This window comes from Lampetra planeri, chromosome 36 (assembly GCF_965212315.1).
Source record: "Lampetra planeri chromosome 36, kcLamPlan1.2.h2, whole genome shotgun sequence".
Lineage (NCBI taxonomy): Eukaryota > Metazoa > Chordata > Hyperoartia > Petromyzontiformes > Petromyzontidae > Lampetra > Lampetra planeri.
In genome coordinates, this window is record NC_136142.1 from 5,253,037 (window position 1) to 5,306,036 (window position 53,000).

Below are 53,000 nucleotides of genomic sequence, written 5' to 3' on the forward strand. Positions count from 1 at the left end.
GCCAAAATGCACGGATAGGCCTTCATCCAGCGGCGGATTGACAGAGCGGGCTACGCACTCGCGTGCGATTACAATGTCTCAGCAGAGGGCACGTTATTTGCCAGCTTGAACTCTTCAACTGTAAGTGATGGTGGCATTAGCCAACGTGCAGTCCCACAGATGCCGTGATGGCATGGGTCACTTTTGACGAGGGTTCTGTCAATGGCGTCATTTGCGTTTTAACACGACATGGCCCATCAGCCAGCACCACCGTCGTCTCTCATCGAGAGTAACAAAAAGGTGATTGTGCTCCACTGTACCACTTGACCACATCACTGGAAACTGCCAGGAATTCCCCACAGCGAGGAGCTCGCATCTGGCTACAATTCCAAATGGCTCATATGGCGGAGTTGGACTGAGAGTGGGTTTCGGAAAATGCAACTCTCTCATGAAATCGTGGGGGGCGGGGGGGCTTCTGCACAACCGACCAATGGTGCTTGTCAGGAGAAGGAAACAGTGGAGTATCTCCTGAGATGCCCCGCAGCACCACAATGCCACTCCTCAACATTTGGCAATGCCGACACCAGCAGCGGTGGCCTGTGCAGAATATTGGGAAAAGACCACCGTGTCGAGGTTGGACAGGAGACACGGGCGAAGATGAACAAGAAGGAGGCCATAGCGATTACTGCCCCCTGATAACCTGTGCAGAGCAATTGTATAGAGGTTGTTTTGCATTCGATCGCCACCACCCATTACAGCCAAACGGTAAGGGTTGTTATGTAAGCAGAACGTGCCAATTCGACATCAGTACAGCGAACCGGTGTGTTGGAGAGCCAAGCCACGACATTTACAATCTGAGTACGACGTTTCGTTAGTAATTACAACTAGCTTCATCAGGCCGACAGCCAGATTTGTGCAGATTTGTGGCAGGTTTAACGACGCATTTGGACATATATGCGATCTAACCCAAAAAAAACTATATTTTGGATGATATTGGTCGCGAAAGCCTACGTGTTAAACTGGATATAACAAAAAAAATCTACATTTTCTTCCAATTTGTTGCCTTATTAGTCGCATTATTTCCAAACGATATGCAAGTTAGAGGGTGGTAATTGTCACGAGTGTTTAATTGCAAGACTTCCAGAAATCAGACGGGAAAAGTGCACGTTAATTTGATAACGCAATTAAGATCATTAATATGCTTACCAATTCATATAATTAATCCTTGCCAACAGTGCGTGTGGGCGCTGTAAAATGTTATTTCATTAATTGGGATCAAATATATTCTAAAGCAAAATGCTGTTCACACATTAAATCTGTAGACAAAGAGACACCCCATTCATAAGAGGAAAACATAAACAGTACCGACCGGAAAAACAAGTGGAACACGTAGGCTTTCGCGACCAATATTATTCATAATAAAGGTTTTTTTTGCGTTAGATCGTGTAAGTGTTGTGTAAATGTTGTGTACTCTCCCACACACCAGTGGGCTCAAGTAGTAACTAATTGGCGTTGTATTTACGTGACAAATCCCTTACTAATTGGCTGTGTTAGGTGGTGGAGGGTTACGACACAATAGTTATACTTACGCGATCTAACCCAAAAACCTTTATTATGAATATATTAGGGGGGGGGAAAAAGTTTCACAAAACACACAGAGACATGGACGAAGAGCACTCGGGCATTTGTGCATTGTTAGAAAAACCATAAACAGTTCGTGATGAACTGCAATGTCATCCCTCTTGTCTTACTTCAGTCACCGCCAAAGAAGTTTGAGCAAATGTGACCGACCAACAGATGGCAGCAAGAAAGAGACAACCGCAGACTGGTTTCGTCACTCTTAGGACTCATCAGCACTGCATAGTCACCGATGATAACTGCTGCAAAGTCGAGCCTCTGCAAACAATACACTCTTTCGGTAAAGTCACGTAGAATGGAAATAATAAAATAATAAAACTAAAACATAATACAATAATATTATAATATTTGTATTTTTTTATTTTATTATTTCCATTCTACGTGACTTTACCGAAAGAACCAAGAAGATGAATCCCTGCAGTCACGAAAGCTTTAAATCGAAATTTAATACACTCAGAGCTTTATGTGCACGTTCCTGTGTGCTGTTTGAAACTCACGGCTTTCCCGGCCTGCGCTGTTTGTTCTGTCATGATGATGATGATGGGGTTGTCTCGAAATTTACAGATTAGATTTTTTTGTTGGCATTAGCCAATCTAGCGAGCCCCATAGTGTAGAGGTGTGCACTCTTGGATGTACGGGAATGATACTGCGACCTGAATTATATTCCCGGTCACAGCGAATATAAGTGGCAAGTGACATCTGACTCAGTCCTGTAACCAACCCCCTCCGACTTCCCCAATGCACACTGACCAACAGAGTCAAGTATTGGAAAACAATCCACATAACCAGCAATGAGGAGGCCTTCATCCAGCAGTGGATTGATGAAGGTCTGTAAATGATGACCCTATTCTCCGGATTATAAGACGCACTGTTTCCCCTCGTATTTTAAAACACAAGTTGTGAATGCGTCCCATAACCCAATGGGTGACTGTGCGTGTGACAAGATTTGTGAAAATTGGGGTGCTTTTTACTTTCCGGAGTGTCTTAAAATCCGCAGAATGTGCTGCTACTGCGTTGCATGGAAATTCGTGCACATTTCAGCTCACCAAAATCCTCTGGTCTCAAAGCACCGCCATTCCTATTAAATTAATGTTGAGTATAGGGGTGCGTTGGTCAGTCCTGGGTGCCTCGGGCTCGTCACGAGCGGAACATACGTACGTGCCTTGGGTGGATTTTACCATTCCCTTCATTGCAGGATGGGGGGGAAGAGCATCCGATGGATTCCACGGGCACGCCACAGCAGCCGCCCAAGGGAAACTACTTCCACGATGGGAGGACAAAAATTGGTAAGTGAACCGGTGATGGGTTCATTAATTGAGGTGTATGGCGTGGTATTCCCATTGTACACACGAGCAGAACCATTAACTAAACAAATTACCGTTGCCCTTACTTGATTTTCTTGGCGATGACGTCTAAATTGGCACACTGGAGTTTCAGTATAAAGGTCGCACGTTCGGACTGCATAAAGGGGAAAAGTGCAGCCCTGCAAATTGTTCGCTCATGCCTCTGCTGGCAGAAGGGCCTCCACTCTAGAGGGAGCTCTAGATCGGGTATTTTGGCCTACTCTTTCACACTGGCCAGACGTGCTGGAAGAGGTTCCCACACTTTATACCACACGACACGTGACCTGCTGATTGATCGCGGTGGAGACATTACACACTTTGAATTGTGGCCAGCCACACAAAACGCTCGTGCCAGACTACGGACCCAAGGCATCCGCTCTACCAGCAGATGTCTACTGCCAGTAGCCACAAATTCCATAGCTGCTGCCAGTAGAATTAATTCACAAATCTGCTGCCAGTAACATAGCCTGCCATGTTGGCGAGATGTTAACTACTCCGCCTGGTATGCAGGAGATCGTGGATTCGATTCTGGCTCATGACGCCTGCTGTATATTTGGAGTTTGCATGCTCTTCCCGTGGCATGTGGGTTTTTTTATCCGGGTCCTCCTGCGTTTAGAGTATTTGGCTGCTATAAATGTCCACACGATAAGCCACTTCGTTTAGCTATCATTTGTGACAGCCAAGTAGCTTCTCAAAAATACCTATATAGCTCAGTGGGCCTTACCTGGTAAAATAAAATAAAAATAGTTTAGTTTAAAATCAAATCCTTTACTCGCTGATAGTAGCCTCGCGTCGCACGGGGAATTTTACACAGCCCCACGGAAACCTCTTGGTTCATCTCCGGAGAGCACGCAGCTCCGAATGTGGAACGCACGACTTCGGGCGACACTGGCGGCTCCGAAGGATGAGGTTTTGTGAGCAAAGGGGCACTCCGCCCATGACGGGGTCGGAAGAACCACGGGCAAATGTGGCGACGCTAGCACCGCACCGGCCACCACTGCAGAGCGAACCTCAACGGGCGTGTGGGGCCGTCTGAACCAGGCCACTCTCACGCCCCCCCAGTGGCGGCTCCTGCAAAATCTCTCAGGGGGGGCAAATGTCTGGATGATTTATAAGGATAAGGTCCACCCATGCAAAGGATAAATTAACAGCTTAAGCATGTAAAGGCAACTTCACTTCTTTAATATTAATGAAAAATAAAGTGACTCTTACAATACATCTTGTTTGTTTCTATACTCACTATTAATACAATCCACTCAAGTTTCTTTTATTAAAGATTTCACTAGGTGGCGATAAATAATTTTGTTGGATGAAACGTGCTTACGTATGATGACGTAAGCACGTTAGTGCGAGCCCTCCCGGAAGCCATAGAGAATGCATTGCAGCGCCCCCCGTTCGAAAAAAAACATCTTTGAATGTAAGTCTATGGGACCACTCGGGGCGATTCTCAGCCGGAGTGAAATCGCCCAAAAAGAGGCGGTACTCCACAGAACGTAGCATGACGCTGATTGGACTATATCCAGAGGCACAGTGACGGCTAGCGTGACTCTGTGGTTGAATGACATTGGTGGTGCGTCGCCCAATCGCCCTAATGAAGAAACCGCCCCTGCACCCCCCCCCCCCCGAACGCGAACTGCATCTGCGGCAAAGAGCAAACGATGCTTCATGCTTCATCGCTCACTCAGCTCCGGTGTGTCGTCTCTGTCAGAGGAGGGAGCTGTGCACAGCCGACGGCGTGATCACCGCTCCTGACCGTGGTGCGCGCGTGGGCCTGTGACACCCCACCCCCCTGCCCCCCACAATTGGTCGTCGTTGATCTAAGTTGGTCTGATTGGACACGAAATTAACGAATGTACATTGCTGGGTGGTTAGTGGTGGCGGATTTAATAAACGTGCCCGTTGTTTTAACTGCTGCAAGATCCGACCATGTCCATCCACGACTCGCTTAGCTGCATTGACTGTCGGTTGCCGAATGAATGAATGCATCATAGGATGGCATTCATTACACACAAAGTACTTGCCACAAATTAACCACAACACCGTGATCTCGACAAGGAGCATCAACGACCACGCGAACTCCGGTCATCCTCTCAGCGGCTTTTGGCACGCATCGAACAAAGACGGTCACTGCATATCGCGCGCTTTCAGATGAGCTTCTGCGGCCGTCTGGAATGCTCTTACTTTCGATATTAGGAAGCCACTGGAGCTATGCACTTTTAAATTGACATTGAAAAGTAATTTCTTTAGAACTGATTTTTGTGTTTGGTTTGTTGTCCTTTCCCCGCACACTCAGATGAACACGGTTGGCTATATGTACAGTGCAAAATATGTTCAACATACTCTTTATTTTTTTCAGTAATTTTGATGGAGCAGTCACACCTGTTGACGGAGGCTTGTGTTGCTTCCGAAACGTCGTGATCTAATTTAGTTGTTTTCATTTTTATTTTGTTTTCACCTACGTGACTTTACCGAAAAAACCAAAGAGTATGGATCCTTGCAGTCACGAAAACTTCAAATCTAAGTTCAACATACATACGTTCTCACCGAATAGGTGACCTCTGGATTGCAAGTCCAGCGTGATAGCCATGACAGCACACGACAGCAGTATTGCAGTTACATTGTGCTGAGTTTATAAGTGCTCTACATAAAATGGACACTTTCTCCACGGCCTTTTTACATCTGGCCAAAGCCATGATCAATCTTGTTAATTATTCTCCCATTCCTGGCTTCCATTCGATTATTCCAGTAATTAATTAACAGAACACTACTTGCAGGAAGTGTGTGTGCATTCGTTATATATTTTTTTAAATCCACAGTTACATTTTTATTAGTATAATTACTATATTTTACCCGATACTCCACCAACAGCCACCGGTCCCATTGCCTTGCCCTCTAATGGCCCTCGAGCCTCGTACGACCTCCGTTCCCATCACTGTCGCCTCCTCCCTTGGCAATGAATTTGCCACGTCCTCGGTTAACCCCGTGTGGCTGGTGTCGTGTTCTCTCAGCCCCATCAGCCCCACCATCTAGTCCATGGGCCGAATCAGAATTCCCTACTGGTTTAGTTAGATGGTTAATAACAAAATTAAATTACTTGGAAACCCACTAATTTCAAATGGTCATCGCATAATGCATTGGACACATAAATAAATTGGAACTATTGAAGTCATGCTACTTCACGTGGTACCGAAAAGCGAAACATACCAGGTAAGGCCTACTAAGCTATATATCTCTTTTACAGAAGCGATCTGGCCCCAAATGATAGCTCAACGAAATGGCTTATCGTGTGGAAATGTATTGCATCAAAATAATCTGAACGCGTGTTTCTAAATGTGGAGGGACAAACCGTCGCACCTGGAAAAAAATCCATGCAACCACGAAGAGAGATACACGCAAACTCTAAATATACTGACATTAGGATTTGTATTGACCCCACGATCTCCTGCATACCAGGCGAGGGAGTTAACATCTTGCCGCGGTGGTGCCCTTGGCTCATGGACGAATCGTCTCAATCACACACGAGCTCGCTCAGCCCCATCAGTCCTCTCAGAGGAGACCATGTGTGCCGCCATCACAGTCCACATTCTGTAAGTTCATTAAAAGCACTCGCAAATCATTGAATAAGGTAAACCCCACACAGCAGCATCGCCGCCTAGGGTCAGGTTGTAGCCGTCTGTGAAACGTCGTCTTCGCGATAGCCTCGAATGATGAGCCGTTGCGGGAACACCAAAGTTTAACACGTAGGCTTTCGCGACCAATATTATTCATAATCAACGTTTTTGGGTTTAGATCGCGTTTTTTTTTACTAATTGGCCGTGTCGGGTGGTGGAGGGTTACGACACATTTATAAATAACGCGATCTAAACCCGAAAACGTTGATTATGGAAACACCAAAGGCAACCCTTTGCCGAACCACTGCGACGACGCTCTCCCTCCCCGCCGCAGATTTTATCCTGGTGTGGGAGGAGAAGGTGGGTGAGGCGAGGAAGCGAAGGGGGAGCCGGCGGTACCACGAGATGGAGCGGCAGGACATCGAGAGGCAGATGGAGCGCGGCAGTGGCCAGGACAAGCAGGGACGGTGGCGCACCAAGTTCCTGACCAACCTGGAGAAGTCGGGCTTACTCATGGAGGAGGTGAGGCCACTCACCCCCCATCGCCAATTCGTACGACAGAAAGAGGTGGGCTATTACATTGAACAGTTAAGAGCCTTTCCTTCACCATTATTACGATTAATAACACACGGTCAACAAAAAAATTAAATTCTGGCATGGACTTTTGCAGCTGTTTTAGACAAATTTCAGGGTTCTGATTCCAGATCTGATCTCAGATTTGCTCTATCACATCTCATTGTTATGCTATCGGCATACCTCATTTTCATTGATTTTACCCGAAATTAACTGTCACTTATGATTGCAAGTTGATGCGAGTCAGTGACTGCTTTAGTGTTAAAATATGGTGCTGTATTTTTAGGATAGTGTGTTTATAATATCATTTTATGTAGATATCCACATTTTTTTTAATATTCTGCAGTTTTTATTGAAAATGCAATATTTGATATCTCAAAAACCTGATGTGATAGACAAAAACTGATGCCAGATTTGGAATCAGCACCCCAAAATTACATTAAGACCGTTGGAATACCTTATGCCAGAAAAAGTGTGTTGACCAGTGTAATGTATGTTTTTGGGTCAGATCACGTCAATAAAATATTTGTTAAAATCATCATCATGAAAGGCAAAGATGCCAGGAGCAACTGCAAAGATGGGAACGTCGTGCGTGTGTCGAAAATAACTTGCCTATCCTGTGCCCTGTATACAGCCCAGTTGAAAGCAAATATGCATCGTCTTAAAAGAGGACTTCATTTTATTTAACACTGCACTATATTCAGGCGATGGCCATTCCCTTTTACGTGTCCCAAAGTGCATATACATGGCAATATAGTTTTAATTGCAAATGACAGGGGGTGGATGGATGTATGAATGGATGTTGAACTTCATTTGCATCGTACGTAGCCAACCGGATGTGGCTTTGTGTATGTATGTCCCAGTTACGTTTGCAATCGAACTGTAAATGTAGGCCAGCTACGAATATGTTTTATTGTTTTGGGGCAGAAAAGAGGCACGCTGGTTCGTGCAACTGCCCTATGAACCCGGCAACCAGAATTAGATTGTGGGTCGAGGCTAATATCTGTGGCGAGTGATATCTGAATCGGTCCTGGGTCACCCTCATCCGTTTTTTTCAACCCGCACTGAACAGCACGGTGAAGTATGGTCAAACAACCATCGTGATCAACATGATGTGGTGAGGCTTTCATCTAGCAGTGGATTGACAAAGGGCTGTAAATTGTTCCATGTTCATTATTTATTTATTTTAAACTTTTTACTGAAATTTTAATTGCGTTATTTTAAAGCTCAACCCCAGATGGTCACATCAAAAATCATTGCCGTTATCCTCTCTGCACAACATTGCTTTGATGAAATACAGATAGATTCATTAATCATTATTTTCTCGTTAAAATCCCATTTCACAGTTTCTACTGGCCTGGAAACAAACAACTGGTGTTGCATATTTCATGAACATGCTCAGTAAATGCTACTGATCTCGTACTATGAATTCACAGATATTGTTTATTTTATTTTTTTGTTATCCAGAGTTCAAACAGCCTCAACAACACTACAGAGAGGCCTTTCAAGTGGTGGCGTTTTTTTGTTGTTTTTGGCAATTTCATTGCCTGCTGCCTGACCCCGTTTTCTTTCTCAAACGTTCCCACAGGGCACGGCCCCAAACCACCCGCTAAGCACTAAATCAGTCGAACTCAGTGGGGACCCTTCTACAGGATTATAAAAAAAAAAGGTCATTTGCCACAAATAATAACAAAATTCCTACCTACTGTACACGGGCCTGATGAGAGTGTGGATGTATGTTGAACTTCTCTCGCACCGTACGTAGCCATCCGTGCTAATCGAAGGCAAGAGGGGGGGGGGGGGAGACAGGGAATATAACTGTTAAACTGTAACGTAGCCCAAAACCCCCAGTTTTAGAACACATTTATTTCTAAATTATACATGACGGGTACCCCCAACCAAGCGTTATCTACCAAGGCCCAATATTTATCTTGATAGCGCCTGACAGTACACGCGCAAATATTATGAGGAGTCAAACGGCATTTTCCCCTTTCTCTCACGGCCATCAAGGAGAGCTCCTGCACCCAGTAAAATCATGATTCAGTGTCCTTTTCCCTGTCGTCTTCGGCGAGTGTGACGCATTGCGTGAGTTTTTTTTTTCTTGAAGCCACTGAAAATGACAGTCACGTCTTTTTTGTTGGCCTTCAACTCCAGGAGTTGACTGCAGTCATGATCTCTGCATGGTCTACCCAATTTTTTTTCCCACAGCGATAGAACTGAAATATAAAATCTGTAAATGATGAGGAAAACCCACTGCGAACAGAATATTGATGCCGGCTGGAAAACCCAAAAGTTTCAAACAAATATAAAACGGATGGACGAAAAAACAAATCTCCCCTTCGAAGTCTTAGTCGTAAACGTGTTCCTTATGTCGTCGCAAACACTTAGTCTTCTTTGCATTAGGACACCGTGTCAAGATTTAGCACAGGTAGGTTCGCTCGTTGACGGAGGGTTAAAACACGAACCCAAGTGAACACTTTCTCCAAAAGCAAAAACAATCTCACACACACACAGAGACACGTTACGCTCAAGCGCCGTCGTGCAGAGGGCCACCCCGCTCGCCGCCCGGGCCATCGCGAGGAGGCAGGCAGGCAGCTACAGTGGCGTTTGCCTTTTCCTGCGCGTGTCTGCAGGAGGTGACGGTGAGCGAAAGGAAGAACATTCACTACATGAAGCTGAGTGCCCCTTGGGACGTCCTTGTCTACTACGCCGAGGAGCTGTGCATGCGGGCGCCCCTGCAGGTTGGCATCATCCCGCACACCAACGTTGCTTATACCGCACCCTGCACTGGTGGGGGGACTCCCCCCCCCCCGCCCAGTGACGGCTGTCCAGCCGCCGGCCCGTTATTCTGCCAATAAGCGGCGGTGCTGGTTTCGTCGCACGGTTGGCTACGTACGGTGCGAAAGAAGTTCAACATACATACGTAAGGAATCTTCCGAGTATAACACGTAGGCTTTCGTGACCAATATCATCCATAATACAGGGGGCGGGGGGGGGTGTTTGTTCCAGGAGGATTTCTCCACAAATCTGTCTGTCGCCTGATGAAGCTAGTTGTAGTTACTGGCGATACGCCGTACTTCAGATTGTAAATGTTGTGGCTTTGCTCTCCAACACACTGGTGTGCTGCACTAGTAACGAATTGGCACGTTCCGTTTACATGAGAAACCTTGCTAATTGGATGCGTCGGGTGGTGGCGGGTTTAACGACACATTTATAAAACTTCGAGGAATTTGTCAAATTTCGACCGTAATTCCGGCACACAGTGGCCTGCTCTTTTTCCCAATGACGTCATGGGATCTTTGCCGTCCAATTGATGCAGACGACTTGGGCCTTCTTGGTGAATAGATCCACAGTACGAACGATGCCACTTGCTTCAACACGAGATGTGTATACATGGTGACTGGTGCTTTTGTTGAAATGTTGGTGGTGTTGTTTCAGTGCCGTGCCGCATCTAAGGGGGTGGAGTGGGTGGCGGTGGTATGAGATGTGAATTACCTCACCTGGTATACAGGAGGTCGTGGGTTCAATCCCAACCCTGACACATGCTGTATATTCTGAGTTTGCGTGTCTCTCTCCCCGTGGTGGCGTGGATTTTACTCCAGGTCATCCGGGTTTTCTCTCCACGTTTAGAATCAACATCACGTGTTTAATTATTTGGCTGCTATGCATTTCCACGTGATAAGCCACTTCGTTGGGGTATTAATTTGTGTCCAGCACTTCTGAAAAAGAGCTACATAGCTCAGTGGGCCTTACCTGGTCAAATAAAAAAATTAGTCGTAGTGGTTCATGACCATCCGTAGGTCTGCCTATCTGTGCCTATAAAAGGGGCCCCTGTAAATTCAATCCAATTTTAATGAAACTTCAGCGTAAAGTTGTCTTGCTATCAAAGACTTACGCCATTGAAAACCGGCCACTTTGATCAAAGGGTTGCCCAAAAAACTTAGCGATGAAAATCGAGTGCCGATGGTCATCCCCTGAAACGTCGTGCGACACGATCTCGTCGTGCGCCACGGAACCGGAACGTCGTTATCGCTCTTGAAACAACTCCGAGAAGAACCGCACGTCGTCGTAAAGCATTGCGGAAGCCTTGCATCCACAGCACGCGTGGTTTGTCTTCCTCGTTTGTTTTCAATGCTGCATCCACCCGTCCGTTGTGTTTTTTAAAGCAATGCAACGGTTTGACCGCCGGTCGGAGTCAAAATATTACCGAATGCCGCGAGATGTGGTCTTCTCGGAAGGAAACCAACGACAAGTGTTGCCTGTACGTATGTTGAACTTCTTTCCCGCGGCACATAGCCAACCGTGCGAATCGTAGGTGGCTCGTCGTGTCTCGTGTCTGTGCCGTGTCGTGTCCTGTCGATTCAAGGGAAGCCCAAACACGATTGAGAATTGGTCTGAGCGGTTGCTTGGGCGTCTGAAAATCCCAAACATTATGCAAGAGGACGTCCCCAACCGCCCCCTGGGTTACTACACCTGCCAGTTCCGCAAGTCAAAACTCAGCAGGTAGGCGCTCATCAGTCTTCCTCTTATTCTTCTTTCGTACGGGGGATGTAGATGCAGAGCAACAATTTACAATTTCACATTCAGGTGGTCATGCCCGGATAACCACGACAGGACTAGCGGAGTGTGATCGCTGCGATGTCTCCTTCGTATTTGTGGATCGGCCATTGCGTCGTTATTACCTTGATAGGATCTCTGTGCCGGATGACCACAGTCGCTCACTACTGGAGATATTTTGAGTTTCCATTTGTGCATCAGGTGTCCGCATCTACTGCCATGGTCTGTGCAGCTCGGGTTGAGCAGTTCTAACTAATGGGGACCATTTTTGGATCTATTGATGTGCCCAAACAACTGCAGCGCTCTCGGTTTAATGATGGTTAGAAGCAATATTTTCTGTCCTGATTGGGCAGTAATGGAACTCGGGATGTAATTAATCGGTTGTGTGCAGGGATTTGTATGAACTTTATTTTTTTAAATGTCAGTTCAAAATGAAAAGGCTCTTCTACCATCTCCTGACTACCTCCCAGCCCCTTGTGCACTCAATTCAAAGGATAGAAGCCACGGATCGCACGCCTTGCGTTGGCAATTCCGCTCTCTAAGTGACTGATCATGGGCTGTGCCACCGCTCCGTGTCTCACTCAGGTTTCTAGGGAGCGAGAATCACGACACGTATTTCACCAACACTCAGCGTCAACGCATTGTAAGTGGAAATTTTAAAAGGTGATCTTTTATATTATACGGTATTAACGGTTTTTTTTTACATTCAAGACATCCATGGCGTCTGTAAATGCTCCTGTATTGATGGATACACGTCTCGAGAATAGGACATTGACTGAGTAGCTTTGTACAATATGGATATAAGTGCTTTTGAGTGTTACCTCTTACCTCACCTGATTTTATCGACGTGTTATGCTCCATTGTAAAATGTATTCTGCTAGTCGAACCGTTTTTTTTACTTAAAGTTTCGCATAGCAAGGGTTGATTTCCCCCCCCCCTTTTTTCGAATCCCATTTCTACGCTGTATATATGTACACACGTTTATGTGCCGTGCCTTGTATATCCACTGCTGGGTGAAGACCTCCCCATGCCCTCACCATCCATCCATCTCTCATTATTTTGCAACGCTAACAAGAGCTGGGTCAGCGAGCCAGACAATATTTCCTCACCCGGCACACCACATCCAGTATACCCCCTCGCTCTGGCTGCGGCTGCTTCTAGTCACGTGCCAGCACCTTGTTTTTTTGCGTGTTTATTTTTGTTGTCCTTCCCCGGCACCTCCGATTAGCACGGTTGGCTATGTACGTACGGTGCCGAAGAAGTTCAACACACGGACTCCAGTCCACAAAGCGACACGAAAAATATTCCGCCAGAAGAATAAGCCACCGTGATTCAAATACGCCCAGTGCCTGCACGGGGCGGGGGGAGGGGATTCATTCCATCGCTTCACCTTGTTTTGGTGTTTAGTTTGGCGGTGAACGTCTTCTGTCGTTCGGCCGCCGTTCCATCAGTAGGCCGGCCACCATTCCTCTCCAGCGACTTGCCCTGTTAGGAAAACTACATTCGGGATCGGTGCAAAGGGCAGCGTCGCTTGAAGCGGTGATTGCGGATAGATAGAGGACTGATCAGTGCCGGATTATCCTAGTAGCACGTGTAGTAGCTACACGTGTAGTAGCTGCACGTGTAGTAGCTACACGTAGTAGCTACGGGCCCCGCACTTTCAAGGGCCCCGCGCTAAATGCTTTAAAGCTATCAATTCCGGTTCAGTGATTCTGCACTTGCTTTATTACTATAGTACTATACAACCTTCAACTTTTATGAACGATGGGGTGTTTAAGGTTAGCGATTTGTCGTATTATCTGGCTGTATAGCAAATGAAAAAAGACAATTACTTTACTACGCAAGTAAAAAAAATGCGTTTTCATATTTATGTTTATTTAGGGCCCCTTAATAACATATGCTACAGGCCCCGCACTAGCTTAATCCGTCACTGAGACCGATGACAAAACATGGGCACAGCGAGAGGAGCGAACGTGCGTTGCCCTACGTCCCTTCGCCACTGCACGTCCCCCCACCCCACCCCCTGATTCGTAAAGTGCACTCACTCCCGGGACGATCTCGTGACGAACAAACAAATCCTTCACGTCAACTTCCAGTGCAAGCACGACATTGGACAGCACGAACGTAATGAGCAGACTCTGTTCCTCACAGCACGCACACACACACACGCACGTAAAACGGGAGCATTGCACACACACTGGATGAAGAGGATTTCCTCCTAAAGGGAGAGAGAAACAGAATCAGCTGTTGGGGGGGGGGGGGTTGGGGAGGTGACGGCGTTGTGTCTCAACACCGAGCGAGATGGCGATGCTTTGGGGAGTCTTTTCCTCCAGCAGCGGATAAATCATGGCCCACGGCGGTGGTGGTTAAAGAGCTGAAATGTCAACATGTGCAGTGCTCGAGGCACGCGAGAGATGATTCTGTGGTGCTGCTGTCGGAGCGCGTGTTTGTGAGTGGAGACAGCTCTCGGTGTGCCGCTGCTATGCATGCCCCCCCGCCCCCCATGGAGAGTGGCTTAATTGGACTTGTCGGTGGGCATAATGGGATTACAAATGAGTTGACGCTGCATTCATTTATAAACATGAGTCAACAGCTGTTGAGGAATTAGGACAGCTCTGCCAGACTTCTATTCGCGAAAGTGAATATGGACCTAAATCATTTCGTACCTTTTTACGTTTAAGGGAATCGAAGTGAATTTGGCTTTAGCTGCTGCGACAATATAAATGCATTTCATTCATCCGGAAAAGCCTCAGTCAGTCTCAAGGTTAGTTCAATGTACGTATGTTGAACTTCTTTCACACTGTACGTCGCTAACCATGCTAAATCGGAGGTGTGGGGAAGTACAACAAACGAAACACCAAAAGCAGTTCTCAAGAAATTAGTTGCGAATCTAGATTTAAAAGTGCATGACTCGTAATATCGAAAGGAAGGGCGTTCCAGACGGCTACAGAATCGCCCGATACAATGTCGAGACAAAGGCTACTGCGAGGATGACCGCAGTCTGCGTGGTGGTTTATGCTCCTTGACCAGATGATCAAAGTGTTGCGGTCAGCGCTACGCTGCGCTACGAACCCGGCGACTCGGGGTTCGATTCCCGCTCAAGGGCCAACACCAGGGTCCACTTAGCCTCAAATGAGTACCTGGTGCGGTGTGTAAACATCGCCACTGGGGAGACAAAGGCAGTCGGGAATCGTGCTGGCCACCCACCCCCTCGTGTGCCGTGACGGCCTTCATAGGTGCTCGCTATCAGCACTTGCCCCAACAGTCTATTAAAGGTTATACTGGGGGGGTCTTTGTATGTATATCTGTATGCATGTTGAACTTCTTTCGCACAACACGTAGCCAACCGTGCAAATATATCAATGGGTCAGCTAGTTGCTTTTTTTATTATCAACTATCGTCCTTGCCCTGCGGCCCTTTCGGCAGATGTACGAGATCCTGGCACGGACGGCCTATGGCAAGCGCAAGAGGGCAGAAATTGGCATCGACCGACTGCTTAGCGAGGACGTCTACAGCGCAGCCTTCCCCCTGCACGAGGTCAGCGATGGGTGACCTCTTCCGAACCGAGGGCCGAATAGCCGAAATGATTTCCTGCTCAAGTGAGAGTTCAGGAGGTTCTCATCTCCTGTCAACAGCCCTGTTGCTTTGACGGGGGGTGAGTCTACCCGTAGGATAACCACTGTTGACTTCCCCACAAAGTGGTATTAATTTTTATCGACCCCAGAGGGATGATGGACTGAGTCAACCAACAACCAGGATTTGTGTACACTCACACACACACACTGAGATCACACTCATCACTCTCTATCAACGCAGACAGCGTTAATGTCTTAGCGCGTCACGTGCGATGTGCTGAACAATTTTAATCGACCCCAGAGGGATGATGGACTGAGTCAACCAACAACCAGGATTTGTGTACACTCACACACACACACACACTGAGATCACACTCATCACTCTCTATCAACGCAGACAGCGTTAATGTCTTAGCGCGTCACGTGCGATGTGCTGAACAATTTTAATCGACCCCAGAGGGATGATGGACTGAGTCAACCAACAACCAGGATTCGTGTACACTCACACACACACTGAGATCACACTCATCACTCTCTATCAACGCAGACAGCGTTAATGTCTTAGCGCGTCACGTGCGATGTGCTGAACAATTTTAATCGACCCCAGAGGGATGATGGACTGAGTCAACCAACAACCAGGATTCGTGTACACTCACACTCACACACACACTGAGATCACACTCGTCACTCTCTTAGCGCGTCACGTGCCACGTGCTGAACAATCGTAGGGCTCGTACGGCGTGGAACGAGCTAATTTGTATTTGAATGGTTAGTAAACTTGGTAAACGCAGAAAGACGAACCAACAACCCTTTACCCGCATTGTTTACACAGCCATGGCACGGCACGGCATCCCTGACTTGTCTCCCGGTTGCTCAGGGCGTCTTCGAGAAGCCAAACCATGCCACGTCGCCCGAGCAGCTCAACCCGCGCCAGATTCTGTTCTTGTACTGGGCACGCTGGGGCTGCTGGTACAAGTACCAGCCGCTGGACCACATCCGATCCTATTTCGGCGAAAAGATCGCCATCTACTTCTCCTGGCTGGGTACGTGTGCACTTTTTAAAACGCAAACAACAATCAACAAACGCGGTAAGAATTTCCCAGCTGTCACCTGAAAACGCGATCAACCCGCACGCATGCAAATGTGAGTGGGGGTTGCCACCTGTCCTGGCTCTCTCCAGATCTCTCCCTCTTGTTGAGGCATCTTCCCATGGGACGTGTGAGTCTTCCCCGTGACATTCAGCGTCCCGGTTTTGTTGTTGTTGTTGGTTGTGTAATAACTCGAACTCCAAAGACTATGCGTTTACATGGAACAAAATGCATTAACCGGAACTGCGTCTCCAATATATTTTCGTCTTTCGATGTCAACAAAAATGAAAGTATTTTTTACACAATCCAGGGTACGCAATTATAGCAGCAATGACTCACAACACAAGCAAACTCCAGACCGGTTTTGAGTCGCAGTGTCTCACCAGCGGAGTCAGGCTCACCTGAAACAATGCTGGTAAACTTTCGGATGCTCCAGGCTGGGGTTAGCTTCTCTTTACAATATGGGTCCTAGCTTTTAGGCATAGTTATCCTCTGCTCCGGTATCATGAGATATTATTATTATTGTGTCCTGTTATTACTTACGCCGGAACAGTAAAGTTGTCCATTATACGAGAGTGAAGCTAACTCGGGATTGTGTGAAAGCTGTTGCCGCTCGCCTTCTACAATTTTCCCTGCTCCCCGCTGTGCCCTGGTCCCCCCCAGCAACACATTTTTATTTTACCAGGTAAGGCCCACTGAGCTATGCAGCTCTTCTTCAGAAGCGGCCTCGCTATCACAAACGACAGCTCAACGAAGTGGCTTATCACGTGGACATTTATAGCAGCGAAATGCTCTAAATGTGTGATGTTGATTCTAAATGTGGAGGGAAAAACTGGAGGTCCCTGAGATCGAGCCACACAACCACAGGGAGAGGGACACCACAAACTCCAAATATACAGCAGCGGGCGTCAGGGTCGGGATCGAACCCACGACCTCCTGCATACCAGGCGAGGTAGTTAACATCTCCTAGACACCGTGATGATGATGATGAGAGATAGAAACGCAAACTCCAAATATACAGCAGCAGGCGTCAGGGTCGGGGATCCAATTCCTGTGCCCTCTCAGCCACGAACCCTCCCCCCAGGGCACCTCACGTGACCTTATCTCTCATATTGGGGGCAGTTACCCACAGCAAATTCATAATTCTCACAATTAGTGCCGTTACTCGCGATTATGTGTAATAGTGTCATACCTCATGTGCTTGAATACAATACAGCACATTTTAGAGTTGTATATATGTTTTTTTTATTATAATTGTCCACTGGTTGTCGGTGATCAGTGCCACGTATGCGTGTAAAATTCACCTCTTCCAGTGATGCGATGAATCGTCACGATTTAGGGTCACAATTTGATTCAGAAATCGATACATTTTTACCTCTTCCCCCACCCCCCACCCCGTCTCGTTTGTATTGATTATAATTTATTTCTGTTTCTCATACAGCTGACGTCTGCTCCAATAGCCTCCATGTAACATCAGCATTTAATCGGAATAAATTGTAGAATAATAATCGATAGTGACACGCAATTTGGTGTGCGTATCGTGAGCGTAAAACATATTTTTTTAATTGACGAATTGACTAGCCGTCACGTGCTGAGTATCAAGGAAAAGAACAAAGCGCAGTTTGACACCATTCCCGAATCAATTATAGACATGGCCACACATACAGTGGAATAGTTATTGGCCTTCATCCTATAACCTTCAGGAGACCCTGAAGGATATTGTGACAGCCTGCCAGGTTTTATCCCTTACAGCTCACTCGACGATGCACATGAGCAATGACGAAACGTTCAGCGACGCAGGGGAGGGATTTTTGCGCGGTCATATGTGACAAAGATTTTCACTTAATTTTTGTTCAACTGGTTACTTCAGTTCCACCAGAAGCTCCCACCATGTGGAGTGAAACGTTGGACATCATCCAGCCAGGAAAACACATCGGAGGGCGTAATAAAAACGAATCTATCCTCGGCCTGTCACCTGATGTGTGGCTTTAGATGTCGTGAGTGCTGGCTCACTGCCCTGACACAGCCATTAGCATTAACCCCAAACCGGGCCACCACCTGTACCATTACGAGTGTACGTTGACGTCTCGCTCGCTCGCCACTCAGTCACACTTATAGATCATTTGCTCCCTGGCGCATGCCGCAAGACCAGCAGCGAATATGTTATTTTCACGTAGCGTCATTAATATTGCCGGTTAACACTGCAGTTCTATTATATTAAAATACGACATTCAAATGTAACACAATGACAAATGCTTTCAAGTGACATTGAAAATGTTGGGAAATGTCAAAGCGGCCGTTGTTCTTTTCATGGCCATGTTGCTGGCTTAGTTTACCGCATCAATGTTACACTCATTCGTACATGAGGTTATAAAATTACTTGAGAAGAGAAAAAAAATTGGAAACATTGTGTGTACCGGCAAATGGTTTGGGATGAAACGCATATTGAGAGCCAGTCCACCGAAGAAGAAGGAGCAATGAAATCAACTCGTGTGCGGGTGCCGGGTGCATTTATTATATATCGCAGAAGCATGAGAGATGGCGAAGAGTTTGGGAGGCCTTCATCTAGCGGTGGATTGATCATGGATGATGATAATGAAATTATGAAAGAAAATTAGTCTTTTGGTTTGTTGCTTAACAAGCTCTGCAAAGTTGAAGCCAGTTCTCGGTTGTCTTGTTTGATCGAAGCCTACTGGGAAGCATTCAACTGCAATGCTCGCAAGCAAACAGAGTAAATGGTTTCTACATGTACGTACTGTATATATATATTCTCATTAAGGTCAGTAAACACACTCTTGTAGCCAATGGGAAAGGCATAAATTATTGGTGAGGGAAAAAACGTACCCAACATATAAATGAACATATTAAAATGTGATAGAGCGCAAGGCTGCACGCAATTGATGATAAATTTAAGAGGTTTTAATGGCTGATAGTCTTTTAAATCGTGGTGTGTCTTGAATTAATTAATGCGTATGCTGCGTGTATCTGGTTAGTGCGTTGTGCATTGCCTTATTTCGGAGGCTTAATATTACGGTGCACAATGCGATTCGTAGACTAATGTAGATTTATACGCTGACGATGCACGAATGAAATGGTGCATGTAGAAATAATCACTGCTCAAGCAAATTGTTTCTGAATTATTATCGTGACACAGTCGCATTTAAACGCTCAATCGATGCAAAATCTTGAAATATTTTCCCACCTATTTACATTCAGGTCAACATGCAATGATAATTGAATTGCCATTCTGATCTTTATCAAACGCGAATCATTAAATCCGTATCAGTGATATTAAATTTAGGTAAAAGTATCGCGAATGATGCGGTACAAACACGACAGAAGTTAGTCGCGACGGTGTAAGAACGAGAATCCGACGAGCTATGAAGCTCTTTCTCACAGATGCCCAGTAGCACACCTGCAATGCTGTTTGGCGGCACAAATAACACGCAGCGAACACCAAACGATAACAAAAGGGGTTCTCAGATTGAATCGCGACTTCCAGATGAACGTCAATGCACGCTCAGGTCCATCCGCTTGTTTGAAACAAATGTTGATGGGAAATATTGGGTCTCTCAAAGCCAATAGGCCGATGGAATAGAAGCAGTTTTCTTTTTCTAGCGTGTGGAGAGACAATGAAATTCTGCTTATAACAGGGTGGCACAAAGGTCAGGACACAATATGGTTAATTCCATTATTTTAAATGTCATCTGAAACGAATACGAAAAATAAACGTGAATAATGATAATAGAAAAAAAAAATTACTTAAAGAATTAACAATAAAAAATTTAAATTCTGACTTAAAATAAAAATGTTTTAATGCAAGTGTTATAATAAATATATATCCTGGCTTTTTGGCCACCTTGGTTATGCTTTCATGTAAATTTCTCACAATCCTCACATGCATGTTTGAAAGTACTTTTTTGTGTGTTTAGTTTGTTGTCCTTCCCCCGCACCTCGGATTAGCACGGTTGGCGATGTACGGTGCGAACGAAGTTCAAAACACACATGCATACCGTACTGTGTTGCCCTAACCTCTGTGTGTGTGGTTCGGTATGGTAGTGTCGCGGTGAGCACAGCGCGCTACGAACCCGGCGACCCGAGTTCGATTTTCGCTCACGGCCAACACCGCCAGTGACGATTATCTGAACCGGTCCTGGGCCTCCCCTAGGTCGACCCAGCCTCAAATGTGCAAACTTCACCACTAGGGAGACAAAGGCGGCCGGGCGTGGTGCTTGCTAACCACCCACCACCCACTCCGTGGGCCAAGCCGGCCTTTATAGGTGCCACTCGCGAACAGCACTTGCCCCAACAGTCTGTTAAAGGCTACACGGGGGGGGTGTGGGGTGAAGGGGGATCTTTGTCTGTGTTGCTGCTTGTCGTCACCAGGCTTCTACACCGGCTGGCTGCTGCCCGCGGCCGTAGTGGGCACGCTCGTCTTCCTCACCGGCCTCATGTCCATGAGCACCAACACTCCCGCGTGAGTCCGTGGGACGGATGCTGATCTCGCGCGTATCATTACGTGCGTTGTATGCTTATGTATTTCGAACTTGTTTCGCACCGTACGTAGCCGACCGTGCTAGTCGGAGGTTGTATATTTAATTCTGAACGAACACATAATACAGGTTTTTGTGGGTTAGATCGTGTAAATAAATGTGTCGTTTAACCCGCCACCACCCGACACAGCTAATTAGTAAGGTTTGTCCCGTAAACAGAACATTCGTTACTAGTACAGCACACAATCTGAATATGACGTTTCGTAAGTAATTACAACTAGCTTGATGAAGTGACAGCCAGATTTGATCAGATTTTTGGCGAATTTCACTTTTTGAAGTCAGAAGGAGCAGCGGCAGAACAAATGCCTTCAATTTGTGGGATTACATCGGACTCAGCAAAGCCTCCCGTCTGCCCTGAACCCGTCATCCTGCGTCTCGCCGTGTAATCCCACAATCTTTAGCGAATCGCGTCCTGCAGGATATGGCGTTTGACTGTTGCTAAATCGTAATGGCACGGTGGAACTCTCTTGGACCTGCGACGTCAACATTCAAAAAGAGTGGGCGGTGATGCAGAATTTATTTGCTGGTGTCTGAGATCTGCTTGTGGCAGCTCGCGTTAGCCACCACATTAATTCTTCTCATCCGCGGCCCAAATTTAACTCTTCATGTGCATTCTCTGTTACACCGAGATCGTTGTGATCTTCAACTGACAGTCCGCAGCCCAGAAGTGGCCGAAATACGGCTCGCCAAAAGATAAAGATTTGTGGAATGAAAGGAGAGATGAACAAGAGGTGGAGATTGAGAGATGCGCTTCTGCGGCCGTCTGGAATGCTCTTCCTTCCGATATTAGGAAGCCACTTTTCAATCTAGATTGAAAACTAATTTCTTGAGAACTGCTTTTTGTGTTCAGTTTGTTGTCCTCTGCACCTCCGATTAGCATGGTCGGCTACGTACGGTCCGAAAGAAGTTCAACATACATATATATACGAGAGAGCTGTGGGCATTAAACAACAATTAACACGATGAGAGAGATAAACAAGAGAGGAGATGAGAGACCTTCAGACAAGAGGTTATAAATGAGTGGTCACATGTACAAGCATTATGACCTCACGTCGCCATGCGAGTCAGTGTTTGTCCACGTATTGTACGACACCCCGCCGGTGCAGGCTGCTGTCACCATGTGGCCTGCCAGGAAGTATCGTTGAAGAGCCGTTTGCTGTACGCCATCGTGGCAATTCGGGGGTCTCGCGGCTGAAGTTCACGAGGCTCTGCTCAAATTGATCGGCAGCGACTTGCAGAGGCTGGGGTTGGGATGTGCCGTTCACGAGCGAGCGCCCCGAGTGTGTGCGTCACGCGCGTCATGCGCAGCAGGGGCTCTTCTGTGCTATTTTAGGAAACCGTTGGTCGCAGGTAACGGACGTTAGATCAGAGTTTTGCAGGTTTGTGGAAGTTCAGATATTTTCAGCCTATGCTTTTATATTGTTTCCCGCGGGTGGAGGAGGGGGGGGGGTAATTCAATTTTTCAGGAGTGTTTTTTACTCATTTTAAGCTTGGATTGTGTTCTTCCGAGAGAGAAAAAAGCACCGCGGTGAGATTTTCGGAACTACTTTCTCTCCGCGGGAGCCGTATTTTTGCAAAATCACTCAAATGCCCAAGGTGTCATCGCCAAGTGTCCGTACAATCCGTCCGGTTTTGTTAAAACCTCGGAACGTATCGATTGGACGCCCTTGGTGTGTCACAATGAGCACTCCACGTTGAACTTCTTACTGAAACAACAAAAAAAGCACGTTTAGCATCTTGCCAATTATAATTTTTCTCACCCTAGAATCGATTAATAATGATCATGGGAAGATTAAAGTTTAAACGTTTAGAACGGTTGTATAAAAAACTAATTTTTCCCCCATCCCCATATATGGTCACCGATTTTGATTGCACAAACTAGTCGCTGTTCCCTTCCCCATGTCCTACCATATATGCAATTTACTCCATAACCTAACTTGTAAAGATTTTTTTTCGTGCTCTGAATCAATTCTAGTTAAACATTTTCAACCTTCGCTATCAGCTGGAGTCCCAACGACCGACGTCTGCAGCGAGTTGACGAATTGTTCACGGTTTCAGGGCCGCTATTCCATTCAAGAGCATTGTTTGTTTTTTTAAACCTTGCGGTAAAATATATCAGACACTGGTGGTTGCAAGAGGTCACATTAACCCAATTACGCATGAGTCCCCCACACTATCCAGCGCACCTAACGTGAGCTGGAGAATTGATCTAGAAAAATTGGCTGTATATGAGATTTCATCCTTGTGTGTGATTAATGTACAGCGTTATGAGATGCTATTAGCATGAATGGCGCTATATAAAATGAAAGTATTATTATTAACTACCCACCCTTCGACTAGGCAATGTGGTTACAACAGCAACTCATGGTAAGTAACGGTAAATTGTGATTTGTTTCATTTGATTTTATTTCTAACTACGTGACTTTACCGAAAGAACCAAAGAGTATGGATTCCTGCAGTCACGAAAGCTTCAAATCAAGATTGAACGGTAACTTGGTTACATTGCAGGAAATAGATCGGTGCATAAACTCACGGTGGGGTAAAGTGTGGGTGCCTTCAACTGTGGTAGAGGCAGCCAAGCTCCTAAACAGAAATGGCGAAGGTGCTCTGCCCCATCGCTAAGCAACGTGACCACCCAGCCACAGTGGGGTCGATCTGACCCGATGTCTTATTCAGTGTGAGGCTCCTCATTCTCCCGAGCGACTCGCAAAGCCTGGAACTTCCTTCATCCAGCCATCTGCACTGTCGACTCCCTGCCCAAGTTCAAGCTGTTGTGTCCCCCCCCTGCCTGTAACAGATTGCCGGTCTGTAAAATAAGCATGCACATTGTTTCTGCGCAGCAGCGTCCTGGGACGCAGTGGAATATGGATGCTATTTCAGTGTTAATTAGTCCGCATTTAGTTTTGGTCTAGTAGACAAGAACATATTGCATTTCAGTCAACCACAGACGAGTGGGAAGGCAGCCAGAACCAGCACCAATCATTGCCCAAGCTCTGTCGCCCTATATTGAGATGTTTGGCTAACTCTCTTAATGAGTGTGGGAGGAAACCAGAGTACCCAAAAAAACAACCCACGCATCGGAGGGAGGGCGACACTCAATCAACGTACAGTTGATGGAAACGAATGTCCAGCTCTCCAAACCTTTTCAATTTTTTAAAATCGCCACCGCACAACATAAATCCACGTTGTTTTGTATCACCCATACTGTGCGCAGGGCAGACATTACTCATCCCTGCCCCGCGGGGACACAGCTGCGTCCGCCTCTGACAAAACGTGCATCGCAGTCATCCCTCTCCCCTCCACCTCCCCTGCCCCCCCCCCCTACGTCCCCACCCATAGGGAGGAGATCTGCAGCAGTGGACACAAGTTCCTCATGTGCCCGCTGTGCGACGCGTGCACCGTGTGGAAGCTCTCCGACATTTGCCCCATGGCCAAGGTGCGAGGCGCGAAAAATCGCTCTCGCTAGCGGCGCTAGCGGCGACCACGGCGATAGCAGCGGTCGCAGGCGTAGGGGCCGCGACGGTTCAGGTCAAGGGGCCAACACCCCGCAATTAGTTGCGCACGCCACCACTGGCGGAAGGGCCTCAGCTCCACTGCAGGGAGCTCTTTCTCTCTCTCTCCCAAGAGAGAGAAGCTGTAGCGGCTGGGTAATTGTCCTACTCTTCCACGCTGGCCAGACGTCTTTGAAAGAGGCGAGAGTACCCACGCTTGACCCCGCCACACGCGACCTGCCGATCGACCGCCGTGACGTGCGTGTGTACGTTGAACTTCTTTCGCAACCGTACGTAGCCAACCGTGCTAATGTACTAAACTATTTTTATTTTACCAGGTAAGGAAGGCCCACCGAGCTATACAGCTCTTTGTCATAAGTGAGCTGCCCACAAATGATAGCTCAACGAAGTGGCTTATCAAGTGGAAATTTATACCAGCTAAATATTCTAAACGCGTGTCGATTCTAAATGTGGGGGTAAAACCCGGAGGACCCGCGGAAAAATCCACGCGCCGTTTCTTCAACTGCCGCGCCGCGAGGTGGAGCCGATGACCTTTGAGCCGTTAACGATTGCACCACGTGAGCATCGGCGTTAGCGTCATCACTATAACGAGACTTGATGAGACCGGACGCATTGCGTGCAATGATTTGGTCATTTAGGCATTGATTCCAGTGTGGGTATAATGAGTCAAGTAGGCAATACAAACTTTTGGAGATTTTTTTTTTGCCACTTAGTACGTAATTATTTCTTCCCAATTTAAACCGTAATGTTATTTTTTTATTTAAAGCTTTCGTGACTGCAGGGATTCATATTCTTGGTTCTTTCAGTAAAGTCACGTAGAAGGGAAGCGATAAAATAATAAAAAGATAAGACAATCAAATTTAAACTTTTTTCAAAATTTCTTGCTGTGGATTTCACACCCGATGATAATTGCTTGTGTTGCAGTCGAAACGTCGAGATAATTTGATTGTCTTATATTTTTATTATTTTATCGTTTCCCTTCTTCGTGACTTTACCGAAAGAACCAAAAATACGTAATGTTATTATTATTTTTTCTCAATAAACTAATGGCGTAAAGTGTGAGTGCTGCCACCTTAACGTGCACGTACGCCATCGGAATGGGAAAGGGTGAATTCGCCACTCAATGTAGAGAGTACAAATCGCACCTGGGAGGCTTCGCTGGCTGTGGCTGCGAGAGCCACCGTCTCGCCGCGTCTCCCCGCCTCTGCTTCACCCTCTCCCAACCCCCGTCCAGCCCATGTCCTCGTGCAATCGTGTCCAGACTCCACCTGAGAATCCCATTGCATCAGAGCCCTATGGTGCGACGCGCCTCCGATCACAGGCTCGTGACGCCAGGGGAGGCCTGCGACCAGCTCTATTGTCAATCCCGCTTCCAGGCGAGGGGAAATTATTTGACCAAACTGATCCCTGCAAGGCTGCTGAATGCAGGGAGCATCAAATATGGGAGCATGGAGCACTACGATCATATATTTGCTACACTGCCCTCTGCTCTCTGTCCTCTGCTGCCCACGATAAACCTTGCTATGTGATAACCCCAACGTTGTAATTCCCTCCCATAAGAATTCCCTCTTGGACCAAGTCCTCACAACGTTGCTCAATTCAGGAAATCTATAAACTCGTCTATTACGCATTCGGTAGTGCTGTTTGTTGCTGGTCGCTTGGAGTTTTGGGCCTTTGGGGGCCTGTGCTCAGCAACCGTCAAGAAAAGTTATATCTTAAAAAAAAAATGCGTTATTCCATACTCTTTGGTTCTTTCGGTAAAGTCACGTAGGTAGAAAAACAAGTATAACCCGTAAAAACAAAGTTTTTCACTATAAATCCTTTATATGCGTGGCGGCTAGAGTCCTCTCGTCCTCTGGCTTGAGATGGCTGCCACCTATGGGTCAGATGATTGTCTGGCAGCATTAAACAATTGGTAATTAAATATTTAAAAATAATTTCCCTAAACAGTGTAAAATTTAGGAATTTTTTTTTCACGAAAATGCATTGTCACGCACAACGAGTCTGTGTGCAAAATGTCAGCTCGATTGGATCACGGGAAGTGGGTTAAAAAACGACCGAAAGATTTGCACGGTCCTAAGCAAGCAAGCGAACTTAATATAAAGGATTTAATCAAAACGAGCCCTTTGATCGTGAATCTTCTGCCACAGCTGGGCTACCTCTTCGACCACCCCGGCACGGTCTTCTTCAGCGTCTTCATGTCCTTCTGGGCCGTCACCTTCCTCGAGTACTGGAAGAGAAAAAACGCCATCCTCGCTCACCACTGGGACTGCATGGACTTTGAAGAGGAGGAGGTACACCTCCCATGCGGTGCAAAGCCTCTGCCTAATCCTATCAGATCTTGATGTGTAGCTTGAACTTCCTCTACACCCTACGTAGCCAACCGTGCTAATTGGAGGTGGGAAGGACAACACGCTGAGCAGGCTGCTTAGTGATTGCGTGTTTAGGGAATAGAAGGTGAAGTCAACATACTGCTGACAGGTGTCAGCACATTGCCGTCAGGTGACAGGACCAGCAATGGATTCTTGAATGTTTTTTTGTTTATTTCTAGATCGCTTTTCATCACGGCGCAAAACATAACTTTTTTTAAACGGTGTTAGCAAGAAGTGATCTGGATGGCAGGGGCGTGTAAGGGGTGAGGAGTTGGTGGACACGATAGAGCGGTGTTACCGAGGGGTTACGAAAGGGGAGGGGGGGGGAAGAAATTAAGAGGGGAGGTAAGAGGAAGGGAATGGGCAGTGGAGAAGAGGCGAGGCTTTAAGAGAGAAACAGAAGGGAGGGGGGTTTTAAGGAGGGGTTGTGCCTGGACGCTGGATACAAGCCTGCAACAGCATGCTTTAGTCTGCCAGTTGGGGGTGGTGGTCGACACGTGTGAACCCCCCGACCGAGTTATTTGTGGGCGATTTTGAAGGTTGGCAAATTTTGATCATGACGCCGACAAACGATGGACGTCACGGGGGATCTTTAACGTCCACTGTGAAGCAGATTTCTCGTGTGGTATAACGAAAACTGATTTCTTTATAACTGCTTTGTAAGTTAAGTTTGTTGGCCTTCCCCCTCGCGCACCTCCGATTAGCACAGTTGGCTACATACGGTGAGAAAGAAGCTCAACACACGTAGTTGTGTACGTATTATCGTGGTTATTACTGCTGGATTAGAACTATGCGCCTCTGCAACAAGCTTTGAACTCCCAACTGCTGGGCCACGTCACCACCCGTCCCCCCCAGCTGCCTCTGAGAGCTGCCCCTTCTAGCTGCTCCTTTGCGGTGGCCTGGTGCAGCATCCATGACGGCAAATAGCATGACCCCGTGGGCCAGAGGTCGCAACCGGGTACCCGATACCCGTACCCTACCCGATACCCGTACCCTACCCGATACCCGGCTACCCGTACCCAGCCGGGTACGGGTAGCTGTTTGCGACCCTGGTGCAGCCGGGTACGGGTACGGGTAGGCCGTGAGTCACTGGTGAGTCACCGTTTGTCACTCATTTCGGGTAGGGTACGGGTAGGGAACGGGTACCCGTACCCGGCCGGCCGGGAACGGGTACCCATTTGCGACCCTGGTGCGGCCGGGTACGGATAAGGAATCAAAACCCGTTTGCGACCTCTGCCGTGAGCCCCCTCGCCCACCACCACCATCACACTGCTGGCGTTGGTGTGGCCGTGTTCCCCGACCTAGGAGAGGCCTCGGCCGGAGTTTGCAGCGATGGCGCCGAGCATGGAGCGGAATCCCATCACGGGGGTCAAGGAGCCATACTTCCCCGAGCGAGACCGCCTCTCCCGCATCATCACGGGCACCATGGTCATCATACTCATGGTCAGGGCAGCACAGCGTCCGCCTCGTGGTTTAACCCGCGTCAGAATAAGAATATTTATAGTGGGGGAATCTGATGAGCTATAAAGCTCTTTTTTACGCATGTCCAGTCGGGGCGGGTCAGAACGTTGCAACAACGAACAATACAAAAAACACGATAGGAGTGCAAAGTATAGGGAAAAGATAAACAAATCACTTAAAAATATACAAATAAAACAAAAAATGTTTTTACCAAGTAAAGCCTACTGAGGTATTCTTTCATTTTTCAGAAGCAACTTGGCTACAAATGATAGCGCAACAAAGTGGCTGATGTGTAAATTTATAGCTGTCGCCAAATAATCGAAATAACCTCAATTCATGTTTCTAAATGTGGAGGGGGGAAAAAAAACGTTTGCAACGTGAAGGCCGCCGGATTTCTGGGGGGGTGAACCAGGACCACATTGCGCTGACGGCCCGTCCCTCAGTCTTTCGGCCCCGCCCACTTGAATCTAGAGACGCCCACTCAGTTGCTAGTGCCGCCCACTTGGATCTAGAGACGCCCACTCAGTCGCTAGTGCCGCCCACTTGAATCTAGAGACGCCCACTCAGTCGCTAGTGCCGCCCACTTGAATCTAGAGACGCCCACTCAGTCACTAGTGCCGCCCACTTGAATCTAGAGACGCCCACTCAGTCGCTAGTGCCGCCCACTTGAATCTAGAGACGCCCACTCAGTCGCTAGTGCCGCCCACTTGAATCTAGAGACGCCCACTCAGTCACTAGTGCCGCCCACTTGAATCTAGAGACGCCCACTCAGTCGCTAGTGCCGCCCACTTGAATCTAGAGACGCCCACTCAGTCGCTAGTGCCGCCCACTTGGATCTAGAGACGCCCACTCAGTCGCTAGTGCCGCCCACTTGGATCTAGAGACGCCCACTCAGTCGCTAGTGCCGCCCACTTGAATCTAGAGACGCCCACTCAGTCGCTAGTGCTGCCCACTTGAATCTAGAGACGCCCACTCAGTCGCTAGTGCCGCCCACACGAGGGGAGTGGCCTCGCTCTGATGCTAGCCACGCCTACTGTTCATAGACCATGCCTACAACTCTGCCAGGCATGCCCACTAATTAGGTAGGTAGGAATTTCGATTTAAAGCTTTCGTGACTGCAGGGATTCATCTTCTTGGTTCTTTCGGTAAAGTCACGTAGAAGGGAAGTAATAAAATAATAAAATAAAACATGATAAAATAATTCTCATTTTATTATGTTTTATTTTTAAAATAATAAAAATAAAACATAATAAAATACAATTATTTTTTATTATTTTATTATTTCCCTTCTACGTGACTTTACCAAAAGAACCAAGAATATGAGGTAGGTAAGGGTCAAGCATGAGGCCAGAAACATTTTAACCCAGGAAGAAGAAAAAAAAATCTGAAATCTTTATTTCTCCAAATCGACACCGGGACATTCGTTTTGAAACCGGGACTGTCCTGGCCAATCCAGGACGATTAGTCACAATATTCAAGTTTCTATCAATATGTAGGCAGCTTAGTATTGATGTCTTAACTACGATGGTAATTTCAAGCTCACTCGTTTACTTAGCTACAACAGTCATGGACCATTATTATGCACCGTTTGTGAATTATAATGGGAGATGAAATAATAAATCATCTGCCTAACTGTTGGATATTTAACAGTTTTTATTTAAATCATAGTATAGTTGTGCTGACATACAAACCCGTCACTGACCTTTCACCGTTTTCTTTGCCTGCAGCTCTCGGTGGTGATGATTTTCTTGGTCACGGTGATTATGTATCGTGGAATCGTCAGCGTGGTCATGTACAAGACGGGAAATGCGGTGCTCATGACCCAGGTGTGTCGCATTTCCCTTCTCCATTTGACCGACCGGCAAAACGATGACGACGTCCGCGTGTGGCATTTCCAATTGGGCCGCGTGTTAAAGCCTTTCTCGTCTCGAGGTCTCGCCGCACGCCACTGCGGACAACTGCAGGAGTTGAACGAGGTCGTGGGTCGCCGGGCGGTCGCGGTTCAACTCCCGAAGGTGCCCGCAGTTGTGCGTGGCGAAAGCTTTGAGAAAGGAGACGGTCGACGCCCAACTCAACAAAACCCGCACTTGTACGACGAGCGGCTGTGACATTGTTAGGTCGATAATTGTCCATCAAGTGCTGAGCTTGTGAACGTTTACAACGGAGCACAACCCCAACAGCGGCAGTTAACCCTCGATTATCCAGAGTTATGGTGGGAGGGAGGTGAGGTGAGGCTTGGCAGAAACAAAAATACAGATTATGCAAAACGTATGTTAATCAGGATATAGAGTGTATTTATTTTTCACCAGCGTATGATGGGGATAAACACATAGAATGCGTCGTGTTATTTTTGTTATCACCGGTTTACTTGGTGACGTGGGGGCAGTCTTGCAGGAACTGTGTCACCGACCCTCGACGAGTGAGGAGTAGCTCGTGATTAAACCGGTGCCCACGTAGAAGTTGTTCGTTGGTTTCTTGCAGCGTAAATCAAATGTTAAATCTCGACTTAAAGCTTTCGTGATCGCAGGAATTCATATTCTTTGGGTCTTTCGGTAAAATCACATAGATAGGTTAAAAGAAAATAACAAAAAATAACAATAAAACTACGAGGTTGCGATCACAACACAGGTGATGGTCATCAGGATCGCTTGTGTTGTGATCGAAGCGTCGTAATGTCTCTAGATTTGAAGTTTTCCTGACTGCAAGGGTCCATACTCTTTAGTTTTTTCGGTAAAGTCACGTAGGTAAAATATTTAATAAAAATAAATTAAATCACGACGTTTCGAAGGCAACGCAAGCTTCCGTCTTCAGGTGGCACCGTCACAGCAAAATTACTGTATCAAGTGGGGGCAGTAATTTTGCTGTGACGATGCCACCTGTCTCATGTCTATGTCTACAACAAATATTCCTGAAGTCCCATGACTGACTGACCCACTGACGAATGAAGTTTTACTTTGGCTTAAGGATCCGTTTATATTTTATAAGTAATGGAAAGTGCACATTACTGATGTGTTTTTTTTTGCAGGCAGCGAACATCGCCAACATCAGCAGCTCGATGGTGAACCTGATCCTCATCCTGGTGATGGGCCAAGTTTACTCGTCTCTCGCCGAGCAGCTCACCAAGTGGGGTACGTTCGCGCCGGCGGTCGGGACACCCTCTCCTTTAACCGGGGGGCTGAATGGAACGCTGAATTACCGTTGGCGGGCAGCCACACGTTATCAAAGTAACGAGTGGCAATCTAGTGTAATAAAGGTCGTTGAGGCGACTTCTGGAATCCGGTCTGTTATTCACTTTGCATTACAGCTTTCCTTCACGCTGCTGACAGGCAGCGTGAGAGGGATAGAGAGAGAGACGCGCCGCCACGTGGCAACCTGGAGCCCCGCTCACGCGTGGCCCCCTCCTCCGTTCGTTCCCCTTCTGACCACGTGTCGTTCGTTTCCACACCTATTTAATACCCGGGTCACGTAGTATGTTTCCACTAATCCTGGTTAGCCTCCATGGAATATTCCAGACTCCCTCGTAGGCTCCCGGGACCACGCCCCCGACTCATCTCCCCATTGGCTGTGGCCAAAGCCAGCAGAACCAATCCTCTACTTACAGCTGTCACCTTTCCATTACGTCAGGGCCACGCCCCTAGGCTTCCCCCCATTAGCTATAGACCAGGACCGGCAGAGCCAATCATCATGACGAGTTGTGATACGTCGGTGAGCCGGATATATCCTCACATTACATCGGTACGCCGTTTGAGAGATGAGCATCACACGCCTCCTGCGCCCTTCTCTACCCTCACTGTGTTAGTTATTTTTCCCCTCATCCTTCCCTCCCCATGTAAACTTTCATTGTTTTCCCACTTGCGGTCCACACTTTCTCACAGAGTTTCTGTCCCTACCCCCCACCTTGTATTGACAGCGAGTTAACATGTTGCCACCGGGCCGCGGTGTTGAAATGTTAACTACCTCGCCTGGTATACAGGAGGTCGTGGGTTCGATTCCGACCCTGATGACGCCTGCTGAATATTTGGAGTTTGTGGTATCTCTCTCTTCTGTAGTCACGTGGATTTTTATCTGGGTCCTCCGGTTTTTTCCCTCCACATTTAGAATCAACACGCGTTTAGAGTATTTTTGCTCCACATCAAAAGCCCCTTCGTTGAGCTATCATTTGTGGCCAGGTCGCTTCTGCAAAAGAGCTCAGTGGGCCTTACCTGGTAAAGTTAAGTGTATTTTTAAAGTTTATTGTGACCGGTGCTTTGTACTGGGCTCCTGTTTAGTCACAAGAAAAACAAAAACACAAATTGAACGTTGTCATTAACCGTCATACGTTCTCTAATCCGAGTGTCCCTCTGCCTGCGCACCAGAAATGCACCGAACACAGACGCAGTACGAGGATGCCTTCACCTTCAAGGTTTTCGTCTTCCAATTCGTCAACTTTTACTCCTCTCCGTTCTATGTGGCCTTCTTCAAGGGCCGGTACGTGGAACCGTGCAACAGCGTCCCACCGCTCATCGTGGCTAGCACCTCCTGATTAGCGTGGGTGGGGATACGTACCGGTGCGAAGGAAGTTCATCATACTTACTGTGTAGCGTCCTTGTGTCCAGCGATGTAAATCCGCCATACCCACTTCTCTGAAACCGTTTCAACACGAGCGCTCGCTCGTTGGGATAACGGCCGTGGTGCAAACGTGTGGCACATTGGACTTCCAATCCAGAAGTTCGCCGGTTCGATTCGACCTCTTGGCTTGGCGGTTGAAACAATTGGCGCAAGTTTCTTCAGTTAACCCACCATTGTTGAACCAGCAGTGTACAGAAAATAGGTGCCACTGTAGTTAGTTGATCGGTATTTTGCACGTGGTGGGGTCAAGTGTGGGTACCCCCACCTATTCCAAGACGTCTGGCCAGCGTGGTAGTGTAGGCCAAACTACTTATATCTCAGTGTTCTTCATTGCAAGGCCCGCGGGCCACTGACGGCCGTGGTGACCTTCAGTGCGGCCCCTGACTTGCGGCCCCCGACAGTACACAAATGTGAAAACATCCCATCATCATCGTGCTGTCAAACCCATTGGTTTCAAATATGTGGCAGCCCTCACACGCTGATGTCTTATCGGCTCCCCACTGAAAATGAGTGAAGAACACTGCTCTAGATGGTCTGTCTAGAGCTCCTTCTAGTAGAGGTCCTTCTGCCAGCAGTGGAGTGAGTGAGCAATTGCAGGGCTGCACCTTTGCCTTTAGACATTTGTTGTGAAAATGAACAATAATGAAATGCATTTTCTTGCCAGCCAAGGCCAAGTCAAAGTGACTCCCCACAAAATGTGCAATAGGCCAGTACTCATCTTGTCGCACTGAGCCAAGTGTGGACATTCCACATTGCCTTGGCAAAGGCTCATCCCTGCAGAGGACGACTGCTGTACAGGAGTTCCAGATGGAGACTTTGTCACTTGATATCCGACCAGTAGCACAGTTGTCATCATAATTGTGGAAAGGTTAAAATTAATACATTTCAAATGATCACACGCGTAGACAATTCTGCTTTTTAGATAGATTTTTCCGCGCCGGTTGACCAAATGTAAAGTATTGAGATGACGGGCTTAAGTATTGTGTTGTCACTGGTCAGGGCACGTGCACAAACCATCAAACGCATCACCGACAAGTGCGCCATCCACGCACACCCTGACGTTATCGCTGCAATCCATGCCGCTTCTACTGCTGCCTTGGATTGGTTGAAGGACCTTAACATTTAACTATGACATCGTCAATACAAACTGTTGATTCGCCCTCCCCCACCCACGTGACATACAAAAGAAGAAGAAGTGCAACCGGTGGCTGGGCCTCGTGTTAAATGAATACTTGTTCAACTTTTCTTAATTGTTCCGATGATGGTGACATGTGGCCCTTGCACAGGTTTGTGGGTTACCCTGGCCACTACAAGAAGCTGCTGGGCACCAGGAATGAGGACGTACGTTCCTTGCACCTCTCTGTTCGGCCGCTCACGAAAACAACAACTCATCACGCTCGTCAACAAACACTGCCGGGTGGTGGCTACGCACACCTGTAATCGGCACCGAATCAGAATCAGAGTCTTTATTTAGACTGGAGGAATCCGATGAGCTATGAAACTCATTTTCATGGATTGTCCAGCACTGGTGGAGGCGAGGATTGGTGAATCGCACAAATGTTGCGAAATTCCCTGCGCCTGGATGTTGAGGTGCCATACCCTGGCTCGCCAGAAGGCGGTACACCAATGATGTGGACTCTACCTGTTTCCATAATAGATGGGGTTTTTTGGGCTAGATCCCGTAAATATATAAATGTGTCATTAAAACCCGCCACCACCCGACACAGCTAATTAGTAAGGATTGTCATGTAAACAGAACGTGGCCAATTCGTCACTAGTACAGCACACCGGTGTGTTGGAGAGCCAAGCCACAACATTTACAATCTGTTTCGTCTGCATGGGATAGTGTTTCCTCCTCATACACGTTGCTTTCCTCTGGGTTCTCTGGTTTTCTTAATTGACTGATAACACCTTCATATATGGAGGACCACAGAGCTTAGGGGGAAGGGAATTTGCCGCCGACTGCTCGTCTGTGATTCCTCGTGTCTCCGAGTCGTTCCCGCTTTTCCAAAGTGAGAAAATACTGTGCATGTTACAACTTCAAATTGTTATTATTATTAACAACGGCGGGCCGATGTTGGCCACTGACCGGAGTACTGAGTACCTGAGGAAAGCTCGCGAGTCGTGAATACGAAGGAAAACCCGAGTACGCAATTTGTGTAATTGTAAATCCAGCCGCTGGCTTCCAGGCACAATGGGCGAATCCCGCTTGTGCCCTCAGAGAATGCTCAAAGAGGACATGAGTTCACACAGAAGCCAGAGTTCCCGAGGAGAGCCCAGTGTAAGCACAGAGTGGTGCGTTTGATGTTCTCCCGTTACCGCGTGGCGTGCGGACACGCGTGTGCCCGTCGTCTGTGCCGCCGCAGTGCGGGCCTGGAGGATGCCTCATTGAGCTGGCGCAGCAGCTCATCATCATTATGGTGGGGAAGCAGGTGATCAACAATATCCAGGAGTTCGTATTCCCGTGAGTGGCGCATTCCCGCCCCGTCCCCGGCTACCGGCTTAGCCGGCTCGAGATTGCGATCCCCGTCGTTGGCTAAGTGCATCCGTTACCCTCGCCCTCCGTTTGTATCGTTTTCTCACATGTCCCCCCTCATTGTCCAAACGGTTTTGTCCCCGCTCCATTAGCCTAACGCTAAAACAGATAATTTTGTCCTGGCGCGGCACCATTAAACAATGGTGCAAGTTCCTTATGGAAGCACCCAAACCACCTCTGTCCACCCGGCAGCGTAAATGGGTCAGTGAGCCACCTCTTCAATGTTCCGCGTGCGAGGTCCGCAGTCGCTCCACTGAGCCACGCGAAGACGCATGGATATAATAATAATCATGACCATGACCAGCCGTCGCTGAGTCAGTCACCGTCGATCATACGCGACGGCCAACAGCAGCGCAAGTGGGGGCACCTCAGTTAGTCGATTGGCAGATTGCGCGTGGCGGGGTAAAGTGCGGGTGCTCCCACGTCTGCCAAACGTCTGTCCAGCGTGGAAGATTGTCCCAACATACCCTCTAGTAACACCTTCTAGTGGGGCTGCCGAGACTATCCTGCAGTGGAGTCCCTTCCGTCAGCAGTGGTGTAAGCAACTGATTGCATGGCTGCTTCTCTACCTTATCCCTTTTATGTCATTTTCATATAATCTGCGTAGTTATTCTATTTTCGATTTTCGCACGTGTGGTACGATGCATGTGTGTCGAACTTCTTTCGCACCGTACGTAGCCGAACGCGCTAATCGGACGAGGTGCGGGGTGAGGGGAGCGGAAGGACAACAAACTTAAACACAACAAACCTATATTATGAATAATATTGGTCGCGAAAGCCTACGTGTTAAATTGACAACAAAGCAGTTCTAAAAGAAATGAGTTGTTTGGCTCGCGCGCCCCCCGCGTCCCTGCCGCAGGAAGATCAAGGCGTGGCTGCAGAAGCGCAAGCTGGCCGCGCTGCGTGGCTCGCACGTGGCGCCGGAGTCAAGCCGCTGGGAGGAGGACTACGAACTCATCCCGTGCGAAGGCCTCTTTGAGGAGTACCTCGAGATGGGTGAGCCGCCGGCGATCGCGGCTCCACTCTCACCGCTACCCGCCACCTCCTCCAGTCCGAACTATCCCACGCCCCCGACCGCTTTCCCGATATCGTCAGACCATCTTGACTTAAAGCTTTCGTGACTGCAGGAATTAATATTCGTTGAGTCTTTCAGTAAAGCCACGTATATAGAAAAAATAATTTAAAAAAATAGGTTTTTTTCACCTGATGACGATTGCTTGCGTTGTGATCGAAACGTCGTGATATTTGTTTGATTTTTTTCTATCTACGTGGCTTTACCGAAAGACCGAAAGAATATTGTTAGACCAGTAGCGTAACTTACCGTGTGGGGAGAGGGGGTGCCTTGCCCCCCCCCGCCCCCAATTGGTGGCCAACACTACGAGTTGGGGGCCCTCCAAGACAACAACGCTTTCAACATTGTGAAACAACAAACATTTATTTAAAAAGCGGTTCAAATTTATCTTCGTGAAAATGTATTTCCTTTACGTTCCCACGTTTTATTTCTATTTCATCGGAGCGGTAAGGGGATATTGCAAAAAAGCTACGACGGAGCTGTAGTGGCTGCATTTTAGCGAAGACGGAGCGGCCCCACAGCGTGAAATGTTCGAGGCCGTGAACGTGATGATGTGATTGGTAGGCAAGATGAGCCGCGATATACAAAAGCCGAGGTGCAATCGTGCGAGACCGATGAAACATTGACTGATTGCCGCACACCGCTGAGCCGATAATGTAGCGACCACGCCACTGTGTCAGACCGTGGGAGCTCAACGCGGAGTTGAGTCGGGATAGCGGTGGTAGATGCAGGGGGGGAAATGGGTGGCGATTTTGGCGATCACTCCTCACTCACCCTTTGAGACCACGAAAATTCATATTTTATTGATGTTTAGAATTTTTCCTTTTAAGGCAGTGTTTTTTGACCAAAGTGTTAAAATGTTTATAACTTTATATATATTTGTGCTTGCGCATCGCTGGCAACGCAGCATCGCCGTAACAATGTCTTTAATAATTTATGGGGATGCAGTGTATTGTGGAACACTAAAGCTTGGCAGATGAAACAAGTTTTGCATTTTTATTGGCACCCACTGTGACAGTTGGGGACCCCCTGTAATCACTCGACTATAACATTTCAGAGTTGTTTTTTTGAGCGTTGATTTGTGATGTGCCTTGACATGCCAGAGGGCCCGAAGCACATGGGAAGCAGCAAGGTCAGCACTGCCCGAGATGGTGGTTTTAAGCCCGAGGTCACGTCCGATATTAAACAGGCTTTGTTCTGGCGTGAGTTGGAAGCACTGCCAGGCCGGTTAACCAATGATATGAAATTGGGAAAAATGTGCTTTCATATATTTTGATCCTACACAGGCCCAGAGAGCATTATCAGCAAATACAAACACAAAGATCCCCCGTACAGGCTTCAAAAGCTAATGGGGCATGTTCTGTTAGCGAAAAACCAAGAATGGCACACGAGGGCGTGCGTGGCCAGCACCACGCCCGTCCGCCTTTGTCTCCCCATTGGTGATGCTTACACCTCACTAGGTACTCATTTGAGGCTGAGTCGACCTAGAGGAGGCCCAGGACCGGTTCGGATAATCGTCACTGATTATTGGCCGTGATCGGGAATCGAACTCGGGCGGCTGGGTTCGTAGTGCAGCGCGCTAGCTGCTACACACACACACGTGCGTGCGCGCGTGCAGAATTGGACCTCTTCTTTACGGTGTAGAGCTTGCTGGAAAGTCATTTCAAACAACTCGTGGGGAAGTCTGTTGACAGCGAACGACTTGCGATGCCCTTGCACACACCCCTGTCGCACGCCTAGCCATTAAATAGTTTCATACAGCGTTTTACATCACATACCAATGACCAGTTTTACTGCCAGTGTAGTTGGTACCATTTTTTTACATTTAATATATTTGGCGCATTGACTGGCCCCTGCCAGGGCCTATTGTGAGGACAAACACTGACCATAGGGCTCTGTCGTGTATTCATGGTAAGTACATGACAGCATAGTGTTACAGGAGCGACAGTTACAACATATCGAGCAATATAGCCACCATTGTTGCATTACTGACCTTTTGTAGATGAAAGACTTGTCGTGTCAGTGTCGAGCCCCACCTCATGCAACTCCTGAACCCTGTCGACCCACTTGTGTGGGATTGTTGAGGCGAACTGGCTAACTTTCTTACCCATCGCCACATAAATAACCTCTTGTTGTAACATCTTTCTCGCTGGTTCAGCAGTTCCACTGCTGGATTATATGTTTTTTACGCCTGAGGACGACCGCTTGTGTTGCGATCGAAACGTCGTGATATATTATTTTTGTTTTATTTTTCTACCTACGTGAATTTACCGAAAGAACCAAAGAATATGGATTCCTGCAGTCACGAAATCTTCAAATCAAGATTGGTTGGCAATCTTCAAAGGAGGGCAGGCAGCGTGCAGCCTACAGACCATTTACAACGTTACGTCAGCTAAAACAAAAACTCAACAACATCCACCAATAACACTGTGCCCCTAAAAATAACGAAAAAAGTATTTTTATAAAAAAAAGATTGGTGCCGTTTTGGGTAATGACCTTCTTCATGGCACACCACTGCCGGTGCCATAGGCAGAGTTAATAATGTTTGCAGACTGCACTTAACACCATGTAGCCTGATGAAAGTTACATTTTAAACGTTTTCTAATAACCAGGTTTTTTTAAATAGGCATATCAATATTGACCTAATCGTAGCTTTTGAGTAGCAGACAAACCCTTCAATAATAAAAAAATATATTACTACGAAATAAACTACATTTATATTAAGAGCAAATTTATTAAATGTTGCTGGAACATTGCATTGTGGGAGGACGAGGTACAATCCACCTAGCAGGGCATTCCTGGTCCAAATCGCCATTGCAAAAGGAATGTAACTGTCCTGTATTTCTGAGGCAGAAAAGTCTGAGAAACGTGTAGAGAACAACCACGAAACATAATATTACTAAAAGGCCTCAAGTGTATTCGGAAATTAGGGCAGTTAAAATCATTTCATTGAAATCGTGATTGGGCCCAGGAACACACTATTAGATGGATTGTGCCTCATCCTCCCGTAACGCAATGTGCCATCAACATTTTTCCATATTTTTTATATTATTTACATTGTTTATCTCGTGATACTTTACAATTATTTGAAGGTTTGTCCAAAATATCAACAATATATTTTTTATTTCTTAAAAAATTGCAGTGATTTTGACAAGTGTGTTGAATTTGTTGATGTTAATTGTCCTTATGCACCACTGCCATAGCAGCAGCAGCATTACCAAACAATTTGTTTAAAGTCCGCGTAGCACTGACCATTTTGGGTTGCCACTCATCAACAACAATAACAACCGCCATTTACCACTAAGTGGCGGTGACTTCTCCATTGCGCTTGTGCCAGGCCCAGAGGTGCACTTTAAAACCACGTGAAGTGTCGAAAACTAGCTGGCAGGAGGTCACGGGTCAGACCCAGGTGCCATGGGTTGCCTGACTCAGATATCTGGCCACTCACCACCACCACCACCACCGTCTCGACCGATCTGGAGTTTGCGTGTTCTCCCCGTGATCGCGTGGATTTTTCTCCATGTCCTCCGGTTTTTCCCTCCACATGTAGAAGCATTTGTTTTAGAGTATTCAGCCGCGATAAATTTCCACGCGATAAGCCACTTCGTTGAGCTATCATTTGTGGCCAGGTCACTTCTCAAAAAGAGATATAGAGCTAAGTAGGTCTTACCTAGTAAAATAAAAAAAAATTATAGTTATAGGTTTTTTTTTATATATGTAAAGGAGAGCCGACACAAGGTTGCAGGGGGTTCGTCTTTTAATCCTTCTTTCCCATCCACACCTGTCCCCAGCCGTCCCAATCTCGTTCCCGCCAAAGGCCCCTTCTTCCCACCCGTTCTTCCCTTATATCTCCTCGATTATCCCTCCCACTAACCCTCCTATTGGTGGGGATCCTTCCCCTGACACCCCTACATATATATAGAGCCATCTCCGTCTCGTGTCCCTCCCGGCCCAGTGCTGCAGTTTGGCTTCATCACGATCTTCGTGGCGGCGTTCCCCCTCGCGCCGCTCTTCGCGCTGCTCAACAACTGGGTCGAGCTGCGTCTGGACGCCCAGAAGTTTGTGTGCGAGTACCGGCGCCCGGTGGCCGAGAGGGCTCAGGACATCGGGGTCTGGTTCAACATCCTCGACGCCCTCGTGAACATCTCCGTCATCATCAACGTGAGTCGGTGTTCCCGGATCACTAGGCTCATGTGTGTGTATGTATGTTGAACTTCTTTCGCACCGTACGTAGCCAAGAGCGCCAATCGTAGGTGCGACATCGTAGCTCGTGATGCAATATGGTACGATGTCAAAGTTCACGGTATGAAGATTGTCACGAGATTATTTTACCGCAACTTTGGTACTGTTATTTTCACACCTTTATTGTCCATTGGCACTGGGGATACCATGGGTACAATTGAAGTAGCGACCATAAATCCGTGTAATTGGAAATCCAGCTGCTGGTTTCCAGGCACAATGGGTGAATTCTGCTCCTGCCCTCAGGGAATGCTCAAAGACGACCCAAAGGATCACACAGAGATCCATAGGCTCACACAGAGGCACTTAAACCAATACAGATACCAATAGGCTCAGACTGAGGCCTATAAACTAACACAGAGACCCATAGTTTCACAGTGGACACGACACGAACTCACGATTCATCCCACTATTGCCGTGCGCCATAGTGGCATTTGGGCGATTATTTTTATTTTCCATTTGAGAAGGCGACAGCGCCTGCCGTCGCCATGCAGGCCCAATGCATGTGACACATTATGCACTCTCACGTGGCCACAACTGACAACCTGCCGTGTGTCGCGCAGGCTTTCCTCATCGCGTTCACGTCCAACTTCTTGCCAAAGCTGCTCTACCAGTACACGTACGACAGGAACCTGCGAGGGTACATCAACTTCACGCTGTCGTACGCTCCCGACGACTACGTTGTCAACAACTACACACACTGCAGGTGATGCCCGGGCCCTTGCAGCTTCCAGCAGCTGCGTGGTCAACGTCACCGCTGGGAGCGAACTGGAAGCCGAGCTGGAATGCTCGCCCATGAGATGTTGGGATCTCTGAGTCTGTAGACTTAAAAAAAAGAGACTTGCCCCTCCCCCCTTGATCAAACAGAACGCGTCGGGTATGTAGGCCTGGAAGATATCCACGTATGATTTTTTTTGTCACCCAGCGTTCTGTTACGGGCCTATGTTCCTGTGTGCAACAAACATCTAATCAAGATAAAGATGTCACTCACCACTGATGTTCGCCACGATCGGGAATTAAAACTAACTTAAACTATTTTCATTTTACCAGGTAAGGCCCACGGAGCTATACATCTCCTTTTCAGAAACGACCTGGCCACGCATAATAGCGCAACGAAGTGGCTTATCATGTGGAAATGTATAGCAGTCACATCCTCTAAACGAATGTTGATTCTAAACGTGAATGGAAAAACCGTAGAACCCAGAGAAAAATACACACGGCCACGGGGAGAACATGCGAACCCCAAATATACAGGCATCAGTGTCGGGATCAAACCCACGACCTCCTGTATACCAGGCAAGGTAGTTAACATCTCAAGTCAGTGGTGTCGTACAGCACTGCACTAACCGCGACTTAACGTTTTGTATGGCTCTATATATAAAGGTGAAGTGATGGTGCTGGCCGTGTGCTGTGTGCTGTTTAAGGTACAAGGACTATCGAGACCAGGATGGAAAGCACACCCTCTTTTACTGGAAGCTGCTCGCCATACGCCTGGGGTTCATCATCGCGTTTGAGGTATAGCGTCTCCTTCACACCACTGATCGCGACGCAAATCCGACGTGGATTTTTTTGTCGACATGGCGAAACTACTCCTGTGCTTCTACCTATCGTCCGTTCCGCCTGTTATCCCCGTACCCGAATCGATCCGCAACAGCAAGTGTTCCTCATATTCTCACAATTACCATTTACGGGATAATTGCAGTGACAGCTTGATCCTATTACATGTATTCATCAACCTGCTTTACTATGCAGATGAAAGGGGTCACTGATGCAGACAAACACGAGTAATAGGCTTTGTTGCGAGTGCTCCCCCCCCCAGTGCCGTATAAAGCTAGTGCGAGGCCTGCAGTATATGCTATAAGGGGGCGCTAAATAAATAAAAACACATAAATATTAAAAGACTAATTTTTTACTTGCATAGTAAAGTAATCGTACTTTTATCATTTGCTATACAGCCAGATAATACGAAAAATCGTTCACCTTAAACACCCAGTCGTTCATTAAAGTTGAAGGCAGTATAGTACTATAGTAATAGAGCAAGTGCAGAATCACTTAACCGGAATTGATAGCTTGAAAGCGTTTAGTGCGGGCCCCGTAGCATATGCTACTTTTGCTACTAGGATAATCCGGCACTGCTCCTCCCACATCAAAATGGATGCAGAATTTCACTGTGAACTATCGTCAAAATACCCAAAGTTATACGAGCATGAGTGGTACCAACAACTGACGTAGCTTCTCAACTGGTCAATAAATAAAACAATGAAAAAACAAATGCATTGCAGTCAACGAGTATGACATATAATAGCCACGCCATTAATCACTTTTTGCAAAGCATTAATTTAATAGACAATAGCTATCTACGCCCAACGATTGAATTTGGGATTTCATAAATATTTTGCCCGGAAGAAAAATATTTGTAACAAAAAAAATGAAATGACTAACAATCATCATGAATCCGTCTTAAACGAGTACCTGCTATGATGTATGAACATCTTCACTGGGGAAATAAAGGCGGTTGGGTGTGGTGCTTGCCAACAACCCATTCGTGTGCCGTGCGGGCCTTCATAGGTGCTCGCTAACAGCACTTGCCCCAAAAAGTCTGTTAAGGCTCTCTGGGGGGATCTTTGTCTTTGTCAAGCATGTAGTGTTCTTCATCTCCCGCATGATCGACTGGCTGGTGCCCGATGTTCCCGAGTCTCTGGAGATCAAGATGAAGAGGGAGCGTTACCTTGCCAAGCAGGCCCTGGCCGACAATCAGGAAAAACTTCTGGTGGTAGGCCTCGTTAATGAATCTCCCACACACGCATCTCATTACACTTATTTCCCTGCGGCAATGGAGCAACAAAGAGGATTAATTTCTGTACGCGAATGCGGTCGTACAAAAGGAGAAGTGACGTTGAGAGCATGAGACTTAACAGATAAATCCATTGATCAATGAATAACATCCTTGTGATTTTTTTTCCCAGGGGAGTTGATGATTCTAACCACACTAGCTCAGCCATCACGAATTACTTAATAGATCAGGACCCAGATGACAACCAATGAAACGGCCGGACGGTGCGTGATGTTTAAATTCGTTTTTATCAAGGTCACATGAGAGGAAGGCGGCGAGATAAAACAAAACATGTTATGGCATCCGGCACAAAAGGAATCTAAACTTTTAGTTTTACAAGTGGACATCACGATGGTGTTTTAGATCATTCTCCGCGTGCCTGAATGCCTAATGCACCAAGAGGCAGGGCAGCAATCATTAGCCTTCTGGGAAATCCTCTGCATTCATGAATCATTCCCCTGATCCGTACGAGGACTCAAAAAAAAGTGCCGTGCAGTGAATAACTTTTATTATCATCTTTTTTGCTACCCAGATTGATGTATCGGCATCCTGTCATTATACAAAATAACCATTCGGATCTCTCGTAGAAAATCGAGAAACACACCCCCGGGTTTTAGATAACGGCCAGTGGAGGTGGATGTTAAAGAACTACTTCTGAGATGCTTTCCTAGTCACTTCTGGTCCACAGGGGGCAGTACTTCCCCCATCCACACCAGAGGTCGCAAACGGGTACCCAATACCCGTACCCTACCCGATACCCGGCTACCCGTACCCGGCCGGGTACGGGTACGGGTACCCGTTTGCGACCCTGGTGCGGCCGGGTACGGGTACGGGTAGACCGTGAGTCACTGGTGAGTAACTGTTTGTCACTCATTTCCCAACGTCTTGTCTCTTCTCACAATTCAAGTTCCTAGAATCAACCCACCCGCGCCTGCAACGTGGCTTCATCCCAGAGGTCGCAATCAGGTACCCGATACCCGTACCCTACCCATACCCGGCCGGGAACGGGTAGGGTACGGGTACGGCCGAGTACGGCTACCCGTGTGCGACCCTGGTGCGGCCGGGTACGGGTACGGGTAAGGAATCAAAACCCGTTTGCGACCTCTGACCCACACTGGTGACTGGGCTGAGACCATCCATTCCTGTACATGCGGTCCTCGACTTACGAACGAGCTCTATTCCTGTCCCGTTCGTAAGTCGAGTTGTTCGTAAATCAAGGACTGCCTGTGCTGAAGAACCCGGTTTATGCACAGACGGCCATCAGTGTTCCAGCAGTGGCCAAGGCGTGGGTCGCGATCCACCCGTGTGTCGCTAAGGAATGTTGGTTGATCTCAGGACAAATCGGAACAAACCCTAACAAAAGCAGCCAACAACCTCTCGTTACGGCTGACGGTCAATAAAAATCCCTGATATTTCATGAATTCAAAATGTAACAGCGTCTACCGCTAGATGGCGATAAGTATCGTATAGACCTGTAGCAAATATGATAACAGTAAAATGTTGAGCCACCCCTCCATATTATTATTTCAAAAACGCAGCCTCCGAATTCAAAGTGGTCCACACGTGCTACACTGCGGCAGGGCAGCAGAAAAGCCGTGCTTTGTAGAAAAAACGTAAAAATCTCCCCTTGCCCACTCCACTCCTTCCCATCCTTCCCCTAGCCTCTCGTGATCCCGAAGTACACGTTACCCCTCTATCGGTGTCACTCATTCCTCAATCCTTGTCCGCCACTGGCAACTACGTCGTTCCATTTCGATTTAAAGCTTTCGTGACTGCAGGGATTCATCTTCTTGGTTCTTTCGGTAAAGTCACGTAGAAGGGAAGTAATAAAATAATAAAAATAAAACATAATAAAATAATTCTCACGACGTTTCGGCCACAACGCAAGCAGCCGTCCTCAGGTGAAAACCAGGTCTGTCGGGGAGACAGCGCCTGAATGAAACAGCACACGAGCTTGGAGCATTTGCGTCATCGTTTTCTAAGCTACGTCCAAGCGCCTCGAGTGAAGGCGCTCTGTTTGGCCGTGTGGAGGGTTACGACACATTTATAAATAACGCGATCTAACCCAAAAACCTTTACGAGGAATTATTATGAATTTAAAATAGATGAAGTCGCATAAATAAAGTTGGTTTCCCACATAAAAAAAAAATGCTTGGGCATTACAGGGTTAAAATTCGGCTAGTTGTTGGCCATAGCTTTGTGGTGTGTCGCCGGAGCCTATTGACAGGGCCACCGGAATGGATCTCAGTGCTTCGTGTCTTGCCCTCCCCTGCTGCATTCAAACCCAGGGTCTCAGCAGTACCGGCTCAGTGCTCTGACCACTGAGCTGCCACCCCCCCCAACCACCACCGCACTGAATAACTTACAGCGGAGTGCTGGAAACCCGATACGCCAGTGGCATTTCCACCGTGCTTTCGGGCAATGCAATGATAGTCTTCGTGTCTGTAATTTCCTACAGCTGCCTGTACGGAGCGGATGTCTTGCATTTTGAGTTGGGGGGCAGAGGGGGGGGGGGCTGAGAGCCAAGGAGTGGGGCCCCGGGGCAGGGCCGAGGAGACACCGCAGATGTGAAACTATTTTTAAATAGTTTAATAGTTTTAAGTAGCAAAAACAATCCACGCGACCAAGGGTTGAACATGCAAACTCCAAATGTACAGGTTAATAATGACTGCTATATAGTATAGGTGGAAAGCAACGCAAGCTGCAGGGAGTTTAACACGTAGGCTTTCGCGACCAATATTGTTCATAATCAACGATTTTTGGGTTTAGATCGCGTTACTTATAAATGTGTCGTAACCCTCCACCACCCGACACGGCCAATCAGTAAAAAAAGTGTCACGTTGACAAAAGACAAATAGTTCACTGCTTTAGCCCACCGGTGTGTTGAAGCGTGAAACCACAACATTTACAATTTGAGTACGACGTTTCGCTGGTAATTGCATCCAGCATCATCGGGCAATTCGCCAGAATGCATGGAGTTATGTGAGTTCTCTCAGCTCCAGATACAAGCTTCCCATGACACTGGTTTTTTATACTCGTAGATGAATACGTGAGTTCGGGTTCACGGGGAAGCGAGACCACTTGCTGACACGTTAGGAGGAATGGATTCTTGAGTTGAATCAAACCTGAATCGTGCCACTCGTGAGCTCCAAAAAACCGGGACATATCGTGGGATGAAGGGTATCTCTTAAGAGGCCGTCCATAAATGACGTCACGCACCTAGGGGGGGGGGGGTCAGACATTTGTGACGATGTGTGACGAGGGGGGGGGGGTTGAGAAATGTGACGTCACATCAAAATGCGCAACTTGAAATGAATATAGACAACACGTTCTACTTAATTAAATAGACTTTTCTATGTTTTTCCCTACAACATCAGAGTGCAGCACCACATGAAATACGCACTACAATGACAATAATTTAAAGCGATTTGAAGCATAATATATTTGGGGGGGGGGGGGGGCAGAGCTTTATGACGTCATATTTGAGAGGGGGGGGTCTGACTTTTTGTGATGCCGTGTGACGAGGGGGAGGGGGGGTCAAATACGAGGGGGTGAACTTCATGTCAATGCATCGTCTCGAGCCGGTCTATTATTGAGCGACTGCCAATGTGCCGGGAGAACTTGTGAGATATCCCAGGGTAGCTACGAAAGAGGATGATCCTGAGGAAACCAGGACAAGGCGGGTAACTTTCGGTCAGATCGGTGGACGAGAGAATTGTTAATCCCGCCCGAGTGTCCAGGTGCCTAGTAACACGAAAACATTGTGCTGTGTTTGTGTCGTCGTTAGGCAATTAACGTTTTTATATTTTTTCTTGCCTCGCTCTTCTCTCTCTCTCTCTTGCAGCATGGCCTTCTCCACCCAGCTGCATGAGCGAGTGGAACGAAGCTAATCAAAGCGGTTGCACAGCTCCCTCCCTCTGCTCTCTGGCAAATTGCATACACATGTGGAGCGAACGTCCATCTCTCCCCCCCTTCTCTCGCTGCCGTGAAGTGTCCTCGGCTCCACCGCACGGCTCCCAAGCCAAACGGAGATCCCCGTGAACAGCGCAGCGTTCTTGACCTTGGCGAACGTTGTCCACCACCCCCCTCTCCTACTTCTCCACGCTGCCGCACTGCGAATGACCGAGCACAGCTACGAAAACGACGACGAGCAGCAGCAGCAGCAACGTTCTCCCGGACACTACGCGCACGCTGTAGAGGATATATCTGTATGTTGAACTTCTTTTGCGACTTACGTAGGCAACCATGGCTAATCGGAGGTGCGGAGGGAAGGACAAACTCAACGCAAAAAAAGCAGTTCTAAATACTCGTTTTAAATTTTTTTTTTTTTAAACGGTTTTATTAACAACTTGGTTTAACTCGCAGTCGATAAAGTGCGTGAATTGCGCCTGAGACACGCGGCGAATGCGTTTTGTGAGCCGATTCTACAGTTTAGAGACCGCGGCGTTTTTGACCGACACAAATTTATATAATTAATAAGGCGTCCATACAAAAATTTAAATTGCTTGAAAGGAGGCAATTAATTGATGAATTAATGCCGATTTTAATACAGGCACGCATTGTCACCGGATCGGAGTACGTGTGCAAAATGTGGTAATTGATTGGACAACGGGAAGTGGACGAAATTTTGACGACAAGATTTGACCACGACAAACAGAGGAATCAAGTTAAGTAAAACCGTTGAAATTTTTTTTATTTTAAATCTCGAGTTAGGTTCCTTCGATGGTGGATAGGGACGCAAACGCAGCGCGAGGATCGCCACATTTTTTGCCGATGTTTGTCGGTCGCGCTCGATACGCACTCCGCCGATTTAACATTTCGCCGGACGCAGCCGTTGCTTCGAGTGGTCGTCTTCTCCCGTTGCACTCAAATGTTTAAGGCACCCGTCCGTATTGTCGTCAAGATGCAATGGGTGCGCGTTACGTTTACACAGGTGGGTTCGTGAATGTTAAGCTCTATGGGTCGATTTTAAACACGATCACATTTGTCTCTTACCGCTGCATAGTTTGTCACGGTTGTGCTCTGCATCTCTTCTACGTGTTTTCAGGTCGTACCTGCGCGTCATTCGGCATGTCCGACGTTTCGCTGCACGTTCCGGGCGCTTCTTCAGCAGCCAATCGGAACTGTTCAGTGCCTGAAGAAGCTCCCAGCACGTGGAGCGAGAAAGTTTAGGCGTCATGCCAAGCAACACGTGGTACAACCCGAAAACAAATGGAATGGGAATTCCTTCATTGTACCTTCCTGCTACGACAAACGAGGAAGTGATGGAATGTAATGCTTGGCATTTCCCCACGTGTACAAGTCAATTGCACTGTTGTACATTCGGTGAAGATTAAGGCGCAGCCCTGAAATGGCTTGCTCGCACCCGCTTCTGACGCAAGGGGCCCTCCCCCACTTAAAGGAGCTTGAGAGAGAGAGCCCTGAAAGAGAGTACCTGGCCTCCTCTTACACGCTAAACATTACAATGTCACTAAAAACAAACTGATGGGGGGGGTCACAATAAATCAAGACTTGCAGCAGGAATATACTTCAATTAGCATAATTATATGAGAGATGTGTACAGGAGCGACTCACTTTGTGGATTATCCACATGGTCATTTCAGGATAAATTCCTATGGATATTTTTTAATTCTATATTTTACAAATATATAGCGAGTGCATGGAAAGCCATTGTGAAAGTAAAAGAGTGGAAGTCTGTGTGTGGTGGAGGCTATTACTATTACAAAAAAAAGAGGTCACTCAGAGGTCAGAGTGCAAAACTGCCACCTTAGTCTGGGTTCGATTCCAGGCAGCTACCTGTGTGTGATTAAACTGGGTCCTCAAGTGTAGCGAGTTGATGTTCTCAACCCGGCCACCAAATGACTGCACACAAAAAACCCCATCACGACATTCAATTTGGCTTTGCACTTCAATTTGGCCAAATTCCAGCTCTCGGAATTAAAATATAGTTTTTTTACCGTCACTTTCTTACCGTCACGCTACGAACATCGTTCCTCGTTTGCCGAGCAGGTGGGAAGTGGTGCCCCTACTGTGTGGACTGGAGGTCACTCGAAGAGATCTCAGAGGTAACTCTGTGAGACCCACTTCCACGGGCCGTAATCCCACACGAACAATTGCACTGCTCTGCGAGGGATATGAAAATATAATTCTTCTCGGGACATGATGAGGCTCATAGCACAATCGGGATAAACAACATTTCGGGCGGAAATTACAACAACAAACGGACTCGGAAAAAGCATCCGAGGTTAAGATGAGGTCACATACAGGTTTTACTTTTTGATTTGAAGCTTTCGTGACTGCAGGAATCCATCTTTCGGTAAAGTCACGTAGATATATATATAAACCTACGTGACTTTACCGAAAGAGTTTTCCTTTGCTTTATCCGGGTTCGGTTTGTGCGATTTCGCGTAAATGCGGCCAACCAACGTAGACCCAAAACTCACTTCGTGCGGATTGAATTCACTCGTTATGCAGCTACGTGGGTCGGATGTGGTAGGACAACATTGTGTGTGTACTCGGCAGGCAGCTGTCTCGTGCGGTGCATTGTGGGTTGAGTGACTGTGGTCTATGCTATGCGATTTCCGCTTTGTGCGCCCCATCTTTTTTAAAACGCATCTACCGCATTCAACGAAGGAACCCTGTGCAGGGAGCACACCAGGTGTATAAGAGCTACAGAGCCTGCGTGGTATATTCTGAAAGTGTTTTTTGTCTGTTGCGAGGCAAGCAGTGTTAATACCCTGTACTCTGAATCGCATTAACGCAGTTTATGATGGTGCAATACATTAATATGAAGTTGTGTGCATTTTAAATGTTAAGATAATAAAACCTGTAGAAATGTACTATGAACAACGGGTAACGTGAGAAAACAATTATATGTAATAGAAGTAATTAAGGTTTGGCTGCACTTTCCATCAATAGTTAATTGTGTTGAATAATATAATTAGGGTTCACAAAGGGCTTCACTGAACATCAACGCTATTTTTTCCCCATGATGCTTTGTGATGTTTGACCAACAGCCACGGAGGGAAGGACACTCAAGAAGGAAACACACGGACCACGCTGCAGAATCACAAGTCGAAACGCCTTATCCAAACAATCTGGACCCATATAGGGTATTTGAGAAGGGGGGTGGATGGTCATGATTAATTAGGAGTGGAACTATTTATCGATTTGTCAGTTGATAGATTCTTCAGCTTACGATACATGAATTGAACATTTTCTTTACGATCTAGCCTGTAGACACCAATCAAATTAAAAGTGGTCGGCCGCGGTGGCGAGATGTTAACTGCCTCGCCTGGTATACAGGAGGTTGTGGGTTCGATCCCGATGCCTGCTGTATATTTGGAGTTTGCATGTTGGTTTTCCCCGTGGTCATGTGGATTTTTTTTCTCCGGGTCCTCCAGTCCCCCCCCCCCCCCATTTAGAATCAACATGCGTTTAGAGTTTGTGGCTGTTATACATTTCCACATAAGGCACTTCGACTATCATGTGGCTAGGTCGCTTTTGAAAAAGAGCTATATAGTTCAGTGGGCCTTACCCGGTATTTTTTTTATTTAGCTTATAGTTTATAGCAATTATAATGATGCATAAGATGTCAGTAAGAAAGCCCACATTTGTAAACTAATTCCTGCTGTAACGAAACGAATAATCAAAACAATGAAATTCACTTAAGGATCTTTAAAGACATTTCACTCTTCCTCCTAACTTACCAAGTATGACAATTTATTTGTGGTGGCTTACAAGGGTTGGCAAAATGCAGGACTATGCAACATCAGGTTTCCCTGGTATCTTTTACGAAATGTTAACCAGGTTGCACGGTCATTGAGATTCACTACATTTTGTAAAGGAGACGTTAACATCAATATGTATTCTAAAATATTAGCTTTTTACGCAACTTAACTGCAGGTAATTTACCATGTTGAGTTTGTGGTTATTATTCTGGGCAAACGACGGTCTTCGCGTTCAGACTAAGTTGCAAGGGAACATCAACGTCCATTTCACGTCAGAAAAGCCAACAATTCTTCTCTAACGGCCTCCCGATCTTGCCAAGTTGAAACGGAATCACACTTGTGGGCAACTTGATTCAGTGACAAGCACACGAAAGGTTCGGCAACCAAACCTAGCCCGCCCCCATGCCCTTTCCATGCATGCATCACCTCTCAAGGAGGTAGAACAATCCATAATCTACGCAGCGAAATAACGGGGCAATGTGCACGGCAACGAGTGTTAGCCTCGTGAGGACAGACGCAGAAGGCGCGTCATCGCGCAGTACACTTGTATATATACAAATTCGAACATGGAAGAATGCTGGGATATCTATGCAAGAGGCATGCTGGTCATTCTAAATTGCACGTGCGCAAAACGAATGCTGCAATAACAAAAGACATGCACTAACCGGAGTTACGACGTAAATAACGGACGTCGTCGGAGAACTTAAATGATGAAATCGTGTTTTTTATGCTTTGTAATATTAGGTATGGAGATGGGCAACAATCAGGACCTTTCGCACGAGACGGACTAAATGTTGGACACACACATTTCTCATTTTTGGGCACGTTCGCATTAGCGCCATCATACGGAATGTGCACAGCGAAACGTTTACTCTGTTGAATAATACGCGACTGTAAATTGCTACGTAATATCCGCGATATGTACATTTTAAAGAACGGCCGTTTCCTATAAGCATGCAAAACATTGATGCAATGTAAATTGGCCAAGTTATTATGGTAGATCACTGGTGTTTTTTTTTTATCTTGAAGCTTCTGACATAAATCCGCGATGGTCGGCAACAAAAAGCACTTTTTAGTTTCTAACGCGATGCAAATTATCAAAAAGGGCGGTTTGCATACGGCGGCATTGTAACTAACATACGCATGTTTGACATGTAAAACCACAATTTTACAACGCTTTGATAATTGCCTTGTGTGTGCATGAAATAAATGCAATGTTACGATGTTTAAAGTGTCCGCGCATATCAGTGTTGTTTTTTTGTTGTTCAACGATACCTGTAAGACCACCTGCTAGTATCAAATTCAATTTCAGTTAATTTCATAATTTAGGCTTCTCCACATCCATTGCCTAGATTCCTTCAACCTAGATTTGAAAAAATGAATACCTTATCTTTGCGCCTTTGCTTTGAACTATTTTTAAGACTATTATGCGATGTCATATTACCCGCGGCCTTTGATTTAGTTATTCATGCATTCGCCCTACTACATACATCGCTTGTTGAAGCTTATATTTGAATTATCTTGTATAGGCTCCAGCCTTAGTATTTGCTGGGCAACTTCTGATCTAATGACGAATTGTAATTTCCAAGCATGTGGAGTGTGCACGTGGCCATGTTATGAACCATGTTCCATTGTTAAGTTTATCTAGACACCAGCATTGCAGTCTTTAGGGCTTAACCTTGTGTACGGTGAACTTCTTTTGCACCGTACGTAGCCAACC

At 47.0% G+C, this 53,000-nt stretch overlaps 1 protein-coding gene across 1 annotated transcript; it reads left to right on the top strand.

The window, feature by feature from the left end:
• Positions 1-228: 228 nt before the first annotated feature.
• ANO7 (anoctamin 7) lies at positions 229-52,514 on the top strand. Its single transcript, XM_078611266.1, has 23 exons — positions 229-279; positions 2,720-2,903; positions 6,906-7,093; positions 9,778-9,885; positions 11,511-11,647; positions 12,287-12,344; positions 15,128-15,238; positions 16,154-16,319; positions 20,751-20,841; positions 24,257-24,353; positions 26,580-26,723; positions 28,107-28,244; positions 29,990-30,088; positions 31,288-31,390; positions 32,618-32,729; positions 34,157-34,211; positions 35,237-35,334; positions 36,266-36,402; positions 40,434-40,639; positions 41,281-41,423; positions 42,142-42,232; positions 43,356-43,490; positions 47,395-52,514. The coding sequence occupies exons 1-23, from the start codon at positions 229-231 to the stop codon at positions 47,419-47,421; spliced, it is 2,679 nt and encodes an 892-aa protein (XP_078467392.1). The 3' UTR covers positions 47,422-52,514.
• Positions 52,515-53,000: the final 486 nt, after the last annotated feature.

Bases quoted from the DNA above. Each gene is read 5' to 3' on its own strand.
- ANO7 (XM_078611266.1), top strand. From the start codon at position 229: ATGGCCCATCAGCCAGCACCACCGTCGTCTCTCATCGAGAGTAACAAA. The intron at 16,320-20,750 runs GTACGTGTGCAC...TGTCGTCACCAG, and splicing joins CATCTACTTCTCCTGGCTGG to GCTTCTACACCGGCTGGCTG. The intron at 40,640-41,280 runs GTGAGTCGGTGT...TGTGTCGCGCAG, and splicing joins ACATCTCCGTCATCATCAAC to GCTTTCCTCATCGCGTTCAC.